This window comes from Pseudorasbora parva, chromosome 3, assembly GCF_024679245.1.
Source record: "Pseudorasbora parva isolate DD20220531a chromosome 3, ASM2467924v1, whole genome shotgun sequence".
NCBI classification, from domain to species: Eukaryota; Metazoa; Chordata; class Actinopteri; order Cypriniformes; family Gobionidae; genus Pseudorasbora; species Pseudorasbora parva.
Window position 1 is genome coordinate 53,623,798 of NC_090174.1, and position 72,089 is coordinate 53,695,886.

General features: G+C 36.8%; 5 protein-coding genes across 8 annotated transcripts in view; 4 read left to right on the forward strand and 1 right to left on the reverse strand.

The window, feature by feature from the left end:
* Positions 1-2,518, forward strand: part of p2rx2 (purinergic receptor P2X, ligand-gated ion channel, 2) — a 10,258-nt gene extending 7,740 nt beyond the window's left edge. For both annotated transcript variants that reach the window (XM_067439479.1, XM_067439478.1), the window contains 2 exons: positions 121-198; positions 1,876-2,518. In XM_067439479.1, coding sequence (XP_067295580.1) covers positions 121-198; positions 1,876-1,971 — 174 coding nt within the window. In that variant the 3' untranslated portion in view covers positions 1,972-2,518. The remainder of the gene's footprint in view (positions 1-120; positions 199-1,875) is intronic.
* Positions 2,519-4,151: 1,633 nt separating this feature from the next.
* Positions 4,152-35,811, reverse strand: pole (polymerase (DNA directed), epsilon). The gene is made up of 49 exons (XM_067439482.1): positions 35,415-35,811; positions 33,872-34,007; positions 33,687-33,767; positions 33,310-33,354; positions 33,133-33,225; positions 31,990-32,144; positions 31,631-31,775; positions 31,439-31,519; positions 31,177-31,284; positions 30,924-31,034; positions 30,705-30,790; positions 30,449-30,568; positions 30,193-30,325; positions 29,354-29,467; positions 29,027-29,239; positions 28,802-28,909; positions 28,553-28,681; positions 28,210-28,312; positions 27,371-27,517; positions 27,071-27,216; positions 26,637-26,785; positions 26,387-26,479; positions 26,138-26,282; positions 24,502-24,659; positions 23,633-23,828; positions 23,261-23,475; positions 22,920-23,022; positions 22,714-22,794; positions 22,509-22,631; positions 22,212-22,421; positions 21,206-21,418; positions 18,702-18,845; positions 17,910-18,050; positions 17,543-17,696; positions 17,287-17,393; positions 15,624-15,800; positions 14,228-14,451; positions 13,369-13,589; positions 11,930-12,134; positions 11,644-11,817; positions 10,802-10,927; positions 10,520-10,652; positions 10,204-10,408; positions 9,702-9,833; positions 8,970-9,163; positions 8,209-8,409; positions 7,852-7,977; positions 7,620-7,709; positions 4,152-4,976 (listed from the first exon to the last, which is right to left on the reverse strand). The coding sequence occupies exons 1-49, from the start codon at positions 35,474-35,476 to the stop codon at positions 4,875-4,877; spliced, it is 6,858 nt and encodes a 2,285-aa protein (XP_067295583.1). The 5' UTR covers positions 35,477-35,811; the 3' UTR covers positions 4,152-4,874.
* A 234-nt stretch (positions 35,812-36,045) lies between these two features.
* Positions 36,046-52,598, forward strand: lztr1 (leucine zipper like post translational regulator 1). Of its 2 annotated transcripts, XM_067439484.1 has the most exons (21): positions 36,046-36,268; positions 36,391-36,571; positions 36,653-36,715; positions 36,809-36,865; positions 36,945-37,024; positions 37,413-37,521; positions 37,604-37,684; positions 37,833-37,890; positions 38,549-38,688; positions 39,096-39,297; positions 41,000-41,110; positions 41,204-41,296; positions 41,407-41,502; positions 41,833-42,016; positions 42,238-42,407; positions 42,491-42,647; positions 43,554-43,680; positions 44,427-44,576; positions 44,914-45,019; positions 51,021-51,101; positions 51,547-52,598. In XM_067439484.1, exons 2-21 carry the CDS (start codon positions 36,402-36,404, stop codon positions 51,661-51,663), a joined length of 2,352 nt encoding a protein of 783 aa, XP_067295585.1. In that variant the 5' UTR covers positions 36,046-36,268; positions 36,391-36,401; the 3' UTR covers positions 51,664-52,598. The 2 variants fall into 2 exon arrangements, with proteins under 2 accessions (XP_067295585.1, XP_067295584.1); XM_067439483.1 differs by having other exon boundaries at positions 36,046-36,571.
* A 4,536-nt stretch (positions 52,599-57,134) lies between these two features.
* On the forward strand, positions 57,135-58,289 carry cldn26 (claudin 26). Its single transcript, XM_067440273.1, has one exon. The coding sequence runs from the start codon at positions 57,151-57,153 to the stop codon at positions 57,811-57,813; it is 663 nt and encodes a 220-aa protein (XP_067296374.1). The 5' UTR covers positions 57,135-57,150; the 3' UTR covers positions 57,814-58,289.
* Positions 58,290-65,085: 6,796 nt separating this feature from the next.
* The window catches only part of LOC137071461 (apoptosis-inducing factor 3), a 41,395-nt gene continuing 34,391 nt past the window's right edge, over positions 65,086-72,089 (forward strand). The window contains exon 1 of one of the 2 annotated variants that reach the window (XM_067439485.1): positions 65,086-65,416. The gene's annotated coding sequence lies outside the window, so the exon portion shown is untranslated. The remainder of the gene's footprint in view (positions 65,417-72,089) is intronic. The other variant, XM_067439486.1, reaches the window with a different exon arrangement.

Sequence of the window (72,089 nt, forward strand, 5' to 3'; positions counted from 1 at the left end):
TCACTCACAGTGCTTGATCTGGAGTAACCCTGATGGAAAGAGCCGTTTACAGACATACAGCTTGGTTCAGAGTTGTCCTCATACTTAATATTGGGAAATGTCTTATTATCTCTCATCTAGTGCTCAATCATCTGCGACTGGATCATGCTGACGTTTATCGATAAGAATGAAGTCTTCAGTGAAATTAAGTTTGATAATGTAAGTCAAGCAAGATGAAAAAATTTGGTGTAGGATTTATGGGATATAAACTTTTGTGCAATACCTGAAACAGTTGTGAGGAAAAAAGTCAAAATTACAGGATATTAACAATTGCCAGTTATAAAGTCAGAATTATGAGATGTTTTTTCTGCAATTTTTACTTTGCAATTGTGACTATTTCTCAGCATTACAAATTTCAATTATGACTTTATACACATATCAGGCATAACATTATGACCAATGACAGACGAAGTGAATAACACTGATCATCTCTTCATCATGGCACCTGCTAGTGGGTGGGATATATTAGACAGCAAGTGAACATTTTGTCCTCAAAGTTGATGTGTTAGAAGCAGGAATAATGGGCAAGCGTAAAGGAGTTTGAGTGAGTTTGACAAGGGCCAAATTGTGATGGCTAGACGACTGGGTCAGAGCATCTCCAAAACTGCAGCTCTTGTGGGCTGTTCCCGGTCGGCAGTGGTCAGTATCTATCAAAAGTGCTCCATGAAAGGAACAGTGGTGAACCGGCAACAGGGTCATGGCTGACCAATTAAGGCTCATTGATGCATGTGGGGAGCGAAGGCTGGCCTGTGTGGTCCGATCAAACAGATGAGCTACTGTAGCTCAAATTGCTTAAGAAGTCAATGCTGATTCTGACAGAAAGGTGTCAGAATACACAGTGCTTCGCAGTTTGTTGCATATGGGGATGCATAGCTGCAGACCAGTCAGGGTGCCCATGCTGACCCCTGTCCACCGCCAAAAGAAGGCAAGCCGGCAGAGGCAGTGTGATGCTTTGGGCAATGTTCTGATGGGAAACCTTGGGTCCTGCCATCCATGTGGATGTTACTTTGACACGTATCACCTACCTAAGCATTGTTGCAGACTATGTACACCTTTTCATGGAAACGGTATTCCCTGGTGGCTGTGGCTCTTCCAGGAGGATAATGTGCCTGCCACGAAGCTAAAATGGTTCAGGAATGGTTTGAGGAGCACAACAATGAGTTCGAGGTTTTGACTTGGCCTCCAAATTCCCCAGATCTCAATCCAGTTGAGCATCTGTGGGATGTGCTGAACAAACAAGTCCGATCCATGGAGGTCCCACCTCGCAACTTACAGGACCTAAAGGATCTGCTGCTAACATCTTGGTGCCAGATACCACAGCACACCTTCAGGGGTCTAGAGGAGTCCATGCCTCGATGGGTCAGGGCTGCTTTGACAGAAAAAGGGGGACCAACATAATATTCATAATGTAATGCCTGATCAGTGTATAAAGCAATTCTGACTATAACTCACAAATTTACTAGTTTATGTCACGTAATTCTGAGAAAAAAAGTCAGAATTGTGAGATGAAAAGTCACAATTTTCTTCTTTTATATTTAGTGGCAGAAACAAGCTTCCATGTTTCTAATATAACTAATATGAGTTATTCTAAAGAGTTTGGCAAATCAGACTATGTATGTATCAGCATTATTTTTTATTATGTTCTTTGTTTATGATGTAATCACCTTCATGCCATTCCAAACCAGTATTACTTTATTTCTTCCATGGAGCACAAAATAGAAATATTTCACAGAAAATAACATGAAAGAAAATCATCCAGTCTGGAACATGATGATCAATTATTATCTATTTCTTAAAAAAGGTTAATCAAAGGCTGTTTCTGTTTTGTTTAATCAGATCTCCAAGCAACCACGGGAGCCAATAACAACAGACTTCACGCTTACAAGCTACGGCTCCACCCACTCTGACCTCTCAGATGGCGTACCATTGTAAAACATCCTGCCACCACCAAAACCGCTCTAGTGACGGCATGCCATGCCTAATATAGAGTTCAGCACAATATTTTAACATAAAGGACTGGACAGCCCTGTCTGAGGAAAAAGAAGTGTGTGGAATACAGCACAAAATGCCATATCTAAATCTAGAAAAGCTTAAAAAAAATACATGTATGTAGCTTCGCTTCAATAAATATTAAACACTGATCAACAATTGACTTACTTGTTTAATTCATATACACAATATGAATATTTGCATGTATCTTCCATCTTTGAACAGTCATGGAACATTAAATGCTTTCTGTAATGTGATTTTTTTTTAATGAAAAAGAATATTCATTAAGAAACTCAAACTGAATATTGAATTTCATACAATTGTGTCACATGATTTGATTTTCAGGACAAAAAGCAGCACTTGATTTTGATTGGACTGTTAAAATATTGGCATTTTATTTTGCTTTGGAATGATTTCATATTAACTTTTGAAGTTTGTCACTGGTGATTTTTTAGTTGTCTGTTCTTCTGTATCGTGATGTATATCTAAGTGAAACGGCTTCTCGAAAAAGAACAAATGTGGGATGGGACTTGATTTTGTCTCAGGAATTGACTGGATCGTTGTGCTTTGCTATTGGTGGATCTCATGTGAGTGACAGGTGGCCCCACCCTCTCGCCAGTAAACGCATCATTAGAGAAGATAATAGTTTTTTTTTTCAAATTGTGATGTGCACAGATAATTCATTTATAATAAATACTACAATATAAAAAATAAAAAATAAAACTAGAATAGTCATTTTGATTTCATGGCGACTTTAAGTACTGAAAAAGATCAATCTCCTTTCCGGGATCCTTCATCCATCCAAAATCATCTTGCATAAGGAAAGATGAGATGGTTTCTCCAAAGAGAAGCACTCGCTCTGCTAACCTGATAACAACTCTTCTTATGATATTGATTACAGTAATGAAATTTAGGGGAAGAGAACTCCACTCTAAATGTGATTAATACAAACCTATCGATTTATGCAGCTCACACTTTTGAGGTTTATGGATCAGACTTTTAAGTAATGATCAAGGGTGCATATAAAACCTCATCTCCCCCCAGACAGGACACGAGACTGAAACCAGATGCTGAAGTGAACGGACAGACAATAAACGTAGCAGGACTATGTAGCCGTTTGTCTACAGCACAACATATTCTAGTATAGATTCCTTACAACACTTCTTTTAGTTTATTAAAAATGGCAAGACAAGTAAATAACGTCAATTCTGATATCTGAATTTTTACAGAAATTGTTGTTGACTATATTTGTCAAAGCTCAACCACTCTTTTTTCTATTTAAAAGAAATATCTTATGCACACCAAAGTGCCCTTTATTTTATTTAAATAAAAAGTCAATTTCATAGGCGGTGATACTGGCTTTTTTCATAAAAAGATGCCATTAAACAACTGTCTAAGCTACTGTCTTTATGTTGTTTCTACGTTCATTTAGAGGTTAAATGTGAAACATTTCTGAAAAATGTAATTATTTTGTTAGACAGCACTAATTTTTATATACTCTAAAATGTAAAAGCTGAATTTTCAGCATCATTACTCCAGTCTTCAGTTTCACTCAATCCTTCAGAAATCATTCTAATACTGATTTGCTGTTCAAGAAACATTCATTATTGTTATCAATGTTGAAAACATTATCCCCAACAATTTAAACATTTTTCACTTTTGATCAATTTAATGAATCCTTGCTAAATGAAAATATTACTTTAAAAAATGGTAACATTACAATGAGCTCACGTTACTTAATGCATTGACTAACAATAATAAACAATGACGAATGCTTTTGTTACAGTATTTATTAAGAGTTGTTAATGTTAGTTAATACAACTACCACAGCTCATTGTTAGTTGTTGAGGTCCATTAAAAAATATCAACAGATACATTTGACTTTAATAATGTTAATGTTAATAATGATAAATGTTGTAATTTATCAACTAAGATTAATAAACACTTAAGAAATACTTTTAATTGTTTATTCATGTTAACTAATGTAGTTAACTAATGTTAAGAAATGGAACCTTATTGTAAAGTGTTACCAAAAAAAGAGAGAAAGAAAATACATCTAAATATTTTCATTTCATTACATTTAAAATAACAAAACCAATAGTATAAAATGAAAATTAAAAACAATTAGATAATTAGTTTGACCTGCTGTGATTGACAAACGTTCTGAATGTTAATCAGCTACTTTGACTGAACTTTAAATGTTTTTCAGACACTATTCTGAAGAAAACGCTCTTAAATTTCAGTAAGTGGTAAGTACAGCAATGCCAATTCACAATGGTTGGATTTCAAATTGCACAGCATGTCATACATCTCCATGATGTCCAAGTCTTTGCCTCAGAGATAGGAAATCTAATCATAATGTACTAATGTAGAGTGAGAAGGCAGAGCTAGGAGCCAGACAGTTATGTGGACGTCTCATTAAGTTAAACTGGGTATTTGCTGGCTATTGCAAACCTCAAATAGCCCTATATGTGGTTACAAAAACTAAAAGCCATATTATTCACAGAATTAAATTCATAAATGTCAAAAAGATGGACTTTTACCATAGGGACATATTAGTTGCATGCCACTGTGAGAAAGAGCCATATCATTGTAGATGGAATTAGTAACCATAATGACCAAAAATCATCATTTACACGTGGTCACTTAGGAAGTACTGATGGAAGACCATTGGTAAAAGTGAATTCTTCATATACAAAAATATTTATTAACACACAAATAAAAAAGTTTCCGTACCAAAACATGTCCCCTGTTATAATGTACACAAATTTCAAATGAATTCAGATCTGTACAAATGGCACAAACATGCATAGCTTGGCGCAACCAACCCATCAGGTGAACAGCCGCTATGCGTTCATACTAAGGACCCAGTCAATGGTCTCTAGCAGGAAGCTCATGTTATAGTGGGCGGCAATGTTCCGGAACACTTCCACCTGCTCAGTGAAGCTCTGCAAACATCCAAACAAGTGGAAATGAGAAAACATCACAGACAACAATGCAAGGATATTTCTCTGTGGTCTACTGGCTGTAATATTTTTTTATTGCTTTATTTATTGCTTCTGTTCACCAAGGCTGCATTTATTTAATTAAAAATACAATTAAAAAAAAAGGAATATTGTGAAATATTATTACAATTTAAAACAGCTGTTGTTTTCTCTATTAATATATATTTAAAAAAATGTATTTCTGTGATGCAAAGCTGAATTTTAATTATTCCAGTCATTTTCATTATTCATGGTTCTTCAGAAATCATTCTAATATGCTGATTTGCTGCTATTCTGAATGGTGAAAATGTTTTTTATTTTTTGTATTCTTTGATGAGTAGAACGTTTAAAAGAACAGCATTTATTTGAAATGGAAATCTTTTGTAACATTATAAATATATTTACTGTCACGCTTGATCAATTTAATGCATCGTTGCTGATTAAACTCTTACTGACCCCAAACTTTTGAACTGTGGTAACAGGGTTCTTGCAGGTTTCAGTAAGTTAAATTTAAGACCTTTTTAAGACCTTTTAAGACCATTATGAGTGAAATTTAAGACCAACACGACGCATTACTAAAAGCATTATAAATGATCTCAGAAACTCTCAAACATTCTATTTTTATTGATTCAGTTATAGAAACATTAAATAAACTCAGAAACTGATATCAAAATACTGAGTTCGATATTTTCGCATGCGGTTTATCGTATTCCGAAAAATTCGTTACGCACAGAGATCTTGCACACTGAGTCCGATGCGTATTAATGAATGCGTTACGGGGATAAAAACGCAAAACAAGACAAAGTGACGTCTAGTGAGGATAATTTGTTTGTCCTGAGGAGATGTGGAGAGACTCCTGTGATCGCGTAGTTTCCCCTCCTTATCAAGCGGGATCAAGACCGACCGATTCAAAGTGTCAGTTTGATGCTTTGCTAGCGATACTGGAGACACATTAAAAAGAAGACCACTAATTTCCGTGAATCAATTGATCCCGAACACCTGGCAGTCTGTCTATGGATCCGATCACACACACACACACACACAGAGCTTTACAGAGACTTGATGTGCTATAATTATAGCTGTGATATAATAATATTATTTGTGGTATTTTTGCTAGAATAATAATTTACGCACTTCCAAAAATAAATTCGACCTCACGTTATGTCAATCACGCTTGCACACTGCCTTCGAAACTTTCGTCCGTCAAAAAAAAATTGGAACAGGTTCGATTTTCTGCGTTTTCGCATCCGTAAAAACGCATTGAGACGTTTTGACAACTCAGAGCCACCATACATATTATTCTAGCAAAAATGCTACAAATATTATTATATCACAGCTATAATTATAGCACATCAAGTCTCCCCTTACGAAAGGAAAATATATTTACCAATATATTTTCTTGAAATATATTTTAATATATGGAATAATATATTGATGGCATTATAAAATATATTATATATTCATGGAATATATTGGAAAATATACAAATGATGGCCGCTTTCAATATATTGGAAAATATAAATATTAAATCCCATATATGTGAATATATTGCATGATATTTTCAAATATATTGCAATGTATTTTTGTTTCGTAAGGGTCTGTGAAGCTCTGTCTGTCTGTGTGTGTGTGTATGTGTGTGATCGGATCCATAGACTGCCAGGTGTTCGGGATCAATTGATTCACAGAAATTAGTGGTCTTCTTTTAAATATGTCTCCAGTATCGCTAGCAAAGCATCAAACTGAGCCACTGAAACTGCAACTTTGAATCGGTCGATCTGGATAATCCCGCTTGATAGGGAAACTCTCCTCTCTACGCGATCACAGGAGTAATGTTAGATGAACCCATTATCTCCTCAGGACAAACAAATCATCCTCACTAGACGTCACTTTGTCTTGTTTTGCGTTTTTCCCCGTAACACATTCATTAATAAGCATCGCACTCAGTGTGCAACGTCTCTGTGCGTGAGGAGTTTTTCGGATCACGAATATGAAAAAACGCATGCGAAAATATCGGACTCAGTGTGCAAAGACCCATGTTCTTTGAAAACGCGCGTAGACACAAGTGCATACCAGACAAAACAACCAACCTATGATAGGGGCGGATCTACAGTTGGGCCTGAGATTGACAGCTGCCCACCCAGTCAGATCAAATACATCAGAATACATTACGCTTAACCCTATTAGAATGCGAGTGTTGGCGCCAGCATATTAAAGCGCTATTTGACCGTAAATCCTCAACATTTGGCGCGCTTAAAAAAAATCCTTAAAGACAAATAGCGCTTTTTGCCAAAATATGGTTTATTACGGTAATTTCTTGCTTTCCGTTTGCCAATCGCAGCTTTCTGAAAAGCTGAAGGAAAAGTGTAAGGAGTAAAAATGCATGAAGCAGTCGGGTAAAGAAAACTAAAAGGTTTTGTTTCTGAACGGAAGTAAAAGTTAAGACTTTGGTAAATTAAATTTAAGACCTAGGATGAAAATCTGGGCGTTTTTAAGACTTTTTAAGGCCTTAAATGTAACTTTCTGAATTTAAGACTTTTTAAGACCCCGCGGGAACCCTGGGTAATACTGATCTACGGAAGTATTAGTATATTTGTATTACACAAGTACCTTTGACGTGAAGCTGAGGTTGAAATCTCCAGCACAGCGACAGTACAGCGGCATGTTTGCTTCCTTCACTCCTTTGCATTTGGTACATTCCTATGATGGGATAAAGTGCCATAAGTGCCATTTGCAGATGGATGTGCATATACATTAAGCTTGGACATTTTACGAATAAAGATGTTACTTCAGCAAAAACACTCTAAAAGCAGTAAATGTGTTTCTCGTTTGTGTCTCTCACCAGATCTTGTAGGGTGTAACTCATGAGTTTCTTCTGGAGCGCCTCCACCAGGGCCATTTCTATGGACTCTGTGTCATACTGGGCCTGACAGTTAGAACAGAACCACTGAGGAAGAACTGAACCATCCTACATGGGGAAAGACGAAAGAAGAGTGAAGGGAGAATAATGTTGTCTTTTTTTGGCTAGCTTGATCACATGACAAAGGAGTGAACACGTAGGAAAACACCAAGAAGTTATAACTTAATGAGTTTCAGAAAAGCTTTTAAAATCCCTTAATCAAACATGAACATGAGCGAGCAGTAAAATATTAACCACAGGTTTAATAACAAACTTTAACTGTGAGAGCCAGGATGTTACCTGGGAAACCGCAGGGTCTTTGCAGAGGTCAAGGTCACGACAGAAGTTACAGTGGTGGCAGATGACCTCTGGCAGGACGTAGGACTTGCAGGGGTCACAGAACTGGGCATCCTCTGAGAATTCCCCAACATCCACCAATCGCAAAAGATCTCGCTTCAGTTTGTTTACCTGATTGACAATGTTGGCGTCCAGAGAGAGCACCTGGAGGGACATTACCAAACATCTTCATAAAAATCTTTAATCTTTAAAATAAAAGAGTTATTTTAATGTTTGTAGAAAACATCTATAATGCTCACTAGGGCTTGCATGTATGCATATAAAAACTGCAGTAAAACAGTAATTTTGTGAAATATTATGACAATTTAAAAAAGATGTTTACTATTTTAAAGTATTTTAAAATGTAATTTTTTCCTGTGATTGTAAATCTAAAATTTCATCATTCCTCCAGTCTTCAGTGTCACATGATCCTTCAGAAATCATTCTAATATGATTTGATGATGCCCAAGAAACATTTCTTATTATAAATGTTGAAAACAGTTGTACTGCTTATATTTTTGAAGATCATTTGATTAAAGTTCAAAAGAACATCATTTATTTGAAACCATTTGTGTAACATTATACATGTCTTTACTGTCACTATTGAGTTTTATAAGTATAAAAGTATGAATAAAATGTAATGGAAGTCTTGTGTAGAGATGTAATGTTACAGCTAATGGAGTTTAAAACACAATTCAGCAGAAGCAAAAGGTGCATGTTGATACCTGGCAGACGTATTTAATAAACTCCAGAGCTGGGTTATTGAGGGGCAAGTGAGAACCAGGGAGAACAGGAAACATCTCAGAAGGGAGAGTAACACTGCGAGTGCTCGACACTTTCTTCTGAATCTTTTGAGTGATGGTGAAAAAGTTTTGTGTGAGTTCACTTGACACATACTCCTGGGAGAATGTGATCAAACCTAAAACACAACACACAAGAAAGTACATGATGAGGAAAGCAGAGTAGTGCTGGGTGATATGACTAAAAATCTGGATGTGTATTTTTTTAAGATTCTGATGGTTTCACAGTATTTTTTTCTTTTTAATGACTGAACCTTTATACACATTTATAGTGGCTTATTTGTCTGTCAAGGGTACACATAATATAAAACACTGTAATGTCAAACACATTACAAATGATAAAACTAACAATTTAATGAATCTTTTTTATTTAATTTTTTTTAATCTTTTAAAATAATAATTTTGTCATGAAAACAATCTCTCTTGCAAAACATATGAATTGAAAGTTTACTAACATGAAACAATTAAAAGGATGCCTTTCAATTTTTCATCTTTGAAAATATCGATTCCAATTTGTGCTTGACCACATGAAATTAAAATATCAAATGACAGCCTTAATAATTAATCTAGATACATTTAATAGAAAGTGTATGAGAGAATATATAATCATAAATAACCCATTACAAAAGCACAAAGCTGAAACTTAATATGTCTTACCAGGAAGTGCACTGACATCTCCAGTTGGCTGCTGGGACCCTTGGGTCGCTCCTCGTCTCTTAATGGGAGTAGCACCAGGGGCGTTCCTCCGAAGCTCTTGTCTCATGCTGTGATAGACAGCTGCAATATAGGCTATAAACAACCAAACAATTATTACAATGAGAAATTATAATAAAATAATATTTCTTGAGCATATTAGAACGGTTTCTTAAAGATCATGTAACACCGAAGACTTGAGTAATCATGCTGAAAATTCAGATTTGCCATCACAGGAATAAAATATATTACAATAGAAAAAAAGTTATTTTAAACTATAATAATATTTTACAATATTACTGTAGTTTTTATCAAATAAAAGCAGCCTTGGAGAACATAAGAGTCTTCTTTCAAAAACAATATATGGAACAAAAAATTATAATAATAATTTTGGAAGGCTAAAAAAAGGACAGTTATGGGAATTTTGAAAATGTACAAGTAGAAGAAATCAAATCTGTAATGTTACCTGAAATAATCATAAGAAAGTATTTCTGACAGGATGCCGTCTGAGGAAGGTACTGCATAATGTTCCAGTTACTTTCAATCAGGTCTTCCACATCTTCTTCCCCGTTCTGTTCTTCATCCTCCCCTTGGTTTTCTTCATCTTCGTCCTCATCCTCACTTCCGTCTCCCTCTGCTCCATCTCTCTTTGTCTTCTTTTCATTGCCATGCTAGTGTTGGTGAAAAAAAGTGCACTGAAACTCAACTTGAAGGGTATAAATTTCACCAATCATTTTCACAGAAACATTCCAAGTTGGAACCAAGTGGGCCCTGTGCTTTACCTCTCCATACAGAAGGCTAGAGGGCAGCTTTCCCTTCACTCCTCCACAGTTAGCAGGATCCATCCACAGCAGAAACTCCCAACAGCGTGAGAATGTGATGGACAGAGAGTGGAAGATCTCCTTTGAATGGATACTAAAGCAGAGACACAAGACAGGAAGACAAACAGCAAACAGAAAAAGAATACAAACAGTTTAATGTCAAAGCATGGACTTCAGAGACTTGCACATTGCACACAAACCTAGGATTAGAGTCTAGATGAGAATTAAATAAGGTGTTAAAACCTGTTAGTGATATACTCCACGTATGCAATGGCATCATCAATACGTCGTTTCTTGGTGCAGAGGATGAGACGGTTGAAGTTTCCATAAATCACAGATGATCCCAGGCGCTTAAACTCTGCAACAAGTCTTTAAAATAAGAAGTGCAAAAAATATAAGTAGTCATTCTGTGGCTCAAATAGTAGAGCAGATAAATACATGATCTGATAATTTATACAATGAAAGTTGTTTTGGGCAAAATGATCTGCCAAATGCATCCATGTGAAATGTAAATAAAGCAGTATTTAAAGTCGCATTTTTGTTCACGCATCACTACTTTTGGACTTCATACTGGCCCTGATCTTGGTTTTCTTTTTTCACCACCACAGATAAAATTAAGTGAGTGTACATTTTAAATGTGTTTATTTATTTATTTTTGGCCAGAAGTGCTATTTATTTAAAAAAAGGAAAAAAAGAAGAAAAAAAAGCAGTGCAACTTTAATGCAATAATAATCTAATATAATCTAACAATATAATCTTTCAGGTATATATTAAGACATTTTTATTTGAATTGTAGATAAACTAATGGTGCAGTCACATTTACAATTGTACAGCAAATTGTCATGGGTCAAATCCAGTCATTTCAATAAGAGTTCACACTATCTGGAATACCCCCTGCAGACTTCACTGCGTTGACCAAAACAGAAAGCTGCTTGGTTTAAAATTGATTTCTGTGAGCTGTGCTTCATACAGACAACAGACCTTTTTTGCCTGCAAAATTTCACTAATGTGAACAACTTAATGGAACAACTTTAACTCCAAACATCAAGTTGACATGAAACTTGTAGTCTGTGTGTTGTACTCACTGTAGGAAGATCTTCTTCATCATGTTGAGGAGGGTGCGGTGCAGGGCCGGGTCGTACAGCAGAGAACTGGGTGAACGCAACCATCGATAAAAATGCATGACCTGGTTATCGGCGTAGACGTTATGATACTGCGTGATCTCTCGAACCCAACCAACAACCATACTCTTCAGAATCCTGCACAAGGACAGACAATAGTGAGAACCCTTTTATACAGAATGAGTTTTTGCAAAAAAACCCAGGATGGTTTAATTCCGTTTACTGGCCTTATTCGTTTATACATGAATACCTGAATGTGTTGGAGCAGAGCGCTGTCTCGTCATAGCTGGCCACCGCATTTGCCCCCTGATTCCCTGACATCATTTCCTCCAGTGATGCATGCTGAATGACATCAAAGCTGACGCCCATGCTGGCCCCGCCTTCCATGTCGTTAACATGCTGGGACTGCAGAATGGTGTTCACTGCCAAACTCTGAATATCCAACTCCACACAAACTGAAAAAAATAAATAAATAAATGCAAAATATTTATAGATTTTTTGGGGGGGAAATTTATATGTATACATTTTTAAATAAATATTTTTTTAATAATATTACATTTTCAACATGATATGTAATATGTTCTTTAATACTGGGTTTATCAATAGATTGGTGGTTCTCTAAAGTATAGCACAATGATAGTATTTTTTTTTGCATCATCAGCAGTTTTTGTTTGTATAATTACTCAATTTCCCTTAATATTAAGTGTAATGTACTTTTTTTTTACCACAATTTTGCATAAATAAAACAACAAATAAAATTAACAGAAACAATAATATTTTTTGTTAATATATATTATGTAAATTATTGTTGCAGTCTAATGATGATGTAGCTGTGCCAAAGAGCAGAAATAAATAAAACAATTACAACAACTTAAGTGGATATTTAGGCTATACTGCCATTTCTTAGCCTAGAAATCTAGACGCACCCTAACGGCAGCAAATCTAATTTGCAGCCAGTGCCATCTAAGTATCTATCCATAGACGTGCGAGCTGGAAAAACCAAACTCTGGTCAGGCCAATCACATATATTGTGTATAGAGTCGGTGGGCGAGGCTTAACATAATGACGGCCGAGTTGCGCTTGCATGCTTCTAGTAAACACAGAAACTGGCGAACGGCGGTCTTTCGAATCAGCTTTGGCCGCGACTCTGGAAGACTTGGAGTTAAGCTTTTCTCTGAGAAAAGAACAAAGAACGGCACTGAAGTCATTCTTAAAAAGGGAAGATGTGTTCGGAGTTTTGCCGGATACGGATTAAGTTTAATTATGAACCAGCTCCTCTTCATGTTGCTCTGGTTGGATGTAGCGCTATCCAATTGTGTGCAGAGGGAATATGAAAGACAACTGTTTATCCCGCCCCTCGGATTGAGCCCTGTCAATGGTGAGTTCCCAGACCAAACATCTTGATGCAGGTCTGGCTTGTCAAGTTAGCAAATTTTCTGCTACAAATACAATTTTCTTGCGGTCTCTTAAAAGAGATAGTTCACCCAGAAATGAAAATGATCCCATGATTTACTCACCATTACTTTTTTAATATAACTGTATTCATCTGAGAGAAGAATGTCATATACACCTAGGATGATTTAAGGGTGAGTAAATAATGGGCTAATTTTCATATTTGGGTGAACTGTCCCTTCAATATCTGATGTACTCCTAGTCTACATGTCTGATCCTGTGTCTTAATGTGCTTACCTGTGGAGTAGCAGCCTTGGCTGTTGATCTCCATGGAGCCTCTCTCATCACTCTCCATCACTAGTCTGCTGTCGTCAGCCTCTTTTCCCCCAAGGTCCGGCCGTGCCGTAGGTGACAGCCACAGCAGGTGGTTGTGCTTTCTCAGATGACGTGCAAGAAATAGATCTGATCCAAATATAGAAATATCCTGAGGCAGGTTTCCCACTGGAAGGTGATAATACCTGCAGAGAGAAAGGACATTACAGTACAGGATTCTGAAGTCAGCTTCTCATAGCATGCATGATGTTGATATTTTTAAAAGCACAGAATGTAAGTTTTGTACGTTTTTGAAAGTTTCGCTGCTACTAGACATCGCTTATTCAAAATAATAACAAAGGCTTAGCTTGATGACGCCATGAATAAGTGTGGAATCATGGCAATTGTTGTCTTTTGTCATCGGTTTTTGGATATTTGAATAAGAAAATCGTACATACTGTGCCTTTAAATAAATAATTCAATCTACACTACTTTCAGCATTAAGTCAGCAATGCTTATTTGAGGTTCAGAAATGTGCCCCCCCCCCACTCACAGTGACAAAATATAGAGGAAATGCATAAATATTTATTGTATAAACACCAGAATAAGAAACTATTATTCCAGTGTGTATAATGAACCATTCAAAGGCCATTATTGGGGAGAAATAGAAAATTGTCACATCAATTACAAAACAAAACCCCTGGTATTTATTTCACACTGACTTGAGTGCAATTCGTATTGTGCATGAATATAGAATTATGTCAAATAAAAATATTAAAAATGTAACTTCAAGGTCAAATTGAAACAAAATCTAATATGACAGTGACAATAGTGTGTGATGTACCTGGCCATATCAAAAGCCTGTGAGAGGCAGCTGTCCAGGTTCAGGTAGTGTTTGATCATGCGGCGAGCTCCGTGCCGTTGCCAGTCCAGTACGTTGTAGCTTATCTCATCTATAACGTGAACTGGCGCCACCGGGAACTCTTCTAGTACAGTCATGCCGGCCGCCAAACGCCGCAACTCCCAGTTAGACTGAACAGCGATCAGGGTCGGACCACGCCGCTCCTCCTGCACACAAATTCAGAAAAAAACAATGGCTTGTTTATCTGCTGGACTGTGCTACTGGCTTTTTTGTTTTAAAGTGCTTTAATTACGCTTTTTTTGCATATTACCTTTCATGTAGTATATGATATAACAGTTTGTAAATGTCAAAGATAAAAAAAAGTGTACAATAATTAAAGAAATGACCCATTCTGAACTGCCAGAAACGAGTCGTCAGTAATTTACAGTCTAGTTCCTGTACGCAGGGGCGTAGCTAAGGGAGGGAAAGTTAGGACGATTCTAAGGGCCCACGCACTTTTGGGGTCCCCAGAGATCGGTTTTATTAGTAGTAACAGTACTAGTAGTAATGTAATATAAATTGTAAATGTATTATCTACCAGAGTAACAAATAAAATCTGTCCTGTTCTGAGTAGCCTACAATCACCGAGTGAGATCATATGGTAAACTGTCAAATTAGAGATGTATTCGCGTTTGACAAAGAACTGTCATCAGCCCAGTCATCAAAAGTCCAGTCATCAAAACCGAGGCTACAGCGATAGTCTATTCAATAGGTTATGTTTTTCACCACTGAAAATAAAAAGAATGTAACTTTGGCTTTTGTAAATGTGACTCATATAATGCATTTAATGTCAAATAATCTAAAAAAAAAAAAAAAAAAGCTGTTCTTTTGAACTTTCTATTCATCAAATAATCCTAAAAAAATGCTTTCAACATGGATAATAATCATTAATGCTTCTTGAGCAACAAATCATCATATTAGAGTAATTTGTGAAGGATCATGTGACACTGAAGACTGGAGTAATGATAATAAATTCAGCTTTTATCACAGGAATAAATTACACTTTACTATATATTAACATAGAGAAGTTATTTTACATTTGAATAATATTTCACAATATGACATCTTTTTTTGTATTTTAATAGCATAAATACAGCCTAGGTGAGCCGAAGAGACTTCTTTAAAAAACATTTAAAAAATCATACTGTTCTCAAACTTTTGTTTGAGTAGTGTATTTATAATTAAATGGCTGACATCGATTTTGGATCGCTATAGGCTGGCCTATATGTTTGGTACGATAGGGGGGCCAACCTCATATTCTTTCATAGGGCTCAAAATTGCTAGCGATGCCCCTTGAAAAACACTTTAAAATACTTAAGATACCATGTTGAGGCCGTACCTTATAGTTGAGGAGAATGCGCTGCAGTGCACGGTAGATAGCTTTGATGTCATTTTCAGCACGCACTTCAAACTGATGTTTCTCAGGTGGCAGAAGCTCCTCTGTGGTCTTCTCTAGCAGTGCTGTGCGCTCAGCTCCGTACACAGAACTCAGGTTGGGCATCTGATTACTGCGTACCTACATTTTGTGTAAATCACAGAAGTGTAAACTGCATAATCATCTTTGCACTGTGTATTTCTTGAAGGGCTGTGTGTTTCCTGTTCTTTTACATGCTAGTAGCTCATGGTGTTTTTGTCAGTGTTTTCAGAGTGGCTTGGTTTGCAGAGTAAATGTCACTCCACACAAATCTATCTCAGCATTTAGTCTGAGTTTGGATCACTTATAATATCCATTTATATATGCAATATGCCATCTTCCTAAATTTATTACAAGAAGCGCATATTAATGGTTGACAACCAGAGATAAGCTTTAAGCTTTTGGGTTAACATTAAAAGAAAGGCAATCATAAATATTGACATGTTAAATAAAATTATTATTATTTTTCTTAAATACTTTTATAAGAAAATAATATTTTTTTAACTAAAAGAAAATGGAGTCAACACAAGAAGTTGAGAAGAAAATTAAAAAGGCTGTTTACTTGACAAAAGCAAAGCAAAGCTTCAGTGGTGGAAGTTCAGTAAAGAGCGCTTTCCTGTCCTTTCAAAATGTGCGCGTTTTATTTTCAGCATTCCTGCATCTAGTGCGCCGTCAGAGAGGGCATTCAGTGTGCGTGAGCGGATCTTGGAAGAAAGACGCACCAGTCTGGGACCGCAGTCAGTCAGCAATATTTTTTTCCTTCACAGTAATATGGAATAGGCTAAACAAAGCAATTTGATCAGCCCAGTAATAAAAATGTATTTTTTTAAGTAGTTATTTTTATTTAATTTTTAGTAGGCTATTATAATTATTATTAGTATTTTTTTTTGTTGAAGAATTTTATTTATTTCGTTGTGTATTTAATTTGATAAAATTGTATAACCCTTTTTTTTCAAAGTTCTCTGTATAAGGTTAGGTTTAATCAGTTATTTTCAACTTACATGAGTCGTGAGTGTGTATGCAGCCTAAAAACCGAGGTGCCGCTAGTTGCGGTTTTGTGGTATGTTATAACGCTAATAAAAACACATAGGCTACCCAATGTTTGTCATGTGTGTGCGCTTTGGTTATTTCATCTTATTTAAATGAAATCATGTTTAAAGTTATTATATGTTATTCTGGATTTTAACTTGAACGAATATTTAGTGTGTACATTTTTCACAAGCTTTTGTTATCTTGAGATCACAAGAAAATTAAATCGTGATCATGACATAAGACAGAAAAAAAATATTATCCATGGCCGTTCAGGGCTTCCATACTATAACTGCACTTGATTCCGAGTAATGTTATTGTTAACCCTTTTCTTTCCCTATTAATGTTTGCTGCTGCATCCTTTACGTCTATGGCTGATCTCAATTTCTCCAACTATGGGCCATGGATCAAACAGAAAATGTATTAATCGCGCTATTAAAATTAGTGCTGTTAAAATGAATGTGTCAACACGTTAATTTTGACAGCCCTAATTAATACAATTACAAAATTTTGGGTTGTCTCCTATTGGTGTTGAATTAAGCACAAATGTGCAGCTTACCGTGTCAAGAACAAAGACACTGGCTTTGCGTTGAGACGGTATGAAGAGGCCAAAGAGAGCCTTATGGCCCTGACTGTGATGGTACAGGTAAATGTGCCGTACACTGCCTGTAACACATAAAACACACCTACACTTTTTTAGCTCAACAATTAGAAGCACATCAGCCACTAAACACATGTACATTATATAGTGCATGTACAAATTTTGTAACCAATTACAAACAAAACTAAAACCACACTGAAAGGGATTATGTTACCTGGCTCAAGGTAGCTGAACTGGGCCAGTGATCTCATTTCTAGGTGTTCCAGTTCAAAGGTATCCGCCTCTCTGCCAGCCAGGTCTCTGACCACCTGTTTATTGACCATACACATGCAGCCCAGCTGGGCCAGTGCCCGGAACAGCAGTGGAACCTACAGGTCATGTGAGATGTCACGAGACAGACACATGGAAATTACCTCTTTAGATTCTGCAAGATAAAGTCAATGCACCACAGAGCAGACACCTTCTCTGAAAATCTCTAATTAGTCTAGAATATTCCAGGCTGACTACCAAACTAAAGGCACATTCATACACCTTAATTGTCATTAAAAGGCAAAATTTCATATTTTGGGAAAAGCACTTACCTGTGTCTCATAGACACCCTCAATATCAGGAGCAGAGAGGTCTGCATTGATCTCATTGATGTGTTCTTGGTACATGTCCTCAGGAACTGTATACTGGTACAGGTAATACACCACACCAGAACGTGGAAGTATTCGGTTCACCTGTCATTTAAATGGGTCAAAGTGAGAGCACAGCTTTGATAGATGCATTGAAATATCCATGTTGAATCATTGCAACACTCTTTGGAACACTTGATTATGACCAAAATATATTTACATTATTATTAATAAATATTAACAACAATAGAAATGATAACATTACTGTTAATAAATTGTAATTAATATTGTTGCAATATTAACCATCATGTTTAGCAGATTTCTATATTGTGATGGACTATTTCCCCCGGTTTCACAGACAAGGCCTAAGTCTAGTGCCAGACTAAAATGTTTTAACTGAAAGCAACTCGCACTGGCATGTCTTCAAATATGTCAGTGCCATTGTTTTGTCTCAAGATGCATATCAGTAATGTTTTTTTTTTTTGTCAAAGGCATGTTTATAAAAGCTACTTAAATGTCCTAATGAACTAGGGCCTAATTCCGGTATAATCTAAGCCCTGTCTGTGAAACCGGGCCTTTGTCTTAAAGGAAGCTTTAAACTAATCTCCAAGCAAGATACAATTCTTCACTGACATATTGGCTTGAATATTTAATAAGCTGAACTGGCTGGCTCTAAATTAACTTGCAGTCAAGAACATGAAGAATTCTCCTTAAACAGATCATGCACAGAATTGGTGTTGAAAATTGTATACAGACCTTTTTGCAGGTAGCCCCCTCTTCCTGTTTAGGGACTCTCTGATTGACATAAAACACTCGTGGGATGTTGAGCTTCATGCAGTGCAAGTCACTGCCAATGACCGCCCACAACTTATAAAGACCTGGGTGACTGGTCTCTGCAATCTAGAGGTAGATAAAGATACACACCATACATAGTGACAATAAGAACAAAACTCTAGTCTTGTTTAATAAGATTAATAAGATGTTTAGTACTTTTATTCAGCAAGGGCACATTAAATCGATCAAAAGTGACAGTATAACAATACAAGAGATTTAAGACAAATAGGCATTGAAGGATTTCTGAGGAATCATGTGAGAAGTAAGACTGGGGTAAAAATGCTGAAAATTCAGCTTTGCATCACAGGAATAAGAAACATTTTAAAATATATTAATATAGAAAACTTATTTTAAATTGTAATAATATTTCTCAGTTTTCACTGTATTTTTGACCAAATAAATTAATCCAAACTAAAAACCAAACTTTTGAACAAAAGTGTATAGCAATACTCGAAATAGCTGTAACATCAAATGATCCACTGTTACAAATAAATCATCCACCCACCCGAAAACAATGACTCTTCGTTTAGATATCCACACCTGACAAATATTCTATTTCTCAGTGTAAAAGCGTAATATTGTAACATTACATTGAAGTAGGCTTAAATTAACATTTATTTAAAGTAAACCATCTTCTTTGGCAAAATTAAATTTCTTTAATAGCCTAAACAGAGGCTTTACACCCTTCAAACTTAAAACGTTCACTGTTTCTATCACTGCAACTTCACAAACACACACAAGAAATTAAATGCGTTCAGCCCAAGCAAAGGATGGATCATAGGCTTTATTACATATCACACACCCAGCACTTGATTCATCCAACTACTTCACTAAAACAATCCCACATGGTATTTTCATTCCTTGTTTGTTTTGTCTTTTATTCTCCTTTTTGAAATTTCTCTTGGATCGGTATTGCCTCCATTGCTGCTTAAACAAGTGGACCCCACAACACCCGACCTGTGGATTATCTGCTGTGTCCACGGATATAACCACGATGCGAGCATCACTAAACATTTATTTGGTATCAAGGGGACAGCATTACAGTGGTTTAGTTCATACCTTAAACACAGGTCTTTCTTCAACTTCTGCCCCTATTATTAGTGGGTATTTTGGGTCCACTTCTTTTTAACTCATACATACGTCCGCTGGGGGATATTATTAAGCAGCACAATGTTGCATTTCATTTCTACGCTGATGACACACAGCTGTACTTGCCATTGAACGCTGGTGATTCCATTCAACCTTTGTTGGATTGCATCAGGGACGTTAAAGAATTCACACTTCAACTGAACAATAACAAAACTGAAACAATTGTTTTTGGTCCTCCAAAATTACGGAGCAGTTTTTAAGGAGTTGGGTAATCACTTCCCTTCAGTTTCCACCCAGGTTAGGAACCTTGGTGTCATTCTGGATTCAGACTTATGTCTATCCAAACAGATTAATTATGTTCAAGTTCAAGAGTTTTATTTGTCACATACACAGTTATACAGAATACAACCGGCAGTGAAATGTAAACAGGTCCGCTCCATGGACAGCAAATAACAATTAACAAAAAAAGCACAATAAAATATAAAATAGGAATAGGATAAGGTGCTATATATATACATATATGTTGTTAAGAATAGTTTTTATCAATTGCGAACCATTTCCAAACTTAAATAATAATTTTATCATTCCATATCGTTTTTATCATTCCAAGATTTGGAGAAGGTTATTCATGCATTTATCACTTCGCGTTTGGATTACTGTAATTCTTTGTATCTGGGTCTTCCTCAGTCGTCACTTACACGACTCCAGATGGTGCAGAATGCAGCTGCAAGGCTTCTGACCGGGACAAAGAAGTATGACCATGTCACCCCGATTTTGGCTTCGCTACATTGGCTGCCGATCCGTTTTAGAATTCAATTTAAACTCCTGTTGTTCGTTTTTAAAGCTCTTAATGATCAAGCTCCACACTATCTTAAAGATCTTCTTACTCCACAGTCGTCATCGAGATCTTTAAGATCTTCAGACAAAGCTCTTTTATCCATCCCACGATCTCGTTTAAAAACTAAAGGAGACAGAGCTTTTTCTGTTGCTGCCCCCCGTCTCTGGAATCAATTCCCCCTGGACATCCGCCTTGCACCTTCCACTACTACTTTTAAAGCAAAATTGAAAACCTTTTTTTTTGCCTAGCATTTGAATAGTATTATATTTCTGTCTGACTGTTTGTTTGATTGATTTATTTATTGTTTTTCTTGCTGTTTTACTTTATTTTGTATTTTTATTCTATCTTTATTGTTTTAGTCTGTATTTTTTCTTTACTCTGTACAGCACTTTGGATAGCTTTTCTATGGTTAAATGTGCTATATAAATAAAATGTACTTACTTACTTACTAATGTCCATGGAAAATGTTTTAGATCTCTGAATTGCTATTGTGACATACCTGTACAATTTGCCAGGGCATGTCTAGAATACTGCGGGCGGTTCTCCGCAGGAAGCTGCCTAGCCCAGTTGTCAGACCATCACGGATTACACCACCTCCTGTCGGTTGAGATTCCCCGTCAATCAAACGTCGTCGCTTCCGCCGTTCCTTCCTCTGGCGAAGCTGCAGCTCCCATTTTTTCTTGTGGTAGCGCAACCAGACAAGAATTTCCTCCTATACACACACAAATGCAGATCAATTTGAGATTTTGATTTAAATTAAACATAATATCGGATCATATCAGATAGCAACTGCTCCACTTCAGCTTCAGGTGTCATTAATATAAAGAACACAGACTTGACTTTTGCTGTTTATTAGAGACCCTATGATGCTATTTTAAAGATTCTTTTTGGAGGTCTTCTACAATAGTTAACATGCATCCATGGTCAAAAACCTCTTTAATTTTCTTATATTATATCACCTCTTTCCTCAGTGTCTAAAACAGGTCAATCAAGGATTCGGTCTTAGTTTAAACCCCTCCTTTCTGAGAGCCTACTCTTTTTTGATTGACAACCGCTTGCAGTGTGTCAAAAACCAATTTGTATACGCAATAACATGAACAATAATGATGCTGTTTGTTCAAGTAAATTCAAGCACGAGTTCTAATCCTTTGGTAGTGCATGAAAAGTTGACTAGATTTTGCAGCACAGAAAACAGTGTTTTCTTGACACAACAACACAAACCAAGCTTTTCCAGGCCACAGCTTCAACTATAGTTTTTGAGGGTGGGTCAAAGAAGACGTTGTTTGAATGCAGTCGATGAAAACCATAGGCTGGCATTATAAAAACCTACTCAGATTCATGCATAAATAAGGATGAAAATTCTGACGTTTCAGGCAGTTCAGAATCTGTTCATTCTTTTTGAGAAACAATAACTCCATTTATTGTGATCTTTTAAACATTTACATTCACAAACAGATGAATGAACACACTGAATGAAAGGTAAAAATGCAGTCTGTATGCATTACCCGAGTGGCGCCTCTGGCTGGTGGTGGCCCCAGTATTTCTCTCCAAGACTGTGTGAGTTCTTGCTCCTGAGACTCGGCCTGGCTGTCCTCTCCCTGAGATATCCTCTTCCTTTTTGTGCTGATTAGTATGGCAGGTTGCACAGGGCGCTGAGGAGCACCAAAATCCTCCATATCCGGTGTCTCACCTGATGCTAGAGTTTGAAGAGCCACCTGAGAGCGACAGAAGAAGGTGTGCGTACAGAAGAAGACAGCTAGACAACAAGTTGTGTGAAAGGTGTGTGCGATAGTTAGACCTACCTGTCTCTTTCCCTCACTAGTAAAGAGCTCACTAATTTTCTTCTGCTTGTAGATGTCATTCTTTTCCAGAAGCTTTTTATGCAGCCAGTCGGGATGTCGTACCCTGGGTACTGGGTTTTTCACCTGAACAAAAATAGTAACTGTTAAGGTTAGGACAGGTATGACAGGACCGGTAGGGCTCTAAATGATGTGCATGGTAAATTACCTGTTGTAGAGCTGCAGGAATAGTGATGATCTTCTGTATAGCACTGCCCAACCGCTCAATGTAGTAACCCCAGTCCAGAATCTTATATGTGAAAGACATGAAAAACAGAAAATAAAATAATAACAGCAGTAAAAAATAAAACACTTTTTTCAACAATTTTGAAATTATGATATCACAGCCAAAGTCGATGAATCAAACAAACTCACAGATCTAATGTCAAGGTCATGAAGGCTAGGCATCTTCAGCCATTTACGTAGGTAATGCTTTTTAACACTCTCTTCAGCCTGAAAAATGGCCAGAGGAATGGCCCTGTGCGAGAAAGAAGAAATTATTTATATTTATTTGAAATATTACAATTTAAAATCACTTTTATTTAAATACAATATCAAATATATAAAATTAAATATTTTTTAACAATTTAAAAGTCTTTTCTGTCATAATATTAATTATTATTTATAAAAAAATACTATTTTTTGCATTCTGAATAAGGGCGGAACACCATTCTGAATAACACTAGTTAGTACAAAAATAATATTTTGTTTTTCACCTCTCAGTGACTGGCGAGCCCTCCGGTTTGCGGGAAATTACATAACGACAGCTGAGGCCAGCGTCCTTCACCATCTGATCACCAAGGAACTCAGCAAGACGCTTAGCCGTGCTGATGGAGGTGGACTTTTGTTCTCCGTAATCTTCCAGTTTACGGGACATTGAGCGGTTTTCTGAAATCAGCTCAAACAACTCTGCATCGGGCATGTTAGCTGCCTTGAAAACAAAAAGACAAGAACAGACATTGAGTGCCACTTCTTATAGAAATAATAAACACAGCTGTGATATTATTATAATAAAATGCATTGCAAGAAATTATATCCATTATATTTCCACTTAAAACTATGGACGATATTGTGACATTTGTCAATACCTTGCTGTACAGCACATCAAGCCAGTAGTCAGCCACTTTAGCCACAGAGGCATAAACCTCCTCTAGAGTCGTGCCTTTCAGGAAGGCCTCAAACACAGATGACTGGAAGATCTTAATGAGTTGAAGTTCTCCTCTCCTCTTCACCTCAAAGCCCTTTAGCTCAGCCAGAGACCCATCCTCGTTAAATACGGCATACCTGAGGATAGACAATACAGCAATACAGATTTGTTTGATTGTAAAAGGAGTTTTTACACAGTGAGCTTAAGCTGCAACTGATATCAGCTTCGTTGATTGTAAAGACAGCACTCTGCTTTTTAATTTACTTAACAGTATTTGAAAGCTGCATGCGTACATGTATTATAGTATTTAATTAATAGCATTAATAATGGTTACACTTAATTTGATGGTCCTCTTTAGAAATTCTGTTGACTATAAGTAACATTGCACCTACATGTCAGCTAACTCTCAGAGTATTAGCTGAATATTAGTAAACTGATAGGTGTAGGATTAGTAGAATGAGTTGACATGTATTTGCAAAGTTACTTATAGTCAGTATAACGTCTGTCGGGGAACCATGAAATAAAGTTCTAGCAGATATTAAGAAGACAGTCTTCTAATACTCTAATGCGAGATAGTTAACATGTAGGTGCAATGTTACTTGTAGTCAACAGAATGTCTAAAGGAGACAATCAAAATAAAGAGCTACCCTATTTGTGGTACCAAAATCCATGTCATTTTCATGGTATTGGTAACGACTACTAAAATGGCGGTAGTGTGAGACAACACTAATGTCCACACAGTGTATCTAGTCCTTTTAAAAGAGTGATCATGAATAAGAAGTTCTAGAGTAACTGATGTGGTTCTCACACCTCTTCTTTAGTTTCTTTCCTTCTTCTTTGGAGGCAGGCAGAATCATAGCCAAGTATGGCCCATCCACTTCAAAGAAGATGCTGTTCTCAGCTCTGGTCTCATATGTTAGAGATGCAGGGTCCACCAGCTCTTGATACTGATGATTCGTGAAGCCCTCCTACACATACAAGTGATCTTTTCAGATTATCATTAGTTGTTCCCTTTTAACTAGGGATGCACCGATACCCTTTTTTCAGAACCAATCCGGTCCGATATTAAAAATTATGAGTATCGGTCGATACAGATACTAAACCGATCCGATACCAGTGCAGTTTTGTTAAAAATTCCTATGTAGAATTTCTAAACCTTAGTGTGTTGAATTGAACATCACTCTTTTGTGAGTTAAAAACAAACAAAAAATAAAGACTTCATTATAAATAAAAACAACAAATAACAAAATAATATAAAATCACAATCTATGACAAAAATATCTTACTGCTATAGATGGTGAATATATTAGATTAGTGTAAAATTCAGCAGCAAAAGTTACAAAATCACGAGTTATAAAATCTAAACATTTAGTGGGGGAAAAATTAAGGAAACCACAAAAGTGAATAAGTGTAGCTGTAAATTTGGTAAAATGTTATTCATGAAAAACAAGTAAATATATTTATAGAAATAGGGCCTATATACTAAGAAATTACATTTATTTTAAATGTATAGCGCATCTTTTTAATGAGGCAGCAACATATTATAGATAAGGCAGAACAAGAAAGGCTATTAATAAGGTTTTCATAGTGCAAAAATATTATAATATAGAGCGGCACAAAACGCGTATGCGCATCCCATTCGCAGGATGATGCGCTTGAAGCAACACAGAGTCACATGCTCACAGCGTTCCTTGCCTCCGTCCACATTGAGAAGTTCAAAACAAGATATAGATGCGTAGTGTATCTATGCAGTATTCTTATAAGCCGTTTATTTTAACAGTTCAACATTTCAGTTACTGTGTGCGAAGAACAATACAATAACTAGTCCAGTGTTGTGATCTACAAGACACCCGGTAGAAAGTAACACGATTTACAGCAATAAACGCCAGCCAGATAAAGTCATTTTATGAAAAGCCATAGAGCGTTATCTACAGATCAAGCATAATAACAGAAACAATAAATAATCTTGGAGAGAGTTCCATCATGTTGGCTGTCATAACTGAACGCAACACAGTTTAAAGCTGAATGGAGAGTGACTGAGCTGCAGCGGGGGGAAGCATGGATTGACGGGAACTTGAATTTAATGACTTAAATATTCATCTGTATTTGCATTAAACTATGGAGTGGCTTCAGAACACTTATAGAACACAATAATATAGTGCACAAATCGTTGATGATGCTTTATAATGTTTTGTGCCTTTTGTGGGGCACTGGGGCTTAACAATAACACAGTAAATTATGCGCACAGTATCGAATTTGGATCGGCCCTGTCTGTCCGATACCCGATCCGGCAAATAATGGCGGATCTGAGGCGATAACGATCCTGAGTATCGGATTGGTGCATCCCTATGCTTAACCATCCTTTTAAAGATCAATTCCTTTTTAATATATAATTAACATGCTGATAATGTAGTTTACTGGTCAAAAGACAAGCAAGATAAATTACCTTGACCATGATATTGAGCATGGCTCCTGGATAACTGATGGTCACCTTTGACTTCTTCTCATTGGTAGATTTTATGACAAAGTTCTCAGGAAAGGTGTTGGGAAGAACACACCAGATACCATCAGTGTCCAACTCCAGAGGCCTCCTAAAGAAGAAGAAGAAAAGGGCAAATTAATAAATGAATTACAACAAACTGGTGTTTAAATTAAGCACAACTCAGTGTTTATGGGTTTGGTGTAAGAGCCTGACCCGATCTGTTCAATGAGCTCCCTGGCCTGGGTGATGATGTTGGCACCGGTAAAACACACAATCCCAGCCATCTCCATAGAATACCAGCGTGCTCTTAAAAACAGAATATGAGCCATCAAGTAAAACAGGATTTAGAAAACAAAAAGGTAATATCAGCACCTACAGAACACAAGACACTTTTCGGGTATATCTGCTCTGGCACTGGGATATAATAGTGCCTTGAAAAGTGATGGTTCTGATTGTTCAATACCCCTTTCTCATGACATATCCGTAGAAGGAGTTGAGGATGCACTTGTGTGCCAGTTGCAGAGACTCATAGAGAATCTCCATGTTCTTGCAGCGCTTCACCTCTGCTGCGTCCCCATTATCTTGTGCTGAAGACAGCTTTTTCTTCCACACCTGGGAAGATTAGAGGAAGAGACAAAATAATGATTCATGTATAGGTGAGCAGACTAAAATATCCCATAAAAAGAGGAAATATCCTAGAAAAGATCTTTTGAAATATAGAAGTTTGATGTACTACATAGACAGATTAATAAATAAAATACCATTAACTACAAGCATTAAAAAAATTATAAACAATAACATTTTACAGGTTGCATACAAAGAAATACCAAACTGTAAAATTCATTAAAAAATAAACAATTCAACACCCTTGAATCGTTTATTTGAACAATTCAGTACCTTGTGGAGTCCTTTGAACTCATATCGACGGTCTCTGAAGGCTCGAACTGTGTCAACATAAAAAGAGTTCTCCCTTTGGCAAATGGTAGTGACTCTCTCCTCTAATCTGGTCAGGTGAACCTTCTTATAGGCTTTTCTACAGTAGTCTAAGAAAAAAAAATACAAATGTAATAACATGTCTCACTGTTCATCTATACAAGTGATATACAAGTGCATCATTTATGATTCTTCTTGGTCTGACAACAGTCAGACAAGTCCTAGATCCTTGCAGATGGGAATGGGAAACAAAAATATACTGACCTCCCAAGCGCTTCTTCTCATGACGAGCCTGTTCTTCTCTATTGAGCACATGGAAAGCACGAGGTGGACCGTTTGGATAGAGGGGGGGGAACTTCTCTGACTCCAATTGTTGCTGAATACGATGAAACTCACTCCTACTGGCCGGCACTATGAGGAAATAATAAAAAAATAGCCTGAACCTCACTGATAGCAAAACTGCATTAACGAACGCTATATAAAAGTTCAGCAATTATGAAGTATATTAATCTTATAATGTCTGTTTATTTTATTATTAACCAATCTTATTGATAAAGTGAGGCCATATCTACTCATAACCAATAATGAAGTATATGACTAAAGCATACAAGTATCAGTGGTTTATTTAAAGTCATAACTGAATTTACAAAAATACAAGTTACAAATATATAAAAAAATGAAAACCAAGCAACTAAAGCATATAGTACCATTCAAAAGTTTGGGGCTTGTTTAGACAAAATTCTTTATTAAAAAACAAACAAACAATGTTCTCTATTTTTAAAGTGAATTCCGTCCTGTGACGACAGCTGAATTTTCTGCGTAATATTTTTTGTGAAAAAAGCTTTTTTTCAGGATTCTTTGATGAATAGAAAGTTCAAAAGAACACAAGTTATTTAAAAAGGAAAACATTATAAATGTCTTTACAGTTATTTCAAATAGAAAGTACTAATTTTAAATCATAAAAAAATAAAATAATACTTGTTTTATATCATACTGACCCCAAACTTTTGAATGGTAGTGTATGTGTCTTGTGTCAACCTAAGATTAAAACAATTGTGGCATTAATTGTCTCCCCAAAGATGTAAGAAGTTTAAATCACTCACTGATCTCTCCTCTCCACTGCCACGACATCCTGCGCTGACAGTTTGCACCAGGTTTATTAAAATCACAGGCAGCACAGGTTGCCTCATCCACCATGGCAGAGGGCTAGGAGAAAATAAATAAATAAATAAATATATATATATATATATATATATATATATATATATATATATATATATATATATATATATATATATATATATATATATATATATATGAAGAGAATGAGATGATTTGACTCACTTTATTAATATACAGCTAAAGGGGACTAAAAGTTGTCTTAAAATATCATTACAATGAAATGAACAATTTAAGCACCAGTCTATAAGCTGAGAACTATAGTACCTGTAGTCTGTTGGTGAGGATGATGTTGGGGTACATAGCCCCCACATCCAGATGGTAAATAAGAGGACACTCGATTCTGTTGGGCACTTCCTTCAGAGAGATCAGCTTCCTTTTGATCTCATCACACACCTGAAACAGATCAAATTAATAAGACAGCTGGGGATTAACTTGATGCATGCATGAGAAAAATATATACAATAGGATCATGTGTCCACAAAATTTTTTCACTGAATACCGACTCTGACTTACCTCATTAAAGTTGGTGACCTGCTCAAGGGGAATCTTCTCCTCTTCCTCAATTGCATGACGAAGGGTACGGTCTACCCTCTGAATCAAAAAGTCAAATGCTGCTGGATTCTGTCAGAAAATAAATGATAAATAATTATAATTTGGTACAATTTTGTCTGGTAGATAAGATACGAATACAACAATTAAAAAAAAAAACTGGTTTGGTTAAAGATGGTTAAAAGTTACCATTTTAAAGCGACAGGGGATGTCACTGCGAAACACACCAGATTCCAGAGCCTCAACATGGCCGCCCACATAAGTCTCAGAGTCTAGTACATGACCGTCATCTGTGAGTTTGTTAAAGACCTGCTCCTGCTTGTTTGGGAAGACAATGTTGGCATGGAAGGCCTGAACCATCAGCAAGGCTTCACACAGGGTACCGGAGCCTTTCCGCAAAACCTGTTTAAGCATTTATGTGTCCAGGCACATACAAAGCAACACCATGATGTTAATAACAATTATATATATAGCTCAATGTAGTAAAAATAAAAACAAGAATTCATGAATACAGACCTCATCAGGTTCCATAGGAATAATGGTGCAGAGGGCAAAAATGAAGGGATGAACATATTTCATGTAAAGGTAGTATGTGGCCACAGCGTCAGACACTGAATAGGTGGCTAGAGTCTGAAAAACAATACAGCAGCACATAATGCAGTAAACATTAAGTAAATGATGGACAAAGTAACGAATTCATAGTCACTCATAACATAACATTTGATGTTTAATATATGCAGCTATGTTGCACCAATGATTTTATTGTTGGCCACACAACACAATGAAAATAGAAACTGGCCAGATAAACCTCTTGTTACAGTTGTGGGTGGTTAAGAAAAAAACTCAGATTGACATAGTATGGACTATGTGTGGTGTTAATCAAAATAGGTGTTCAAAATTAATTTATATTTTGCCTGACATCTTTGTCACACATTTGTTTTGAGCTTGTGCGGTGCTAACTTTTGGGCAGATCTAATAAATTGTTTAAATTGGTCCTTGTTTGGTACGGTTCAAATGACTCAACGAGTAGTGACATTTTGCTACGCTTGTGACGCATTTAATGTTTCTCATAAGCAACAGAAATGGCTACACATCATTCATCAAATTTTGTTTCTTTCATGGTTTACTGCGAAACCTGGCTTAAGATCTGGTGCTGTCACCTTGTGTTGACACTGTGAAACTGCATGATTTGTAAATTAAGCATGGTGAGCCACATGTGATGCATTTTAATAGACAAGCTGCAGGCCATTTGAAATTCATCCCCCGGCCATAATTTGGACACCCCTGGTTTAAGTGAACAGTCATCGATGTAAATGATCAATGAGTGTGAAAGGTGGGGAGTAGAGCAAGAGCACCTGTGGTTCTTCAGTAGCCATACGGCACATCTCCTCTGGGTCCAGCTCTACGGGGTCATAACCTAACTTAGCTTTTGCTGCAGCCTTGAGGTTATGACTTCCTACAGGCAGGTAACTGTCTCTCTTTACCCACCTGAATGAAGCGAAAGGGTGAGACAGGGTCTATGAACTCGTATAAAGTCATACATCAGCAATTTATTTAGAAAAGTGTGGGTACTTTTCATCTCTTTTAAGACAACATTTCGGCTGCTCTTACCTGAGGCAGTCCATGTGAATAGCTTGGCTGGCTTTATATTCTCCCTGATTGTCCTTCTGGAAACCAATCTCGTGATACATATTCAGGCCAAGTTGGGCCGCCCTGGCCTCTACAAATGGCCTGAGACACAAATTCACCACGATTACATGCTACTTGTAAAAACATGTAAATGCCAAATAAAAAAATAAAAAGGCAACAGTATTTGATGTGATATAATCTCATACTCCATCAATAATAATCTTAAAGCATGTCCTACCAGTCAAAAAAATCTCCGTTGTAAGTGACAAAAATGTTAGGCTTGGTCTCATGGACGTGCTCAAACCATCGCTGAATGAGACCGGCCTGCGAGCAGATTGAAAATTTTTGAAATAGGGAAGGCAAATATTTACCAAACAACAAAAAAGGAGTTTGACAATTTAGTTTTTTTTCACTCAGTAAAAGTCTGGTAAACAATGCACATAATTTTCAACCTTACCTCATCAGGTTCATTAAATACAGTGAAAGGGCCCTCGTATTCAGGTTTAGGGGTAAACTCAAAGTCTTCAATGTCCTCAGAGACAATTTCTCTGTTTGTGATGAGGTATCCCTGGGAAAATAATACACAAATGTACATTATAAACCATATCAAGAATTAAACATATGAAAGAGGCTGATAAAATGAAAATACTGCATGAATAAAACTGACAATTAAATGACATCGCCTATCGTAAGAGTGCAAAATACATTACCTGCCCATCTATCATATATGATATCATCATGATCTGGTCTGTTTCAGCATCAGGAAACTTTAGAGGGAGTTTAGTGGTCTCAATATCGAACGCCAACACTACAGGATCCTTGGAAAGAAAGAAAAATACAGCCGTGATTCAGGGATTCATAATAATTAATGCAGGATACTCAGTGAATAAATGTAAATGACATTACTGACACAAAATCATCAAAACTCTCAAGCATCTAAACACTTAAGACATTCAGAAGAAAGATTCTTACAGGTCTTTCCACAAGATCATCCCTGCGCACAATCTCAGGAGGATAAGCGCTACCTCTGTACCGCACATTATACCAGTGAGCCTGTCACAAAACAGAGCCGTCAGTCAAGGTCTCGTTTATATATTATATAAACGAGGCTACATTATTATAATTATAAAGTAATCATGTAGCTTGTATGGAATGATTCTTTACCACATGAATCTTCAGGTCAATAGAAACACGGACGTGATAGGGCACGTCATATTCTCGCATGTCCAAAATGTTGTCAAGCTGCTCAGTCATCTTCTTCGACGAGCCACCATCATCCTCTGTCATTACACTGCCACCAACCAAAGCACTGTAACATGCAGAAGAGGCATTTATAGGTCTGAATAACAATAGACAACAATGTCAAGTGCAAAGTCTTACAAGTTAATTTCTTAAATAAACTTTTTTCAACTTTTCTAAATCTCTTATAGAAATGTTTTGTTTTACATTGCTGCAAGAAAGGTTTCAAAATAGGAGGACATCATTTACAGTGTGCTTTCTTATCGGTGCCAAAGTGTGAGTACCTGGATAACATGCTTGTATAGGCATCATTGGACTTCTCTCTCTCTCTGTTCTTGCGGACAGCAGGGGAGATCTCCCTTTTCACTTTAGTAAGGTCATCCACAGTGTTAAAAGAGAGTTTGATGTAGCTCCTCTTCAGACCCACCAGGTGATTAGGCTTTTAAATACATGCAATGACAATCAAATGAATGATTTGATGAGTACAGAGTAAAAATAAAAAGGATGTATAAATTAAATTTAAGATTTTGAATGTTTATATGTGAATAAAAGCCTAAATTCAATCTGTTCTGTCTCTTCAGAAAATTTGGACTAAACAGCTGGATTAGTTTTACGACCTATTTCATCAAAAAGATCTTCGTTTGTGTTCTGAAGATGAACGAAAGTTTGAAACACTCGGGTTTGAAATGACATAAGGTTGAGTAATTAATGACAGAATTACAATTTTTGGGTGAATGCATGTAGACTGTACGATGATGACACCTATTGACTCATAGGCTACGATGCAAGTTTCTAAAGAAGAATAAAACTTAATCAGCATGAGCTAGCGTTAAACAAAAAGACCACGATGCATCACACTTTGGCAGTTGTAGTTTAATGTGTGCTGAAAAAAAGAAAAAGTGGCAAAATGTAAGGGAAATAAGCCTGAGGCAGTGTTTAGTTTTAGCGCATTGAGTTCATGTTACGCTTTTATTGGCTGGTCAGTAGAAGTAGAGGTCATAGAGGTAAACACACTGTGAGAGGATCATGCTGATTTCTGATACTGTCAGAAAATGACAGTCTTTGGTTGCAAAACTGTAACAATGGCCATCTTTGAATGTTTCTCACGGAACACCGTAGGATCAACGATTAGGAGCTACGACGACAGAAATCACCACGATTGTTTCACAATGGCAATCTGTAGTCTAGGACAGTTGAAAATCATGCAGTTTGTCTCGGGCTTTAGAGATATGCTGAAACCCTCATGGTCTTTGTTATGTAACTTAGTGGTGTGTAAGTTTGCTTTTTATAATGTCCAGCACATTGGTCAACTAACTGTTGTTTTAACTGTGCATTATAAATAAATTGTCTTGCATTGCTTGACAATCAGGAACATAAATTATGCAATTAAATCACTACAAAAGAATGCATGACAGAACTTTACTTACCAGATCTAAATCTTCCTTCGGGACAACTTCAAGCTTTGCAACTTTCCCTTGGAACTTTTTTGACAGGAAGGAGATAACCTCTCTTTCACAGTTCTTTAACAGAAACAAAAGACATACAGTACCATTCAATCCATCCAACCCAAAATGTGTTCACTCAGTACAAAAGCTTAAACTCACCTTTTTAGTAGCTATGTAGAAATATGGCTTATATGGAAGAGCCACCTGTGTGGACACAACAAGAGAAACTTACAACATCAAGACCTCTTGTCAACATAACATGCTCTTTGATAATGTCATAAAGAATAAAAATACATGTTTTAAAAAGTGGAGAAACCTATTGAAGCTTGTTTCCGCCACATAATAAAAAAGGTAATTGTGACTTTTTATCTCACAATCACAAATTTATATCATACAATTCTGAGGAAAAAAAGACCAAATTGTGAGATAAAAAGTTGCAGTTACCTTTTTTTAATTCTGTGGCAGAAATAGAAACGTATAATATTACATTTGAAAGACATAAAAATTTATATTTGCAAACTGCTGCAGTATCACACCTTGAATCTGTTTCCATCTTCCTGTATGAAGTAATAGTCCACGGCACTGATCATCCGCTTATCATCATCTAGAATCTCAGTCTGAGAATAAATACATAATGTAACGTTCAAAACCTTCACAATCTTGGCAAGATTACTAGTTATTATCTAATTATGATGTTTGAATGTCTGACATTCATTCTTACCGGGTGCATGTTGATAAGCCATCCTGTTTTCTCACCAGGCTCCTTCATCCGGTCAAATCCAAAGCGCTCGTCCATCCCATCAGTGAACTGACTGCGCTCCAGCCGCTTAACAGCGGACAAAGCAGACGGATCATCCCTAAAAACCAACAAAAATGAAATCTACTGCAACAAAACCTGTCATTAACATTAAACAGACATTTTGGCAATTGCAAACGCAGTCATACAGCAAGCAATGAGAGACAGACTCAGATAAGAGATAGTGTATAAAATATATATAGTGTATAAGACAGCTGGTAAACTAATAGATTGCAGGATTTGTTTTCAATCTAGGCATTTGAATTTGACCCATTCCAGAAATCCCCATTTACAATTTAAAAGATTGTGATATTGTATATTTAGAATAGATTTAGGGTCCCTGTTATTTTTATGTTTGAAAGAAACTTGCTCCACATATCAATTTTCCTATATGTAAAGCAAAAACTTTAAATCTCAATATCTCAAAACTACTCAGAACGCAGATAGAACCTTATAATTCCAAGGGCACGAATTGTCAATTCTGCCAAACTAAAAAGAAGTTGTCGGCTTGACATTACAGACAGTGACAGCACAGTTGACAGTAATTTGTGTAATTTTATTGTTATTTTTGTGATTCTCTGTGTGAAAACGTGCTGCCAACTTCACCAGGTCTCTCTGGAAGAAAATATAGCAATATCTCAATGTCCTGGTTAAATAAAGGATAAATAAAATAAAATAAATAAACAGTGTCATCTTTGAGGTAACATATCTTCCTAATTCTTGGATAATCATCTAAAATACAGTTATGATGACTCTGATATTAATGGAGACAGTGCATGTAATATTTGTACAAAAATAACTGTGTGTGTTATTATTAAATATAATGGTATATAATTTTGTTAAATGTAATAAAGAAGAAAAACTATATGAAAATATTTAAGTATTAAAGTTACTAACTGAAATAAAAAACAACAATAATTTAGACATTACAAAATTACAAAAGCATATAATACTAAAACGTAAAAATAAGATGAAAATATAGTGTTATCATTAACTAAAACTATATTTTTGTTAAATGTAATAAAGAAGTAATTAAACAAGTTGAAGCAGTAAAGTTACTAACTGAAAAAAATTGATACCATTACTTAGATACATTTAAAAGACAAAAGTACATAACAATTACTAAAACTTAAAATGTAAACTGAAAATTTTGCAAAAAACTCAAAATATAAATAAAAAACATAAAAGTGTATATATACACTGTATATATATATATATATATATATATATATATATATATATATATATATATATATATATATAAACATTCCATATAAATAACACTACTGAGACACATTAAGTAAACTCCAAAAAAGCTATTAAAATGTTGACAAAAAAGAAGAAATGTTTTAAATGTTTTTTGTCAACTACCCAACAACTTTACAACAGACAGACCTTACTTTGAAATTACTTTCAAATAACATTGAAACATTACAGGCTTAAATATGTCAACATTATACACACTTACTGCTGGTTGTCCTGATCTCCACCTCGTTCTGCTTTATATCGCCCACTGTTTTGTAAAACCATAGCTGACAAAAGTCTGCAAGACTCTCAAATCAGTCAGCAAATACAGGAGAACTTGTTATTAGTTAAAACTGTCACTCCATACAATTCTTTCTTCACACACTTTCAGCGCGAGGCACCTAATAATAGACCTTCTGTTAGCATGAATTTCAATAATGTGCTCCGAACAACGACAAGAGACGGTATGTGTCCGTATAAATTTAAATACAATTAGCGTTGCCACCGATACACTGATTATTACTGTAAATATATATTTCTGTTCTTCATTCTGTGCCGACGTAGAAATTTGGCGCGTTTTGTGTTGTTTCCCGCGAGCTCCAGTCACCTTCCTGCTTTGATCCCGCCCCTCACAATTTCGACCAATGAAAATGCAACCTCGTGCTTCCGTTTTTACTTATGCTCTTTTTCTATTTATTTTAGTACGTCTAAAAATGAGTACAATTAAGTTTTCGTAATAAAAATATAAATTGTGGCGAATAAAAAATATGAATAATTCTATTTGTTTTTATGTTTCTGATGACGTCTACTGTGCTCTCCTCCATTCAAAGCTGTGTATCTGCGCATGTCAAGTAGTATCAAATCTATCCTCCCTTGACGTACACAGGAGCTAGAGCAGATATCATTTTTATCTGTATATATTCCATTATATTATTCTCTTCTGTCATATCGTCCTTAATGTAAAATGTCTTTTTTGTTAATTTAAGGCGTTACGATTAATATTAGACGTTTATAGTATTATAAACATGGCAGACGATCAGATACACTTGTAGCTAGCTAACGTTAGTCGTATTGAAGGTAAGATTGTTAACAATCATGATTCATATGAGATCAAAACAGCTCAAACCGTCCGACAACCTACAAAGAAGTTAATTATTTTTCTTTTGTCTTGGTCCCTCGGCTGGGCAAAACCTTGTTAGATGTAAACTGAATGTCATGGTTTCCTGGAGCCATGTCTTGTAAATCTAAAGTTGCTCCCAGTGTTGATTTTGACCACAGTTGCTCTGACAGTGTTGAGTATTTGACACTCAACTTCGGGCCTTTTGAGACTGTCCACCGCTGGAGGAGGCTGCCACCATGTGATGAGTTTGTGGGTGCAAGGTACACTATTTATTTACAAATTTTCACCATCTTTAACAACGTGTTTTGTGTTCAGCTGTAAAAAGGCTTTGTTTCTTGCAGGCGTAGCAAACACACTGTTGTGGCATACAGGGATGCCATCTATGTTTTTGGAGGTGACAATGGGTGAGTATTTTGCTTTTCCTCCTCTCCAAAGGAGGGTTTTCCTTTCTCTCCAAAGCTGCAGAAAGATCTCATTCTGGTGATCATTTATTTCAGCAAGAACATGCTTAATGACCTTTTGCGGTTTGACGTGAAGGACTGCTCGTGGTGTCGGTGAGCATTATGTCAAACGCATATGTGTGAATATGTTTGTTTGGGGTTTTTTGTAACATGAATTTATATAATCGAATAGGGCGTTTACTACTGGCACACCACCAGCGCCAAGATATCATCATTCTGCAGTTGTGTATGGAAGCAGCATGTTTGTGTTTGGTAGGTATCAAAGAAAAATTCATTTGTATTTATATAGAGTGTATTATACAATAAAGATTGTTTTAAAGCAGCTTCACAGTAATAAAAAGGAAAATAACTGAATCTATGATGCAAATTCATCAAATATGAGACATTCAAATTTGCCGTAAAGCTACGACAAAACTGTCATTGTTCAATGATTGTGTTAATTTGTTATGAAATAATGTAACAAGTTCAATTTGGTTAAAAGCAAATTTACAGAAGATATTTATAGTGTCATTATTCAGGTCGGGTCAGTTCAATGTTGATTCAATTAATTAATTCATTCAAAAAAGATGACATTCAATGTGCCTTCTATTTTGTGTTTTCCTTTCCTGTATGCGTAATGTATTTGTGCTTGTATTTTTAGGTGGCTACACTGGAGACATCTATTCAAACTCTAACTTGAAAAACAAAAATGATCTATTTGAGTACAAGTTTGCTACCGGGCAGTGGACAGAATGGAAGGTCGAGGGACGGTAAATTATACGTTTCAACAATTATATTTTCTATATTTTGTGTTATTGTCTGTCTGACAGTTTTTTGTTGTTTATGTTCCAGTCTGGTTGCCAGATCGGCTCATGGAGCCACCGTATATAATGACAAACTCTGGATTTTTGCTGGATATGATGGAAATGCCAGGCAAGCATGCTGTTCCCCTCTTTACAAAGCGTTGAATGGCAAATTTAAATCTGTTGAAACACAAACAATTCTATTTAAACCTAAAACTATGGGACTTTTTTAAAATGTTCCTGTTAATATATTAATGAACCCTTTTTGTTTTCAACAGGCTGAATGACATGTGGACCATCAGTCTTCAGGATCGTGAGCAGGCATGCTGGGAAGAGGTGACTATCATTGCATGTTTAATTTTTAAATTTGACTAATTATTATTTGACTTTAAGCTTTTACTTAAAGGGATGGTTCAGCCAAAGAATGAAAATTGTCATAATTTATGCACCCACAAACCCGTAAGATTTTGTTCATCTGTGTAACTACCACGTTGACGCTTAAAATAAATAATTATATTAGCCTTAGTAATTATTAGCCTTAGTCCTAATGGGTTGTAGCTATCTTAGCTATCAAAATCCAGTGTTCGGCACTTTGCGGACGTGAGTTTTTGTTGTAGATGTCTGTCTTTAAAAAAAAAAAAAAAAAAAAAATGTTGTGTATTGTGCTAATTAATTGAGATTTCTTACAGCTCTTACAGGTTTTTGGCCTTGTCTGTTCCGTTGCTTCTATTACTCTCCCCTTTTTTGTAAGTCGCTTTGGATAAAAGCGTCTGCTAAATGATTAAATGTAAATGTAAATGTAAATAATCCATAGGAATTGAGGGGTTAAGCACAATTTTTATAAAGAGACACGGTCGATTTTTATGATAAACTAAATTAATCAATGTCATAATTATTATTTTTGGGTGAAGTATCCCTTTAAGAGTTTTTCACCTTTAAACTTGTTCAACATTGTTTCTACTATTCACCACTTTCTTTGTTTTTTTCTTTCTAGATTGAACAAAGTGGTGAAATCCCACCCTCCTGTTGTAACTTCCCAGTAGCTGTATGTCGGGATAAAATGTTTGTCTTCTCTGGTCAGAGTGGAGCAAAGATCACCAACAACCTCTTTCAGTTTGAATTCAAAGGCCACATGTGAGCATGGCAGAGAGCACATTGATGAATGTCATTTTATGTGTAATACTGTATGTACACAAGTTTTGATTATTTCAAGTCACCTTTATTTATATAATGCTTTATACAATATAGGGCTACATTTCCCAAAAATCATCATAACAATTGCCAACATAAGTCTATATGATCTACTTAAGCTTACTATGTTTTTGGGAACACAGCCGGATTGTTTTAAAGAAGCTTCACGGTATTTAACAGGAAAATAACTGTCATTGTGGCTGGCTTAAATTATGAACCAACTTCAATTTCAGCACTACAGCTGACAATGGTGTCATTATTCAGCTCAGTTTAGTTCAGTGTTGCTTCAATTCTGTTCAGTGGTAAGTAAAGAGGAATTATAAAGCTGTTTCAATGTATTTTTTCCACAGATGGACCCGTATCCCAACTGAGCACCTACTGCGTGGCTCCCCTCCGCCCCCTCAGAGACGCTATGGACACACCATGGTGGCGTTTGACCGTCACCTGTATGTGTTTGGAGGAGCGGCAGACAACACTCTACCCAATGAACTGCACTGCTATGACGTGGACTCACAGACCTGGGAGGTCATTCAGCCCAGCACTGACAGTGAGGTATGACAGAACACAGAGGAATTTGAGGAAAACTCCAGCTAACATAATTACAGCAAATCTATAATATTCCCATTAAAAAAATAAATGTTTGTTAACATACACTACACTACCATTCAAAAGTTTGTGGACAGTAAGCGATAAATGCCTTTATTCAGCAAATATGCATTACAATGACCAAAAGTGACGGTAAAGAAATGTTACAAATAATATATATTTTTAAATAAATGCTATTCTTTTGAACTTTCTATTCATATGTTCAAGAGGCTAAAATGTTTCTTGAGCACCAAATCAGGATATTACAATGATTTCTGAAGGATCATGTGACACTGAGTACTGAAGTAAGGATGCTTTGTCATCACAGGAATAAATACATTTTTCAATAAATACTATATTCAGATATAGTAAACGGTTATTTTAAATTGTAATAATATTTCACTATATTACTGTTTTTTTTAGTTTTTTTTTTTTTTTTTACTGTTTTTCTTCTTGTTTGCGGTGGTGATGGACAGGCTGCCAGATGAGGTCAGACAGGAATCTCCATGGACTATGATGTTTGCGGATGACATTGTGATCTGTAGTGAGAGCAGGAAGCAGGTGGAGGAAAGTCTAGAGAGGTGGAGGTTTGCTCTGGAGAGAAGAGGAATGAAGGATAGCTGCAGCAAGACAGAATACATGTGTGTAAATGAGAGGGAACCAAGTGAAGCAGTGAGGTTACAGGGAGAAGAGGTAAAGAAGGTGCAGGATTTTAAGTACTTAGGGTCAACAGTCCAGAGCAATGGGGAGTGTGGAAAAGAGGTGAAGAAGCCTGTGCAGGCAGGTTGGAATGGGTGGAGAAAAGAGTCCGGTTTGTTGTGTGATAAAAGTGTACCAGCAAGAATGAAAGGAAAAGTGTACAGGACAATAGTGAGACCAGTGATGTTGTATGGTTCGGAGACAGTTGCACTGAGGAAAAGACCGGAGGAAGAGCTAGAGGTAGCAGAGCTGAAGATGTTGAGGTTCTCTTTGGGAGTGACGAGGATAGATAGGATCAGGAATGAGTACATCAGAGGAGCAGCATATGTGAGATGTTTTGGAGACAAAGTTAGAGAGGCCAGGTTGAGATGTTCAGAGGAGGGAGAGTGAATATATCAGTAAAAGGATGCTGAGGTTAGAGCTGCCAGGCAGGAGGTCAAGAGGAAGACCAAAGAGGAGGTTTATGGATGTAGTGAAGGAGGACAGGAAGGTAGTCAGTCTGAGAGAAGAGGATACAGAGGATAGGACTAGATGGAAGCAGATGATTCGCTGTGGCGATCCCTGAAGGGAATAGCCGAAAGAAAAAGAAGAAGAAGACTGTTTTTTTAATTGTATTTTTGTCAAATAAATGCAGCATATTAATGGTGAGCGTAATAAACTTCTTTCAAAGACATTTAAAAAATCTTACTGATCTCAAACCTTTGAATGGCAATGTATTTGTTTCTAGCCATATAAAAACACATGCAGGTTAATTAATTTAAATTAATCCTAGCATCTGATCAATTATGACTTTGGCTGTACATATAAAGTCCTAACAACATTATAAACATCTATTACTCTTGTGGATGTTTTCCCCATTCATTTTGATGAGTTAATTGAGTTCCCTTGTAGTTTGGGGACAAGGGTTTCCCTTTTAGTTTGTGGTGTGTTTTTTTCTTTGTAAAATATCATTTTAAACTGTTCCTCTCAGATGCCAAGTGGGAGGCTGTTCCATGCAGCGGCTGTTATCCATGATGCCATGTACATCTTTGGAGGGACTGTGGACAATAATGTACGCAGTGGTGAAATGTACAGATTTCAGGTGAGTGCTTGACCTCCAGAAATACATCTGCTTTGTCTAATGTAATTGAACACTTACTTAACTGTTCTTAACCCCCCCCACCCCACCCCCCAGTTTTCATGTTATCCAAAGTGCACGCTTCATGAGGACTATGGCAAACTGTGGGAAAACCGTCAGTTCTGTGATGTAGAGTTCATCTTGGGGGAGGTTAGTTTGTCTTGTAAAAACAATTACATGTTTTTATCAGATACACATTGTCATTCTGAAACATTTTAGTTTTAGTAATTAATCACCTCCTTTTAATTTTCTGTTTACAGAGAGAGGAGAAGGTCCTGGGTCATATTGCCATTGTAACAGCTCGCTGTAAGTGGCTCAGAAAGAAGATTCTACAGGCCAGAGATCGGCAGAAGCAGGTATGTTTCATTTTCATTTTGTGGACATTTAAAATTAATGTGTATCTACAATAATAATAATACATGATTTTGAGTGTTTTTGTGTGTTTGAGATGGGTGAACACTTAGGTGAACACCTAAAAATTGATTAAAATGTCCGTTTTTTTTTTAAACCATATTGTCCTAGTCCCTATTGTTAATTTATTTTTATTTTTTTTAATAAATACGAATAACAGTTTATTGAATATTAAATGTTTTTGTAGATGTTCTCTAAAGGAATGCAACTTCCTTTCCAAAACATTGTAATTTTGGCTAATCAGAATGTAAATGATATTTGGCCTCTTTTTGTAGAAGAGTAAACTCGAATGCAATGAGGAGAGCGAGGAGCCTGGACCAGGCAGTCAGAAGGACAATTCTGGAAGGCCCTCAAGAGGTCTTCCTTTATTGGAAGTGTCAATCAGAGAGGCAGATGCTCAACCATTTGAGGTTTTGATGCAGTTCCTGTATACAGACAAGATACAGTATCCACGTAGAGGTAAGTTACACCATATCTTCAGAAATGCCTTCTGTAGATCTGCATAAAGTGCCCCTATTATAGCCCATGCCCATGGAAACCTAATGCAGGAGACCTCCAAAACAAAATGAACAAGCTTTAAAATAGCATAATTGGGGCACTTTAATAAAAGGCACAGATGCTGCCAATCATATTTTAAAGAACTCTTCTGTAAGAGTCTTCCTCCTCTCTCTCTCCACAAGGTCATGTGCAGGATGTGCTGTTGATCATGGACGTTTATAAACTTGCTTTGAGTTTTAAACTGTCCAGACTGGAGCAGCTTTGTGTTCAGTACATTGAGGCATCGGTCGATCTGCAGAACGTCCTGAGTGTGTGTGAAAACGCAAATAAACTTCAGCTGGACCAGCTCAAGGTAAAGTTGAAGACACACCTGAGCACAAACTAACCTCTTTAGAAAGTCAAATTCTCTTCTGTATCTATATTTCCATCCCACAGGAACATTGCCTGAACTTTGTGGTCAAGGAGAGTCACTTTAACCAGGTCATCATGACAAAAGAGTTTGAGCACCTGTCCACTCCGCTGATCGTGGAGATAGTGAGACGCAAACAGCAGCCTCCGCCCAGAATCTATTCGGATCAGCCGGTTGACATAGGTGAAAATAAGCACACACTCTTTGCCCTTTCCTTGCAAGCACATTCACTTTAAAGGGGTACTTCAGCGCTGGAAAGATGAATCTGTATTTAAACTGGGTCATTAATGTAGTAGAAATGGGAAATTATTTTTTTGCCTTCTAGACTGAGAAAAGACAGAAAATGTATTTTTCTCTCATGGGGATGAAAGACTACAATTCCCAGAATGCTTCGTTGCCCTGTGAGGCCATTCCCAAAGCCACCACGACTGGATTACAGTGTCTGAGTTCAGAAAGTACAATTAAATACTGAACGTGTCTATTCAATATAATGATCGAGTCGCCGCGTGAGTCTCACAGCACTAACTCAGATTAGGAGTCAGATTACATTTAACGTCATAAATGAGCTGAATGAGCTCTCGTGATGAGAGCTGAGATAATCGCGACCACATTCGCGGCATACATTCACAACGCGTGTTCAGTCTGGCGTGTTTTCAGTTCATGCCTTTGGAAGCTTAACTTTCATAGAAATTAATTTGAAAAGTTAAAACAATGACATTGCTCAGCATCCGTTTAAATTAATGCCTGTAGCTGCCAGTTGTGCTGTAAGTGTGATCTCCCATTCCCCGTGCGCGAGTTGAAAACATGAGGAAATGGCTCCCTCTGCTGGCTGTAGTCTTTAGCCTCTGGGCAAACATTCCAAAGATGATGCAAATATCGTCAATTTGCGTCACGAGAGGAATTTTTCCAGACATATAATGCATAAATCTCTCGTCTCAGGGGGATATAAGAGGGGGGAGCACGATCATTTGAATATACTCCAGAGTTTCTACTGATACAAAGCCATATGCTAATCGCTAAAGTAACCCTTTAAAGTAAAAAAACAGGAATATGGCTCTAAAAAATCATAATGCCGTTTCTTTGTTACAGGCACATCTCTGGTGCAGGACATGAAGGCTTGTCTAGAGGGGGCGGGCCATGAGTTCTGTGACATCATCCTTTTGCTAGATGGTCACCCTCGCCCTGCACATAAGGCTATACTTGCTGCTCGCTCCAGGTAATCGACACCATAGTCACTAGGGCCTATAACAACACTGTATACTAGATAGTATTAAACTACATTTACTGCATACTATTTGAATTATTAGTTTAGAGCAGTATGTATTAAAAAAACATGAATTTTAGTTTTTTAGTCTTCCAATTTTTAAAAGTCAGTTAAATCACTGTTGATATAACTTATATTTCATTCATCACCCTGGAAAGGGAAGGTCAAGTTGACAGCAATGATCTCATATTTTAGTGTCATTGATATAGTATTTATTCATATTTTGAATGTGTTTATTTTCCATTTTCATTTTAGCAATTTTGGTTGTCTTTATTTGTCTGTTTTTAATTTTGTCTTATTAGTTTAATGTTAATATATTATTACTTTTTTTGTTATTATTTCCGTTTTTGTTTCGTTATTTAAATTTAGTTTTACTCATTTTAGTACATCAAACCTTAAGCAAATGGACAGTAAACAGTTTTACATTGGCAACTAATTAAAAATATTTACTGAAAGTAACAAATAAAATAAAATAATCAATTAACATTTTTTTTCAATTAACAACAGGAATAGCACTGCTTTGATTATGCAGTAAGTCATCTGGGTAAAGCAAAGTGCACAGTATTTATACTGCATATTACTTCATTATTTAATTTTCCCACATAAATAGAATCTAGTAAGGCATTTCAAACATGTTTTGATCATTTTGACTGTGTTTTTTAATTTACCAGTTGATCACTGCTTCAATTCTTTCTCAGTTATTTTGAGGCCATGTTCCGCTCCTTCATGCCAGAGGACGGACAGGTGAACATTTCAATAGGTGAAATGGTTCCTAGTACACAGGCCTTTGAGTCTATGCTGCGCTACATTTATTATGGGGACGTCAACATGCCTCCAGAGGACTCACTGTATCCTCATTACCGCTTCATGTCCTACATTTTATATTGTAATGTGCAATCTTTCTTTCTAAGAGCATGCATAATGCTTTGTCTTAATGCTTTTTATTTTTGTATGTTTATTTGTCATATTAACAAACATTTCAATGAAACCCATCCCTCACATGTTAGAGACATGAATGATACCTCAAATAGAGTAGCTTGTTAAGGAGAGGTAGGTCACTTCTGCTAACGATCAGACTTGCAGTTTTTCACCTGGCAGATGATGAAACGGATTGAAGAATTCCATTGAAGGAGGGACCAGAGCTGTATCAAATTTTAAATGTGTTTGCCCTTAACTAGTGCACAGATACCTGTTTGCAGCACCTTATTACTACGGTTTCTCCAACAACAGACTGCAGGCCTACTGCAAGCAAAATCTGGAGATGAACGTTACTGTAGAGAATGTCTTACAGGTATGTATTATATATCATACACTACCATTCAAAAGGTTTACGCCAGTAAGAAATTAATACTTTATACAGCAAGGATGTATTTAAATGGTGACATTAAAGATGTTTTATCTTACAGAAAATAAATCCTGAACTTTTTTATTTTTTATTGTTTTTTTTAGCAGTTTACACAAATATTAAGCAGCACAACTGTTTTCAATTTTAATAGTAAGAAATATTTTTTTGAGCAGCTCATTCCTGCCTCATAATACAGGAACTTTGCTGCCGTGCCATGGATGCAGTGGCACAGTGATTATTACGCAGGGATGAGAGTATAGTTCCTAGCCTTATCGGTCTAGAAAAAGCGCAAATTTCAATTTTCTGTCAGTCTTGGTACACAATGCAACTGTACTCATCACAAAATGTACAGTGAGGAAAATAAGTATTTAAACACCCTGCTATTTTCTCCCACTTAGAAATCATGGAGAGGTCTGAAATTGTCATAGTAGGTGCATGTCCACTGGGAGAGACATAATCTAAAAAAAATCCAGATATAACAATGTATGATTTTTTAAACTATTTATGTGTATGATACAGCTGCAAATAAGTATTTGAACACCTGAGAAAATCAATGGTAATATTTGGTACAGTAGCAATTAGAGAGGTCAAAAGTTTACTGTAGTTTTTTCACCAGGTTTGCACACACTGCAGGAGGGATTTTGGCCCACTCCTCCACACAGATCTTCTCCAGATCAGTCAGGTTTCTGGCATGTCACTGAGAAACGCGGAGTTTGAGCTCCCTCCAAAGATCCTCTATTGGGTTTAGGTCTGGAGACTGGCTAGGCCACGCCAGAACGTTGATATGCTTCTTATAGAGCCACTCAGGGCCGGCTCTAGCTCTTTGGTTGCCCTAGGCAAGATGGAGTTTTGCGCCCCCCACCCCACCCCACCCCACCCCACTCACTTTTATCGTCTCTATTCTAATTCAGCACGTCTGTATTCCTAGGCCTACCCCTAACCGAGAAGCACTTATTATTAAACACGTTCGACGCTTTATTTCCACTTTTCAAACATTTTCTCACTTTTTATTGAAAATAAATGCCTTTCCGATCTGATATGTGATGGGAAAAGGGAATAGAGCGAGTGTGGTAAAAGGCAGGATCGAACCTCTGATCGATCTGCATCAAATCTTTATGCCATGCGTCTTACCACTACACTACAGCCACTGAAAAGAATTTAGTGAACACAGCATATTTGTGTTTAATGTAAATAATATGGTATCTATCGTTAGGCTGCTCCAGTAAAAAAAAAAAAAACAGAGAGGCCGTATTTATTTCCTTCCGACGCCCACGTAGAGAGCGTTTGTACTTTTTATAACTAACGTGCATACGTTATCCATATTCATAACGAACTGGACTTTTGATATTTAAATGACATCCATGTAGGTTATTGTAGATTATTGTCAGTGAAGTTATGTTTGCAGTACGTATAGTAATTATGCAGAAAACTAGCAAGTGATAGCTTAGTGACAATATTAATAATATTTATAAAATTTATACAAAAACGCGCAAGATGAGCACTTGCCTGACCTAACGCCTGAACTAATAATCAATAATCACCATCAATTCAATCCAATAATCAGGTTGATAAGTAATTAAACGTGTGGCTGAGGGGGCTCCCTATGATGATCATGTTTCATGAACATTATGTTGTATTTCGCTTGTTCCGATTATATGCTTAATGTGAAGTAATGGGCGGCACTAGAGCGCGCTCGCGCCCCTAACACAATTGTCGCCCTAGGCGACCGCCTAGCTCGCCTATAGCAAACGCCGGCCCTGGCACTCCTTAAGTTATCCTGGCTGTGTGTTACGGGTCATTGTCATGTTGGAAGACACAGCCTCGACCCATCTTCAAAGCTCTAACTGAGGGAAAGAGGTTGTTCTCCAAAATCTCGCTTTAACAGGCCCCGGTCACCCTCTCCTTAATACAGTGCAGTCGCCCTGTCCCATGTGCAGAAAAAACATGCTACCACCTCCATGCTTCACAGTAGGGATGGTGTTCTTGGGATAGTACTCATCATTCTTCTTCCTCCAAACACGTTTAGTGGAATTATGACCAAAAAGTTCTATTTTGGTCTCATCTGACCACATGACTTTCTCCCATGACTCCTCTGGATCATCCAAATGGTCACTGGCAAACTTAAGACGGGCCTGGATGTGCTGGTTTAAGCAGGGAAACCTTCCGTGCCATGCATGATTTCAAACCATGACGTCTTAGTGTATTACCAACAGTAACTTTGGAATCGTTGGTCCCAGCTCTTTTCAGGTCATTGTCCTGCTCCTTTGTAGTTCTGAGCGGATTTTTCACCTTTCTTAGGATCATTGAGACCCCACGAGGTGAGATCTTGCATGGAGCCCCAGTCCGTGGGAGATTGAGAGTCATGTTTAGCTTCCATTTTCTAATGATTTCTCCAACAGTAGACCCTTTTTCACCAAGCTGCTTGGCAATTTCCCTGTAGCCCTTTCCAGCCTTGTGTGTACAATTTTGTCTCTAGTGTCTTTGGACAGCTCTTTGGTCTTGACCATGTTAGTTGTTGGATTCTTACTGATTGTATGGGGTGGACAGGTGTCTGAATGCAACTAACAACCTCAAACAGGTGCATCTAATTTAGGATAATAAATGGAGTGGAGGTGGACAGGCTGATAGACAGGTGTTCAAATACTTATTTGCAGCTGAATCATACAAACAAATAGTTTAAAAAAATCATATATTGTGATTTCTGGATTTTTTTTAAATTGTAGATTATATCTCTCAAAGTGGACATGCACCTACAAAAACAAAATGACAATTTCAGACCCCCTCCATGATCTCCAAGTGGGAGAACTTGCAAAATAGCAGGGTGTTCAAATACTTATTTTCCTCACTGTAAATAGGAAAATGGTATGGAAGAGTCAGACAGAGTTATGGCACGCATGGAGATGAGAATGGTATGTATGGACTTATTTAACTCTGGGGGATATCGTGAATAAGCTAAAGTCCCAAAAAGTCGGCGTGTTTTTGTAAAGAATTTAAAAAAAAATGTATATATCATACAATCAGAGTGTTTTCAGGGCAAAAGTTTCGTGATTTTCAAACACTTAAGAATTCAAGGCACACAATTTCATTATGCAAAACTGCTTGTCTTTACCATAAGTGATTCTGTTTTGAACTGCACTAAATGGATGTGCTTATGCCACTCAAACCAGCAACCGAGAAAGCAAACGGTCATCTAAATTAGAATGTACCTTGCTGTTTGGTGATCGTGCAATATCCAACCACATTTGCAGTTTCAAACTGATGTGTCAGACATAAATATATACAAGTTTTAGGTTTTTACTCATCATGTAAGCACATTATCACTTTGAGATAATGCTGCATGAACCTCTTTCTCTCTTATACACACACACAAACCATGAACTGATATACATTTCATTAAATTTGTAGTGCTCTGTGCGCTCATGGTTCGATGATTCGTGGTCTTTTATGGCTTCCAGTTTTAGGTTTTTAGTCCCAACAATGAAACTATTTGTTTTGGCATCTTTTGAAGCATGTTGACGACATACCGAGCAGAACATTGTCAGTAGGGATGCAACGAAATCAAAATCCTTGGCCAAAACTGAAAAAGAAGAAAAAAAAGGCAGAAAACCAAAACACCAAAAGAAATTATGCCAATTATTAGTACCATTACATTTATGGCTAATGCTATGACTGTGTAACTTCACTAAAAATCAAGGCATTGCCATTGGATAAATTAATATTAAAGTTTTGAATAATAAATTATGCAAATATTTATTTGGCATATTGCAACAATGTACAGTATAAAATAAAATTCAAACTAAAATATTTAACTTGTTCATGTGTACATTAAATAATAATGTACAGGACTACTGGTCTGCAGAAAGGTGCAGAAATTGAATAAAGTAACCAAATGTAAAATAACTGTATATTTAGCTCTTTAAATTAAAGATCAATCCTTATTAAACTTACAAAATCTATTCAATCAAGAGCAGTGAGTGATGTCCTTATCTTTTGTTTGACATTAAACAGAGTAAAGGCTGCTGCCCCTTTAAGACCTAATTCAGGGATATGCGTCGTCTTTCTCTGGTGGCGGGTGCTTATTTCCATCCCTGACCCTAACCCCTCCATAGACTGCAACACAACGACCATTTTAAAGGCCCAGAAAGGTAGTAAAGAGATAACTAAAGGGGGGGGTGAAATGCTGTTTCATGCATACTGAGCTTTTTACACTGTTAAAGACTTGGATTCCCATCCTAAACATAGACAAAGTTTCAAAAACTAATGTTGGACGTTTGATGGAGTATTTCTGTGTCAAAAATACTCCTTCCGGTTTCGGAGAGTTTTTTTTCGAGTATGGGTCTACTTGACGTTAATAGATCGGAAGGTCCTTGTATGGGCCGTTCGGGCTCTTCTCCCGGTAGGGTGGCCGCACGCGCACGTGACTAGAGTGAGAGAGAGGAAATGCACGCTGTAAACAGTCTCTCAGGTGCAGATCCAGTCGTCCGTGAACACTTCTGTCGCGCGCCGCGCTCCACTTTATTCCAATGGGTGACGTCGAGCGACTTCAACGCTTCAGCACAGCATTCCGGGAAGGCAGCGCTGCATTTGAACCGATTTGAACGCAGAAATGACGGGAAGCTTCACAACATCGTTTCAGTCGCGTCTCAAAGTGGATTTACACGCCACTGCTGTCACAGGACTTCACCAAATCATACCAAAGAAGTGTGTTTTTGACAGAGCGGTCCCAGCGATAAAGGTTCGGTCCTGCTTTGGAAGCAGCTGGTGAGTAAAACTGCTTCAAATGTCTCTACTATTGGCTAAGTTACCTTCGCATGAGTAAACATCAGTAAACGACACGATCGCGTGCTTCATTATTCAAATGCGCTAACGTTACTCCATTGCTGTTCTCTGTTGTATAACGTTACACTAGTCTGACGTGCAAAACCGTTTTGCTTGCTACTTCTAAGGTCTAGTCGCATACAATAGTCCATAAACCGAATCATGTCCTCATACACTGCGAGTAAAGACACAAGAAATGTTGACAGGCCACTAAATACAGTACATACCACAGAGACGGACGTCCTGATGTTGCTGTTTCTCCTGTTCAATTTATTTCTGCCTCAGATTTGACTCTGGGTCATATCTGTATTAGCTGAGATAGCGATGGGTTTCTCCACGCTTGAGGACGTCACCGCTTTGTTCGCGATCGTCATTCTTTAGCTCCGCCCACACGATACACCTCCAGACGCTCGTTTTTTTTCCGGAAAGACTCGGTACAGCCTATATTTCTTTAATAAATATAATAAAACTAAAGACTTTTCGGAGATATAAAGGATGCAATACTACTCTATAGGTACTCAAGATTGACATGAGATTGACTGAAACTGAGTGTTTCACCCCCCCTTTAAAATAGTCCATGTGAGTCCAGTGGTTCAACCTTAATGTTATGAAGCGATGAGAATAATTTTTGTACGCAAAAAAACAAAACAACAAATGACAGTTTATTCAACAATCTCTTCTCGTCTGTACCAGTCTTCTATGCTGTTGACCTGGTGTAAACAGTGCAGCACTTTTTACTGTTTACAGTTTTTACTGATGTCTTTAATATCAATCTGGTGGGTTAGAGAGCCCTCGGATTTCATACAAAATATCTTCACTTGTGTTCCGGATTTGTTCTAAGTCTTATGAGCTTCAACAAACAACATGAAGGTGAGTAATTAATGTTAGAATTTTCCTTTTAAATATGGTCTGGAAAATCATTTGGAAGGAGGTTTGGAAATTTGAGTATGAAAAAAAAGTAGGGAATTTTGAATTGGAAAATATGTAGGAACCCTGGTGAGCATAAGTGAGCATACTTTCAAAATCTCACTAACCCTAAACTTTTGAACATTAGTGCATGTCATAATGTTCAAACCCTTTGATAATAAAGAACAGCAGTCACATGCTATCATCCCTTCTTTATCCTCAGATCTTGGAGGCGGCTGACAAGACCCAAGCTCTGGACATGAAGAAGCACTGCCTGCATATTATAGTCCATCAGTTCACCAAGGTGGGTGTTCTATTGACCACGGCTCTAAGTGTGTGCTGGCTACCTCGCCACGGGTAAATACACGTCGCCAAAAAAATATTCAGTGCCACTTGGATAACCTCTACAAGCTGCGGTTGTTTTTTTCAATATGGAGACATCTGTAACTATCTACTGTAAGACAAAATTGATATGCATTTAGACCTATTTATCATGTTATCAGTGTTATCAATAACTTAAATATACTTCAATAGTAATAATTTATCAGACTTTCAGTTACACTAAACAATTATTGTATTTTTAAATGCCATTGAGTGCCTTTGTGAACATAATTTCCTAAACGTTTGACATCCTGGTGCTATTTGGCCCTGTTAGCTTATCAGTTTAAGTTTGGCTGTTTATTTGCGGTCTACTGCATGGCCTGTGTTGTTTACTATTCATTTCTTTGGTTCTCCTTCCTTCCCTGAAGGTGTCCAAGCTCCCCAACTTGCGATCGCTCAGCCAACCGCTGCTGTTGGACATCATTGACTCGCTGGCATCACACATATCAGACAAACAGTGCACTGAGATGAGCTCTGATATATAGTCTCCTCCCCTTTCACGTGCCATCCAATACCTTATGAGTTTTTTCATTAACGCTTCTGCTCCATTTCCTTCCCTTTTCATCCAGCACCTCCCTCAAACCCTTTTATTTCTGCTTCACACCCCTCCTGTTCGCTGCGTCACATTCCTCTAGATTTTTACCAAATTGTGTTTGAAAAACATGCTGGGTGATTGTTCACTTTCATTCGTTTTAATGTGCAAATATTTTTGCAAATAATTCTATTTGGTAGTGCAAAATCTGCACATTAAATTAGTTGATGGCCCACAATGTTGTTTAATTAGACATACAATTATGTGTCCCACATGATGAAAGCTTTGAAAACACCACTCCTATTAGGATGAATTTCACAAAAACGTGTCCAGGTGACTTTTCATTAAAAAATTATATAAATGTTATATTGCATAAAGAAAATTAACTAATTTTATGGCCACCCATTTCCTTTTTTGCCTTTTTTAATGCCAAAATATTCTTCAATACATTATTTTATCAGGTTCTTGTAAATGAAATAAATAAAAATAAAGTGCAACAAGGACAAATAATACCACTCAGTATAAAAAAATTGCATAATGAGAATTAGAAGTTTTTTTCCACTATGCATATATTAATTCTTTAAGCAAAATATAATTTCTTTTTTTTTTCTTTTGATAAATAAAATAAATAAATAAAAAAATAGATATGACCTGGTTCTGGATCTACTGCACTTTATGAATATGATAGTCCTTTATTTATTCCGGACCCTTCTAGTGATTCTGTGCCGCTGTTGTGAGTTATGTCAGTGCTTGTCATTAATGCAGTTATGGCATAATATAATTATAAGCAGATCAACACAACAGTCAACTCACGTATGTTATACTGTAATCATTGAGCTGTTCTGTTAGTCCTGTGGGAACTATGCCTTAATAAATTGTGTAACATCAGCAGACTGTATTGTGGCTTTATTTTTTTGTGCATACGTTATGTAAGAGAGGTGAGTTACCGTGGGTGATGGATTGTCTACAAATCTCTTTTAATTTTTCCTTTGTGAAATGTGGTTTATAATACATTTAACATGCTATTAGTTAATACCAACATTTAAAGGTTCTGTGAATGGTTTGGAATACCATGTATAAACTTTTTACTACCTGACCTAAAGCCTACTGGTCTTTTAAGCCAAACAGAATATTGCAGTCACGTACAGCACCTTTGACAAAAATTCTGCACTAACACTCACACCTAAGAGTCATGGCAGTAAAAAACAAGAAACGGTTGATTTGTAAGGAGAGGAATCATGTTTATTTTTTTCTTACCTCGAAATAAAACACCTCAATATTGCAATAAATAAAGGTCGACACAACAGCCTTTTAAATGTCTAAAAACACAAGTCTCAGTTAAAGCAGCACTAGGTAACTTTTGCCCTCAGGGTCCCCCTACAGTTGGGAAGCAGTATTGTCCTGTCGTAAACTCTGTCATCCTACATCAGGGGATCTTTCTTTTACTGTCTATGCAGGGGATGCATGCGTGCATTTGTTGACATGACAACCATGATAGCCCTGAACTAGTGATGTGCGGGTCCTTTCATAATCCGAGGACCCGTATATCTATTTAATGATCGCGGGTGCGGGGCAGTTGTAAAAATATATACAGCCAAATAATTTCATAAAAGCGGGACCCGCGGGTTGGAAAAAAAGCCGACCCGCGCATCACTTATAGTTACCCTAAACACTGCAGGAGGAGTTCACATGCAGGTGTTGTGCTGGCGTCGCGTGTGAAATGTCCTCGTCCCAGGTACAGTGGCATATGTTTCAACATGTCATATGAATATAATTTCATGGGTTTTATTTTTTTCAAACGCCAAATGATCGCGGCACTCACGTTTACAAGCCAGTATCATTATAGTAGCGTATAGTCTATTGGTTACCGTTTTACAGAATCTATGATACTTCAGTTCAATGTTTGAGTGGCAGGTAATAACCATAACAAGCAGGACAGCATCGGTCGGGCACGCCTCCTTCAGCTCACGCCAACGAGCAAACGCTGGTCCAATGTTGATCCTCGTCCTGCCTTTAATCCAATCACTTTTTTGTTTCCTCCTATTGCTTTCCTCCAACAAAACCTTTGCTTTCTTATTTTTCTGTGCTGCTTCGGACATGACTATAACATCCGACAAACAAACGATAGTTGGGCTCGCACGTCTGAATGTAAGGAAGTGTGGGTGGTGGTGGAAGTGACGAATATGCCTTAAAGCAGTCGAATTTTGTAGTTCTTTTTGTTCTCGGGTAGAAACCGAAGTTTAAAAGTACGATTAAAAACGATACAGACCCCGTAATGCTATATGGCAGACGTGTCATTCAACCTATTGTAAGTTGATGTATCATCACATTAAGCTCAAGTGTTTAAAAAGGACATACAGTAAGTAAATCAATATCCTTAAAAAGGTCTCTTCTATATAGCAGATAAATAAATAGTCAAAGTCTTATTTGAACATGCTGATTCTGCCATCACCACCAGCTCAGAATTAGCTTTTCTGCTGTAGCTTGTATGGCTGTTGTTTAAATTGAAGAGGCAGAGTGGTGTTTTATGAAATATTTTGTTGGCTTTTTTTGTAGCCTAAAATGCACATACAGAGATAACTAGAGTACAGCGAGCTGAGTGACGCAATGAAGAACGCTGCTGTTCCATTAGCAGAATTACCAGACTTGTTACATGGCAAGTCTGAGATACCTGAGAGTCTGAAAAACCAAGGACGCAAGTCAGAAGTTTGCATACTTGGTATTGAGAGACTTTGGACTCTTGACTTAATGCTGAGGGTGACTCTAAAAAGATGGTTGGGATAAGTGCTAAGTTGGCTCTTTACGAAAAAATGTTTGTTCCCGGTAAATACTGTATCTGCTACATCTGATGCCTTATGTGAAATCTTCTTGAGATTTTTTTTTATTGACAAAATCTCTTGAGTTGAGACCCAAAGCATGCCCTCTTCATACTGAACCCTCTATTGCATTGATGCATTCTGTTTCCTGGGATGCTTTTGAACCTATTTCTTTGCAACTACTTAAAGACATTATAGTCGATATTAAACCATCTTTCGCTCTCTTGACATCAGCTCCCCCTCTATTTTCCCCTCTCAATTTGAGCAAAACGCAAGTTTTGCGGCGAAAATTATTCTTTTTTGCCATAAATTTAATGGAATTGTTTTTAGATACATCACCTTTTAAATTTGTGTTTTTGTAGTTTGTGAAATTGTTAATTTGCAAAGCTTTAATTATTCATCATAGCCCCTAAGCTAAATTCAGTTTATTGACACTCCTTCAATAAAAAAAATATAGGCCTTTAATTCTGATGATTTTTTTTAAATTCTGTTATTTTATTTGAGTCCTTTGGAAAAGTGAAGTCAAAGTTTTAATTTATTCATATTGCCTAAAGTTTTAGGCAGTACGATTTTAATGATTTTGTTTCATCACAATACAATATTCCTAACACTTCTACCTCTATAATATTTCAGTCCGAATCGGCACATGACGGATTAGTTGAACTGTTAGTAACTTAAATAATCTGTTAAACGTTTTTTTAGAAGGATATAGTGTTTATGATTAATTTAGCTTTTTTTTTAACCAATGGGGGCATTTTTTCCCACGCTACCCTGCATATTCTTATTAAAAAATGTAGTCAATTGGTAGAAAATGTAGAATGGAGTCCAAATGTAGAATGTAGAATGGAGTCGAGTAGAAAAGTTGCTAATATCTTTGATACTTAGTAAAAGTAGCCAGAATAATATGCCTACTTAAAGTACAGCAGGCTAATTACATTTACTCAATTTTTTTTTTTTACACCACTGCAAGTTGAATACTTAACTAAAAAGTCAAAATCATTGATGTTCTCAGACAATTTATGAATAGAATATACGCATTATTAAGTGAAATGCTGTTTGCTTTCATTCTCAACAGAACACCATAAAAGCTGAGCCTCAGACAGGGGTGATGAAAGAAAAATGAATGGTTTTAGATGGCAGTACAAAGAGGATCATTCTCTTCAGAGTAGCACACATGCTGCCAGGAGCTGCAAGTGCATCTGGGCATCTCTCAGGCCACCCACTTTATTATTATCTGGCATTGTTAGTGATTAAACGTATCTCGGAAAATTAGCATCATTTTACAATCAACTAAAGAGGCCCATTCACACTAACCAGTTTTACTGTTATCTTTTGCATTTTTATATAAAGGTTAAGGTTAAGACCAAAACCCCTAGAGGTTCAGCTCTAAAGGGTAACCTATAATGTTCAAAGCACAGATCAATCCTTGACCTTTAACCAGCCAAATTACCTTCATTTCAGTGTGTGGATCTGGTTACGTCAGATATGGGAAGATAAGCTTGTATAATGAAGTCTTCTAAGATTGAGAACATTTAGCAATGATAGTTTTTGATCTATCATGAAGTTCGACAGTTTTTTTTTTTTAACAAAAGCAAAGGATTCATCATGCTTGCAAACAGAACTTTAATTCATGCCATCTCTTTTGACATTTAGATATGTCTGGGGTAACTCCTTCAAATTAAGTCAATGCATTTTTTTCTTTCTGTCATGATAAAAGCATGCATTGCCGTTCAGAATATTGTGGTTGGTAAGAATTATTATTAATATTTTTTTTAAAGAATTGTCTTATGCTCACCAAGGTTGCATTTATTTGTTCAAAAACGTGGGGGTTTGCAACAATGTAAAAGTCTTTACTGTCATTTTTGATCAATTTAATGCATCCTTACTTTCTTTCTTTCAAAAAATAAATAAACAATTGGAGAAAACAAATCTTACTGACCCCAAACTTTTGAATGTATGTCTGTTTCGTTTGCCATCTTTAAATGTAGCCTATTATACATAAAGAGGAAGATTGGGTGTTCAAGGACAAATGGTGGGGATGAGTATGGATGAGTTCAGCTCAGCATGTAGGACAAGGTGTCCGATTTCCTACCACTGGTCTCTGAATATCAGAGGAGCTTCGGTGAAAAAACCCTGTGGTACATAATGTTCTCAAAGCAAGCTGCTGTTCATTCAGCTGCTACCCCGCAAAGTAACAGTATATCCTAAAAACTCTCCTAAAAAATATCCTAAAAAAATGATCGCTTCTGAGTTATTATCAGCTAAAATTAGCAAGGAAAGAGACTACTACATTTTAAGAAGTTTCTCTTCCTAATTCTTTTTTTTTTTTCTCCTCAATCTCAAAAATTGTCTTATTGCACTCTGTTCAGGCTTCTTGCGCAGACTTAAAACTGGACATATCGTATTTCCTTGTTAAAAAGCAGTTATTGTCCTCTGTTACGATATTCATCAGTTTGAAAAACAGTCCCGCCGTTGTGAAGGGCTGCAGGATTATCCGGAAAGAACAGGTGGGTTTTTATTAAAGAAAAGGAGGAGCCAGTCCAGACTAGATGAGAAAGGACAAGTTGAAAGTCTGAGACTGAATCAGATGGATAGACAAAGCAAGAGAACTGACAAGTGTTAATATGGTGCTGTTCACCACTAAGTTTGTCCAGAGAGCTTCGCTATTTGTGTCCTTCGGAGGTTTAATCACAACATTTATTACAACCTTCCTGCCACTATGGAAGACGATGAACTCCGATTTGAATGAGATGGAGAACTGGTATGAGGGTCTCTGGCACATGTGTATCTACACGGAGGAAGTTGGCGTGCATTGCAAAGCCTTCGAGTCTTTCTTGGCCTTGCCACCAGACACTTTAGTTTCACGGGTTCTCATGTGCATTTCCATTGCGACGGGAATTCTTGGTGTAGTGGCTACTTTTTTTGGACTCCAGGGTGTTGAGATCGGTGCCGGACGGGAGAGGATGAAGAGGGCGCTGCTTATCCTCGGTGGAGTGTTCATCGTCGTGTCAGGGATCACGACCCTCGCACCCGTTTCACTGATGGCGTACATCATGGTAGTGAAATTCTGGGATGAGAATCTTCCTGATGTGATGCCCAGATGGGAGTACGGAGAGGCCATGTTTTCTGCCTGGTTTGCTGGACTTCTGTTAGTTGTTGGAGGGGCTTTTCTCTTTGTTGCGGTCTGCATGGGCGATCATGAAGCAAAGATGCAAAATAAAATTCTCGCTCGCAGTCAAGAACAGCATCCGAGAACTCAGCATTACAGAAAGACAGAAATCCTATAGCTTCCATTTCATCTTAAGGCTGGAAAAGTCAAGAATGCAACTCACACTAAATAAACAAGACCTTATGAAATAATGAATTTGTTTGAATCAATAATGGCAATCAGAGGAGTTTCTTGCATGGTGATCATCGCCCTCAAATGATACATGTAGTAATGCTTTAGTTCTTATTTCATAACAGTTGGTCTCTGCAGACTTGAGAGATTTCTGACCTGTCATCCTGTTAAGACTACTAAAACTAAAAAAATCTAAGGGCTGTACAGGATGGCAGATGATTTATTGCACTGTTGTATTGCATCAAATGTTATGCATGACTTGGAAATATCTGGACAGAATTATTCACTTGTTCTGAAGCTTTTAAGCGACTCTCAAAGCCCTCTTTGGAAATCTCGAATTAGTGCCCTTTTTGCACATTTTTTTTTATTGTTTTATCTAATAATAATGTTTTATTATCTAACATGTTTATCAATAACTGCAGCAGTGCCAGCTATAGTTAATGCTGTAATGAAATAAAAAATATTAGCCTATGTGTCTGAATAAATTAGTAATTTTGGGGGGGATCTGAGACTGTTCTGTGCATACGTCTTTGTGACATTAAACTCATAATAACTGCAGATGACAAATATTTGAATGGTCCATTTGTGTATTTTTGACAAAATATTTGTTCCTAAAGGTATAGTAACTCTCAAATCAAGCCCTTCCATCTCCTTATCTTATCATAACTTTCTTTGTTCCACAGAAGAAATAAAGTCATAAGGGTTAGGGAGACAAGAGGGTGAGAAAACGGTGATTGAATTTTCATTTTTAGATGAACTCTCTTTATGCTGAATTGTGTTTAATTATTGTTAAATCAAGCAAGGTGATGTATAAAATGATGGATCACTGAGGACAATAAGTGTGATTTGATCAGGCCTTCATTGTTGTGTATTGTTTTGGATAGAAAGCATGTAGCCTATAACATCCCTAATGGATATTTTGGCATCAGTTAGAACAACAAGTATAAAGGAAATGAAAGAAGACAGATAGGGAGTGACAGACCACAGTTGAAGCAGAAGTTGGAGAACAATGAATTCTTTTTCCGCGTCTAGGACGGGTATGCTACCTTTTTAGCACTCGCTAATCTTGGCAGCGAAAGAGAGCCAGTGTAGAGTTCAGATAAGAGTTTCCTCTGAAACACAGAGGTCAGTGGGTTCAAATGAAGAGAGGGTGTGGCTTACAGTCAATGAGGGTACATTCCTCACACGTTGCTAAGAGCTATACCCTGCGTCCGCATGAAAATGTATATGAACATGGCATGCATGTGAGTATGTGCTTGCAGAATCTGTGAAAATGTGAATAATTTGAACAAAATTAAAGAGATCATACAAGGTGCGTTATTTTTTATTTAGTGCTGTCCTAATTCCTGACTTTTTATTTTTACATATAGTCCACAAGACAAAAAAAAAAGCAGAATTTCTTAAAATTACCCTGTTTAAAAGTTTATTTTTAATAGAGTGTGTCATTCCCTGGATGATCCACGGCTGTTTTTTGTCCCTTGTTTGTCCCGAGGAGTCAAACTGGCCAATGTTCCTCAGAAAAATCCTCCAGGTCCTGCACATTCTTCAGTTTTCCAGCATCTTCTGCATATTTTAACCCTTTCCAGCAATGATTATGATTTTGAGGTCCATCTTTTCCCACCAAGGACAAATGAGGGACTCAAACACAACTATTAAAAAAGGTTCAAACATTCACTATACACACACACACACACACCTAAAGGATTATTAGGAACACCTGTTCAATTTCTCATTAATGTTATTATCTAATCAACCAATCACATGGCGGTTGCTTCAATGCATTTAGTGGTGTGGTCCTGGTCAAGACAATCTCCTGAACTCCAAACTGAATGTCAGAATGGGAAAGAAAGGTGATTTAAGCAATTTTGAGAGTGGCATGGTTGTTGGTGCTAAATGGGCCGGTCTGAGTATTTCACAATCTGCTCAGTTACTGGGATTTTCACACACAACCTCGGTTGTAACGAGTGGTTATTTCAATCAAAGTTGCTCTTCTATCAGCTTGAATCAGTCGGCCCATTCTCCTCTGACCTCTAGTATTAACAAGGCATTTTCACCCACAGGACTGCCCCATACTGGAAGTTTTTCCCTTTTTACACCATTCTTTGTAAACCCTACACTGTAAAAAACATTTTTTGGGTTTTTGTTGGTTTAACTTAAAAAAGTAAGTAACCTGGTTGCCTTAAAATTGAGTTAATTGGAATTAAAATTTGAGTTGATACAATGAAGGAAATTTGTTTAAAAAATATAATTGTATCTGAACCACATCAAAAATTTGATAAATCATGAAAATAGCACTATTTGGCATGTTCCACTGCGTCATCAGAAATAAAACACACACAATTACCCAATATGCTTACAAAATCTTTTAATAATCTTTTAATAAAGGTTGTCGAATCTCAAAAAATTTTCATTGTATTAACTCAAAATTTAAATTTCAATGAACTCAAAATTTTAAGGCAACGAGGTAACTTTTTTTCTAAATAATTTTTTACAGTGTGGTGAAACCCGCGAACTGCGCAAAGTCCTTTGATCTGTAACAATCCTTCCGCAAATACAGATCCTTCCGCGAAATCAAACGAGCAATGCAGATCTTTCCGCACGATATTGGAGAAGTCAGACGAGCTCATTCATTAAAATTAGGCAGATTAAATGCAACAAACTAGCTACATATGTTCATGAATTATATATGTATATTAAATATGTAATAGAAGTGTTGTAGGATCCATCTTAATGCAGATACCATCATAAAAAAACATGGAAAATACATCTAATTTCACAAATGTCGTTCTGATATAGGCTATTACCAAATGTTTCTTACGTATATTTCTTACAACATATATTTTTCTGCTCTTCCAACATTTTATTAATTGCCGTTTAAAAGGAATAAAATATAATTAATTAAATGAAAGACAAAACCATATTTCATATCTGGAAGCCGGGCTAAGTGAGCAAACACTGTTACTGCACTCCTGACATGTTAGGGGTGTGATGCCTCAAAAATCCAAACACGCGACACGTAAGTGTTTAGTGACACATCACACATCTCTAGGCCAGACCCTCATCACTCCTCAGAGACCAAATACACACTTTAGAAAACAAGAAACTAAAAGCAAAATCATAACTGGAAAGAATCATTAATATAGGAAGATAAATGTTGATTAAGGTTTTGTTAATTAGGATATATTATATACACTATACAGGTATATTGAAGTGGCAGTGGATTTCAGAATTGCCCTTTCAATACTTATTATATTCAATATTGGGTTGCTAGGCAACGTGGGGGAGAGGACGCTGGCGTTGTCTGTTCGCCGCTTCTCCACCCACAACAAATCATGTTAATGTACTATTAGATTTAGATTTTATTTTATTTCCTTATGTTTGTGACTAGTCTAACAGTCAGAGCTACAATTGGGACTGTTGCTGGCAGCCACTGAGAACTCGTTGTTCGTCGTTTCGCCGTTTTCAACCGCTTCTCTAATGTTTACGTTTGAATTGCTGCGGTTGGTTTCTGGTTTGGAGGACATTTGATGTTTCTCGCCGCGGGTGCTCACTGGTGGTCTCCCTTGGGCTTAAGCTGCATGGTGGCTGAAGTTTGCACCGGGCTAGCGTCATCCGGGCTCTCGTCGTCGGCGTCCGGCATGATGTTGGGATGTTCTGCTTCTCGGCTGCGCCGCTGTTCCGTCCTGCATTGCGACCGTGGAGCGACATCTGCGCCGGCCCCGGTGTGTCCACAGAAGTGCCCGGAGGAATGTTCTGCCTCCTGCATGGTGCTGCGGCGATCCCCATCGTTTGAATCATCATGAAGAAGACCCATCATCTGGTCTTCAGCTGTCGTGCCTCAGCGATGTCATCAGGACACACCGCTGGGAGAAATTTTAAACATGGAGTGGACCACAGTGTGCTGCGGAGCTAACAGAGACTTCCACCATCAGCTGTTTTCTGTTCACCATCAGCTCTGTTTCTGTTCACCATCAGCTCTGTTTCTGTTCACCATCAGCTCTGTTTCTGTTCACCATCAGCTCTGTTTCTGTTCACCATCAGCTCTGTTTCTGTTCTGTTTTCTGTGTTGGTTGATTGTTTGTAGTATTCTGTATTTTTACTTGTTATTCATTTTTTGTGTTACCCCCCTTTGTTGCACTTTGAGATTCTTCGGAATGAAAAGTGCATTATAAATAAAATCTATTATTATTATTATTAATATTGTAATCCATGTATTACATTACTATATTAATATCTAATTTAATTTATCATAAATGGTATATTTTAAATGTCATTGAATTATAATAATTTATTATAACTCTCCAACTAGGTAGTAACCTGATTAATAAGTAATTGTGTCCTTGAAAATCTACAGCTATCGATTCTTCCAGGACATGCACAGTGTCCACAGGGTTTTTAGCTGAAACGCATCTCTACAGAAATAAAACATTAGCATTCATAGCAGAGAATGAGACTAATGCATAATTCATTAGATATTTGATCTACAATATAATATATTGTGACCTGTATGGCTCTTTGCACTGGGACAGGCCATGTCTGGGACACTTTGTTGAAGGTAATGAACATCTTATGAAATTATGTGTTATGATTGTCCTTTTATCCTTGAGGTGGTGTTTCCTCAGCTCTCCGGCTCTAACCAGCAGAGGGCCCTCCAAGTTGTTGTTCTACCAGATCTTTGCTTCCTGATGGAGGTAATATTGATTGCACCTGCTGCCAGATGTTGCAAAGATGTCAGATGGCTGCAGTAAAATCTATAAAAGGCCAAATTCCCAATGAATTGGTTGTTATTTATATTGCTGCTTTAATGCATTGTAAGAGCAGAGCATTTGTTTCAAAAGTGTTTTGTGAATCTAACTGGCAAGCGCAACTTTAATCAGTGAATCATTATTTCAGGTTTCCTTTACACGGAAGTGTGCCTTTTCCCATAGTGGACTATTTTCTGATCCGGCAGCACATTTATGAAATCAGAGAGGTTCCCTTTTGTGATGAACACCACAGCAATAATAATTAGAAGGCAAGTATTTTAAGACACAGATTTTTTAAGTATTTTAAGACCCTACTTATTTAATATAGAAAAATATAGAATTCTAGAATTCTTCTTATAAAATATAGCAGTATTTTAAGACCCTATTTTTACAAAGGCTGTCAGACACAAAACGGAGGAAAAGATACTTTCCAAAAGTTGCCAAAGTTAATGCATAGTTAGGCCTATACGCCCTGAATGCTTTTAGCATATTGCTGTGTAGTTGTCACTGTGTTTTTATTGTTGTTGTTTTAGCATGTTGCTTGCTAGGATGTTCTGGGTAGGTTTTAGTAAGTTGCTAGACCTTATTCAGAGCAGCGCCAGAGGTTTGAAAGCGATGCTGAGACTAGTGTTTTCGATGGGATTTTATTTATTTATTTTTAAATCTCAGAATAGCTGTAAAGTCGCGATTGTGAGTTTAGGCCTATATCATTTGCGAGTATACAATTATAGTAATTATAAGTCAGAAGTGTGAGCTTATTTGGAGGAAATTTAAGTAGGCCTAGACAAAAACACCAGACATTAGCTGTGTGACACAAGTGATCTAGAAACTTATACAGCGGATAGGCTTACCATTGAAAACACGGTAAGTCTCACAGCTTTGCTTTCACAGCTGTCGTGGCGCTGAATTGCGAGATGTAGCGAAACTTGTTATCTTTTAAAATGTTTTGTTCTGTGGCGGAAACAAGCCTCCAATGCAGAACAATACAAAAACACATTAAATAACAGTGACCCACTGAAAAGGTGAATGTCTATCCTCACAGCCTCGCTTTCATCCCCGTTAAAATTCATTCCCACAGCGCTGCTGTGAATAAGGTCTATATTAAATGTCTATGTATTATGAATTAAAGGGATACCGCTTCACCACGTTTTCATATTAGGCTATGTTATTCCCTTAACTAAGATGAGTTGATACATACTCGTCTCAGTGTGTGCAATAAAACGTGGCGCTTTTCTTAGCGGGTTAAAATGGAACTATAATGTATGGCGGAATAGCACTTTTGAGAGTACTTCAATTCGACGCAATAAAAAGTCACGCCTGAAAAATCCTCCCTCACACACTCCTCACATCTCCCACGGGAATGTAATGGATTTTTTTTTTTTTTTGAAATGTGAGGGAGGATTTTCCACCAGGCGCGACTTTTTACTGCGCCAAGTCGAAATACTCTCAGAAGTGAAATGTATCATCGACTGTTATTATAAAAAAAAGTTCTTAAACGCTGATTTAAATTGTAAGTAGCCTACAAATAATTTAATTTAATCATGTAGCCACCTGATGATACCATATAGTTTACAGCATTAGCTGAGAGATTTTATAGGCCCCAATTTGTAGAAACAGAATCTAATTTAAATCGAATTGAAAATGTGTGTCAATGCTCAGCCCTATTTTTTTATGGATGATACAATTTACATGGTGTTCTAGGTTTAGTGCAGTTTCTACGATGTTCTGGGTGTTTTAGTGTATTTTGCAGTTGCTAGAGTTAAAATCCATTTGTTTTTTAAAAAAAATAATTATGTATTTCTTCTTTTCAACAACATCTTTTCTTACAACACAAACAGTACAGGGTGAGAAAAGCACTTGCATAAATTAGTGTTACACAGTCTTAGAATTTTGTTCAAATTCCTAAACATAAGTATGAGCATAAATAATAGTGGTAGTCTTAGCAAGTGCCACTAATGAGCACTAATGACACAGAATACAGAACGCAGGCGGCAGCATACGCAGCAATGAAGTGAGAACCTGAGATTTGATCTGCTAAAATGCCAAGTTAGCCCCATGACGTGGTATGTTTGAGAGAACAAAAAGAGATCACAGGAACAGAGTGATTTAGATAGCGGCCAGTCAAATGAAGCAGATTGATAGGTTGGGGGAGTGACAAAAAGGAGAGACGGAGTTGCAGGAGGGGGTGAAGAGCGAAAGGGAAAGTGGAGCGCTGGGAAAATTCATGCTGTGTTAGCATCCCTGAGCAACTCCATCAATACTGCATACAGCTGAGTTACTGGCAAGAGTCCTGCTGCTGCAACCCCAACCTCCGAGAGAGAGAGAGAGAGAGAGAGAGAGAGAGAGAGAGAGAGAGAGAAGGAGAGAGAGAGAGAGAGAGAGAGAGAGAGAGAGAGAGAGAGAGAGAGAGAGAGAAGGAGTGAGTAAAAAGAAAGAAGGGGGTAAAAAGAGAGGGTGTTTATTAAAGACAAGCACGAGAGAGAGAGAGAGAGAGAGAGAGAGAGAGAGAGAGAGAGAGCAGTTCTTACAATCGCCTCTGCTTTCTGGTGTGTGTGTGTGTGTGTGTATGTGTGTCAGAGGTTTGTGGTGGGACTGTGCCTTGATCTTGGGCTACTGCAGTAAAAGCGTGAGGAGGAGGCAGGAGAGGAGAGTGCTGCGCTCTGGAATTCTCCACAGGAAAGAGGAATAACATCAATCCAGCTCCACAGATAACATCAGACCGGATACCTAGTGACATTTCAGTGGGATCCTCACCACTTGCCTAATGCAGAAAACTCTGAGCACACCTGACTGAGACAGGACCAGGTGAGTAGATATCATGAACTCTCCGTTTGCCAGTGTTATGCAATTCAGATTGTAATCTGCTAGCACATGGAACAGTGCCTTATCAGATTTAATGAACTTCTGCAAGCAGATAAGATAAAGGAACGCTCTGTGCAGTACGTGTGACATCTGAGGTTGAATCTTTGCACTTGGAAGCTTGTTTGGTCATGTACAGTGCAGATCTGAGGTCCACAACGTTGGACTATAATAGCATGGTGCATTGAGATCTCAGATGATGGATGAACTTGTGTAAACTTTAGTTCTCACTATCTACCTCAGCTTTCTTTCTAACCAATCTGGGGTTCTCACAATCATGAGAAACCTAGAAATATCAGGAGTTTTGAAATTGTGATTTCCAGGCATGGAAAATACATCTTAAAAGTCATGGAAATATATAGTCAATTTTACTTTTAATACACTCTAAAAAATGCTGGGTTAAAAACAACCCAAGTTGGGTTGAAAATGCACCGACCCAACAATTGAGTTGTTTTAACCCAATGGTTGAGTTGTTTTAACCCAGTGGTTGAGTTGTTTTAACCCAGTGGTTGGGTTAAATGTTGCTTAAGACAACCCAATTGCTGGGTAAGAACAACTCAACCATTGGGTTAAAACAACCCAATTGTTGGGTCGGTGCATTTTCAACCCAACTTGGGTTGTTTTTAACCCAGCATTTTTTAGAGTGTAGTAATTCTTTACAGTAAGGTTTCATTTGTTAACATTACTTATTGTATTACTAACATAATCTAACCATGAGCAAAACATTTATTTACACTTTAATACAAATTCAGCTGTTCATTGTTTGTTCATGTTACTTAACAGTGCATAAATAATGTTAAAAAATACAAATTTTGATTTGAATAATGTTAAAATGAACATTAACAAAGATTAATGAATGCTGTAGAAGTGCAATTCATCATTAATTCATTAACTAACGAAACCTTATTGTAAAGTGTTGCCCTTTTACATTTAAGATAAGATTTAATCTACACTGTAAAAAAAAATGTTTTTTTTTGTTGGTTTAAATTAAAAAAGTAACTAACCTGGTTGCCTTAATTTTGAGTTTATTGAAATTAAAGTTTTTAGTTGTTACAATGAAGAAAATTTGTTTAATAAATAGAAACTCAAAATATTATTTTATCTGTACCACATAAAAAATGTGATAAATCATGAAAATAGCACTATTTGGCATGTTTCACTGCGTCATCAGAAATAAAACACACACAATTACCCAATATGATTACAAAATCTTTTAATAATATTTTAATAAAGGTTTTTGAATCTCAAAAAATGTTCATTGTATTAACTCAACATTTTAATTTCAATGAACTCAAAATTTTAAGGCAACCAGGTAACTTTTTTTCTAAATAATTTTTTACAGTTTTTAGATTTTTTAGATTAAATTAGAAGAAAGTCTCTGTTAAATAAATAAAAACATAAATGCACATTTAAATCCTTATCCAGTAATCAAGAATGACTGGGATCATACACTGTAAAATAATATTTTGAAAAAAAGTTACCTGGTTGCCTTACAATTTAGAGTTCATTGAAATTAAAATTTTGAGTTAATAAAATGAACATTTTTTTAAATCCAACAACCTTTATTAAAATATTATTAAAAGATTTTCTAAGCATATTGGGTAATTGTGTGTGTTTTATTTCTGATGACGCAGTGAAACATGCCAAATAGTGCTATTTTCATGATTTATCATTTTTTTTATGTGGTTCAGATACAATAATATTTTGAGTTTCTATTTATTAAACAAATTTCCTCATTGTATCAACTCAGATTTTTTAATTTCAATAAACTCAAAATTTTAAGGCAACTAGGTTACTTACTTTTTTAAGTTAAACCAACAAAAAACATTTTTTATTTTTTTTTACAGTGTAGGAATGTTTTCAATGTAAAAAAATATAGTAAGTTATGTGGTTGCCTTAACATTTTGAGTTTATTTAACTTAAAAATTTGAGTTAATACAGTGAAGAAGATTGGTTAAATAAATAGAAACTTAAAATATGTTATCTGAAACACATTAATTATTTAAGTTGATAGAAGTTTGTGATGACAAATTATGAAAATATTTTTTTGTTGTAAAATTGTTGTAAAAAAGTGAAAATTGCTTCAAAGTAAAGTCTACACTATTTTTTTAGTCTATTGAAGATGAAATGAAAAGTAGAGCTGAGCTTGAACATCAAAATCTTGGTATTAAAAGATATATCAAGGTTTCTCCTATGTTCAGACTTTTTGTTTCCCAGTGGTTTGTATGAAAATATAAATAATTAATTTTCTATAAGGTGCATTTGGACATTTCGACCAAATTATTTTCAAGCACCATTTGCTTTGACTGTTAAAGAAAATATGCAAGTAACAGCTAGAATTATAAGTGTGTGCCTAACCCACAGTACGGTTAGCATCTAAATTCCACAACCAGATCAGCGCTGAACTCCAGTGAACTTCTGATTATGGCAAAGACTTACAACCTGTCACACTTCTTCTAGTGGAACTCGAGCAGCAAGTAAAACACATCAAATGTCAAATATCAGAAGAAGCCAAGGGCCACGAGGGTCATGATGTTTGTTTGTTTCTTCTTTTCAGAGCTCGTAATGAGGAATCTGATTAGCCAGTAAGCCAGTATTTGAATTTCATTTGCACTGTAATAATCCCATGGCAGCTCGGAGTGATAAACTAAGTCAAACAAAAGCCTCTTTACATCTCACTACAACTCAAGACCGCTATTGTAGTTTTGGGGATTAACAAAGGAAAACTGTATTGCTCAGACACTTCTTTAAGGGGCCTACGGATGGACCCTTGGGTGCCAGACTGGCTACCAAAAAGATCTGTGACCTTATTGATTTTGATGGTTCACTTTAGACATTCCACTACATATAAGTAACTTTGCAACCACATGTCAACTAGCAGTCATAAGAGTATTAGTACTGTCTGCTAACTCTTTATTCTGATGGACTCTTAACACACATTCTACTGACTATAAGGAACTTTGCAACTACATGTCAACTTGTTCTATAAAACACCTAACCCTAAGGCCAGCTACACACTGGCGTTTCTGTTGCGTGTCAGCTGCGTGGCGTTTCCATGTCTTTGCACACCAGAAACGTGCAAGTGTTACTCACTGCATGAGTCAAACTAGTGGTACTCACTGCAGTCAAATTACATTCAGCCCCTCCTCTCTGGAGCTCCAATGGGGTGGAGGGATAGATGGGTAGGGGTAGGGGCAGAGTTAGGGTGTGATTGGATATTCTAGCTCCACCCATTAGGCACAAATTACGTTTGCCCCTCCATGTACTCTCCACCCATTTGCTCTGAAACGTGTCTGACGTGGCGCTGCTGCTACTAGGTGACATACAGGGAAGGTCTATACTTAATGTTAAACATATATAGCCGACTGATACATCAAAGACAACGTCGGCAGTATTGACGGCAAAGTGGGCTTCAGAATATTTTGTTCTGTATTGACAGGCGCAATATTTCAAACTCAATAATTATTATTACGATGATTGTATTTATTACAATTAGCTCTATATATGCATTTATGTCAACCTAGAGATTTTCAAATATCAAAATTTTATTTATTAATACGTAGACACATATTTTAATATTCTATTTTGCCAAAGTGTTGTGTGAAAAATAGGCGTCGGTTCTATTTAGTCAGTTATTAATCTATTAAATAAAATGAATTAGATAAAAATTCATATAAATAAACAAAAAAATTATCAAAATTATATAAATAAACAAGAAGAAATACATAATATACATTTCTACATTGAGTAGAACAACATATAATAATGTCATGTAAATATTTTTGTGTATAAATTGAGCGATTATAAAGGCATGATGCCTTATAGATTTTAAGGATGGGGTCCCTCGCACAGGGATGATCATATTTGGGGGTCCGTGGCTTTTAAAAGATTGAAAACCCCTGCATTAGATAATGCATTAGCTAACATAAACTAACAATGAGATATATACTTTTTTAAGCATTTATTAATCTTTGTTAATGTTAGTATATATGGAGTTGCTCATTGTTTATTCATGTTAGTTCACAGTACATTAACTAATGTTAACAAAAAGAACACTGGATTTTAAAAATGTATTAGTAAATGTTGAAATTAGAAATATTGTTCATTGTTAGTTTGTTAAATATGTGTAGTTAACTAATGCTTATAACCAAGACTTATAATTCAGACTTTTGTATGTTGGCAACTCATTTTATTTGATTTTCAGCCATTCTCGTTCCTATAAATCAAACATGTATGGCATTTATGACAAGGTGCCTATCTCTTAAAACATATCATGAATGCAATACATTTTTTGATTTATACTAGGAATGAGAACTACTTAAGTATTCATAAGCTGTGAATTACAGGCTATCATTAATAATAATCAGGCTATATCATAAATTAATATCCATCTATCAATGTGCTTGTGCTGTTTCCTGACGTGTCAGTCTCTAAACAAGTGCAAACATGTCACTGTTTGCTTGTACAGCACATCCATTCAAGACTAAATACAGCGAATGCTTACAGTACATGGCATCCCTGACTGAGGGTGCACGTAAATGTTCTGGTGTAAACACTCAAACAATGCTGCGATGCTTTGCCTGTATTCCTCTAGCATGTTGATCAAACAGCTGAGCTGCAATGCCAGCGGTGATGCTGGTGTTGTTTTTGAATAAATCTAGAGACAAATAGCAGTGAATGGAAAAAGGAGAGAGCAGGGTGAAGGTTGACAAACATTAGGTGCGGTTCTGCTTTGTTGTGAGTGTTCGCACTCTGATTTATCTTCCTTAGATCAGGGGACACTTTATCGTCTTGAGATCAGGGCAAATGGCCTAATGTTTAACCAGAATACACTTTTTACTAAAGGACTGTTGACAGCTTCTTGCTTCGAATTGTACAATCTATTGAATTAAATTCACCTTAAGGGATTTTGTCAGTAAAACTTTATCTGCCAGTGAAGTTTAGACTCAAAATATCAGCCCAAAGAACATTTTTATTGATTGTTCAGGGGGCTCCTGAGAAGACATGCCACCTTCCCTGGGTCATTTAATGAGAAATGTTTGAGTACCACACCTGACTTGGTATTCTGAGCACAGATTGAGACATTTTTGAGAAAAACTATATAAACATCACTAAAGTTAATTTGCTCTTTATTACTTTCTAGGAGAAATAATGACCAAGATCTCATGTAATAGTTTTTATTGCTGAGGTTTTTATTAGAGGTATCTTGCAGAGGCTAGGTACACTCTGGACTAAAAACAACCCAAGTTGGGTTGAAATTGGACTAAGCCAGGAATTGGTTTGTTTTAACCCAGCAATTGGGTTGTCTTAAGCAACATTTAACCCAACCGCTGGGTTAAAACAACCCAGTTGTGGGGTTAAAACAACCCTGTTGTGGGGTTAAAACAACTCAACCGTTGGGTTAAAACAACCCAGTTGTGGGGTTAAAACAACTCAACCGTTGGGTTAAAACAACCCTATTGCTGGGTTAGTCTAGCCTGACAAGCCAGACCCACATCAAGATGTTTGGTCTGGAAACTCACCATTGACTGCTCAATCCGAGGGGCGGGATAAACGGTTGTCTTTCAGACTCCCTCTGCATGGCGTGCACGCAATTGGATATCGCTACAACCAACCAGAGCAACGAAGGTGAAGCAGAGCTCGTTGACAGATTAAACTTTTGCTGTGTCTGGTCGGCAAAACTCCGAACACATCTTCCCTTTTTAAGAATGACTTCAGTGCCGTTCTTTGTTCTTTTCTCAGAGAAAAGCTCAACTCCAAGTCCTCCAGAGTCGCGGTCAAAGCTGAATCGAAAGACCGCCGTTCTCCAGCCTCTGTGTTTACTAGAAGCACAGGCACGGGCAACCCAGCCGTCATTGTATTAAGCCCCGCCCACCAACTCTATACACGATGTGATTGGCCCGACCAGAGTTGGGCGTTTACAGCTCAGAAGTGAATTGAGAGTTGCTAGACGACACTCGCGGCAGATTAGATTTTAATGGCCTACACCATTAAAAATGTTGGGGTCTGTAATATTTAGAAAAGTCTCATGCTCACCAAGGCTGCATTCATTTGATCAAAAATACAGTAAAATCATTCCTATTATGAAATATTACTCCAAATCAAAATAACTGTTTTTCCATTTTAATGTTTTTTAAATTTATACCTGTGATGGCAAAGCTGAATTTTCAGCATCTTTAGTGTCAATTTTTTTTTAAATTATCATCAATTTTGAAAACAGTTTTGCTGGACATTTTTTCAGGATTCATTGATGAAAAGAAAGTACAAAAGAACAGAAAATTAATTTAAAATAGAATCTTTTGTAATATCATAAATGTATTTACTGTTGCTTTTGATCAATTTAATGCATCATCTCTAAATTTTATAATTCATTTATTTAAAAAAAGGATAAAACTAGTAAACTTTCAGAAAAGGCTTTGACTATCCTGCATTTGAAGTTTCTCCATCTCTATTTCAAATTACACTCATTGCAGTATTTGTTTAATTTTAGTTCATTTTAATTTTTCTTTCTTGAATGCAAATTTAATTCAAAGTTCAATTCTGCATGCACAACGACTGTGTTATTCAATGTGTTAATTTTTATATGTATTCTCATGTAAATGAATGAATGACTGACACT

Excerpts from the sequence above, each read along its gene's own strand:
- pole (XM_067439482.1), bottom strand. The coding sequence starts at position 35,476 with ATGGTTTTACAAAACAGTGGGCGATATAAAGCAGAACGAGGTGGAGAT. Across the intron at positions 28,682-28,801 it reads AGGTCACCAACTTTAATGAG|GTGTGTGATGAGATCAAAAG; the intron begins GTAAGTCAGAGT and ends GATCTGTTTCAG. Across the intron at positions 26,786-27,070 it reads AGTTCAAAGGACTCCACAAG|GTGTGGAAGAAAAAGCTGTC; the intron begins GTACTGAATTGT and ends TAATCTTCCCAG.
- cldn26 (XM_067440273.1), top strand. The coding sequence starts at position 57,151 with ATGGTGCTGTTCACCACTAAGTTTGTCCAGAGAGCTTCGCTATTTGTG.
- lztr1 (XM_067439483.1), top strand. The coding sequence starts at position 36,402 with ATGTCATGGTTTCCTGGAGCCATGTCTTGTAAATCTAAAGTTGCTCCC. Across the intron at positions 42,017-42,237 it reads GATACAGTATCCACGTAGAG|GTCATGTGCAGGATGTGCTG; the intron begins GTAAGTTACACC and ends TCTCTCCACAAG. Across the intron at positions 44,577-44,913 it reads ATGCCTCCAGAGGACTCACT|ATACCTGTTTGCAGCACCTT; the intron begins GTATCCTCATTA and ends ACTAGTGCACAG.